This window comes from Lactuca virosa, chromosome 7, assembly GCF_052849685.1.
Source record: "Lactuca virosa cultivar CGN04683 chromosome 7, Lactuca_virosa_CGN04683_v6, whole genome shotgun sequence".
NCBI classification, from domain to species: domain Eukaryota; kingdom Viridiplantae; phylum Streptophyta; class Magnoliopsida; order Asterales; family Asteraceae; genus Lactuca; species Lactuca virosa.
This window is the reverse complement of record NC_136432.1, coordinates 16,254,999-16,327,087: the sequence shown is the minus strand read 5'-3', so window position 1 is coordinate 16,327,087 and position 72,089 is coordinate 16,254,999. Positions and strand designations below refer to the sequence as shown.

The 72,089-nt window shown below is 37.3% G+C and overlaps 1 pseudogene; it reads right to left on the bottom strand.

Annotated features, from left to right (window-relative positions):
* LOC145126430 (uncharacterized) overlaps positions 1 to 1,180 on the bottom strand; it is a 3,641-nt pseudogene extending 2,461 nt beyond the window's left edge.
* Positions 1,181 to 72,089: the final 70,909 nt, after the last annotated feature.

The following is a 72,089-nucleotide window of genomic DNA, read 5'->3' as shown; positions in this document are numbered from 1 at the left end:
AACACCCACTTTATGCATTACTTTACCATGTAAAACTGGAAATGACACAAATGGAATCAGCAATTCCATTCCTTTGTTGATTCCGACATTGTAAACACTAACTTAATGCTTGTAACATGATTCTTGTGTATTAGTGATTATGGTAAGAGGATGAAAGACTAACATACTTGGGACAACATATGGTTGATGGAAACCAATATTTATAAGAATTCCATATGTTCTTCTTGCTAAAAACAAAGCTAAAGTTGCCTGCATATCAACGTCATTGAGTAAATGACCATCTTACCCTTGTTTAGGGGACTAACAAATAATAAGTACCTGACTGACTGCACACACAGAAGGAACCTTCATTCCAAACACTGAAAGCCACAAACAACAATCTCATCTCCTTCATGAAATTAGGCAAGAAGGAGTGATAACGAAGTCGCAAGAAAAAAAAAGAGACACTGGTGTCTGAAATTAGGGTTCAAGCGTAAATTTCTCAGAAGAAAAACATCACGAACATGAGAAAAACGAATAATAAGTACCTGACTGACTGCACACACAGAAGGAACCTTCATTCCAAACACTGAAAGCCACAAACAACAATCTCATCTCCTTCATGAAATTAGACAAGAAGGAGTGAGAACGAAGTCGCAAGAAAAAAAAGAGACACTGGTGTCTGAAATTAGGGTTCAAGCGTAAATTACTCAGAAGAAAAACATCACGAACATGAGAAAAACGAATAATAAGTACCTGACTGACTGCACACACAGAAGGAACCTTCATTCCAAACACTGAAAGCCACAAACAACAATCTCATCTCCTTCATGAAATTAGGCAAGAAGGAGTGAGACCGAAGTCGCAAGAAAAAAAAGAGACACTGGTGTCTGAAATTAGGGTTCAAGCGTAAATTTCTCAGAAGAAAAACATCACGAACATGAGAAAAACGATCAAATTGAACTCTTTCTGGGATTAGCTTGAGGATAGTGATTAGTGAATCAAACAACCATAAATTTCTTGACTTAGATGAAGACGGTGATTATCAATATTTTTTTTTTCAAAAATCAATTGCAAGAAAAACAAAGAAGGAGAGAGAGAGAGAGAGAGAGAGAGAGAGAGAGAGTACAATTATCAGACGAAATCTTAGACCTGTAACCTTAAACTTGATGTACATTGATTGTTCCATAGTCTTCTCCATCTTCGTTAATTGTTAGGGCTCACATAAATGGAACGATGATGGTGGATGTAGTCTTGGTCGAGAGGGCCTGAACATCATCGTCGTGTGAGGCGTGAAAAGTCGGTGTGGGTGAGGGGCGGAGACGAAGGAGAGGAGATGTTAGAGAACATATCGATACGAATGTAGGAGAAGAAAGTCAGGTTTAAAATTTTTGGGGATTTCATTTTCCCTCTAAGAAGAGAGACCCGCGTTTCTTAAAAAAAGTATATAAAATGACATTCACAGAGGACACACATTTTAGATAAAGTGCCCTCCGTGTTTTTATTTTTTTTACATGAGACACTAATTTAAGGGCGCGCAATAATGCGTGTCCTCTATCCTTAAATTTTTTGAAGAGATGACACTTTTTTAATGTCACTCTCTTTTGCGTAACATAAATCAACGAGTGTCGTGGTTTGCGCGTCGTAAAAGGGTCTTTTTCTTGTAGTGCATACATGAAACTTAAACAACCACAAGAATGCTCACCTCAAATCCAAGTTATGGGAAGAAATGAATTGAGGAGTAAAATCTTCAAGAGGCCACTAAGCACCCTAAAAGGTTTCACAAAACTCTGATTAGAAACATGCAATCAAAATAGAAAACAAAGTCTAAGTTTCATATTTTGAAGTTTCACAGCCCGACCCTTGTTCAGTGTTTTGAGTGTAAAATAGAACCTACAACTCCAAACGGGATGTTATTGGACTTTGTGTAAACTAGAATCGATTTCCTAAAGTTTCCTCTTCATGAGGCATTGTCTAATTCAAACCAGAGTGAGTTCCACAGCGGTCGCAAAAAAAATCAACAATTTTATCCATATTTCTAACTTCTGAAAAACGTCACCAAATACTTCAAGCATTAAGACAAGGACTTGAAAATAGGGATGGAGGTTAAGAAAATAATTTATACCTCTGTAAATATGATGAATTTCTAAGAGAAAGAATGAGGAAGGAGGACTTGATCTCTACTAGAAGAATCCCCACTCAAAAAACACCAAAAACACTACACCACCTTCTTGGATCTTCACAAAAACTTCAAGAATGGAAACTCCAGTTATGAAGTCACTTAAAATGAACTTGGAGGATAAAAATAAGGGTTTGGTTGTTTCAAAATGAAGTGATTCCCGGATTTTAGGGTTTAGCCTCCTTAAATACTTGATAACTTTCATTCTAGGGCCATAAAGTGTGAGAAAATGACCACATGACCCATATATATATATATATATATATATATATATATATATATATATATATATATATATATATATATATATATATATATATATATATATATATATATGATCAATTATCATTTCTTTGCACATTTGGCCCTAAAAGTATACTTTAACCAACGTGTTTGAATCATTAGAAATTGTAACATCCCGACTTCCAGGTATGAGATTTATTCCTTAAAAGACAAATTCCCCTTGGAACTCGTCGAGTTGATGGCCTCAACACAACATGTTGAAGGCTTTTGGGCTGCACATATTTTTGGACCAACTCGACGAGTTGATGAGGAAAAACTCGACGAGTTGGTGGCTGATTAAGAAACCCTAATTTTTAGGGTGTTTCACCCAATTTAAAGGCCTTATACCCTTTGGGTGACCTCCTTATCAGTCTCCTCTATCCAGAAAACCCTAGTTCGCACATCCTCTCCCATATTTATGTGTGTGTGAGCTTGAAGAGTGATTTCTTGGTGTTCTTTTGAAGGAGCTTAAGGTTGGAAGTGTCTGGATTGAAGGGAACATTTCAGATACAGAAACTCTTGGAGTATTGCAGTTATTTTGAGGTAAAAAGTCGACAACTTGCTTATCTATTTCTTATATCTCTTCCTTGGAATTTTATTGTCATATTAGGCTCATTTTGGGATTGTTCACGGTGTTGAGCATTTCATGAAGTTATCACTTCATATTTGGACGTTTTGTGGCCTCTTTGGGCTTAAAGTTTCAAGGTTTATCAAGTTCTAGGCCCCCTTCATGGTTTAGGTCCCTTATTAAGCCTTCTTTGAGTTTTGGAGCCTCTTGGTGGCATGCATGGACGTAAAGTTAGCAACTTTACGTGGTTTTCCAGCTCTTGGGTATCAGATCTACATTTTAAAGCGTCAGACTTGATGAAAAAGGACTGCATGTGTTAAGCCGGGAAAACTCGGCGAGTTGTCCAACCAACTCGAAGACTTGGCTAGGGTTTTCCCGCTTCTCTGGATACTATAGGAACTCGACGAGTTGGTAGGTGCACTCGACGAGTTGGGTCAACATGGACTGTTGACCTTGACTGTTGACTTTGACTTTGACCATGGTTGACCAAGTTTGACTTTGAGGGAATTTTGGGTATTTTAGGGTTTTGATAGAAATGGTCACATGGTGGTTGTAGGCATTTGAGTCTGGAGCTGAGTTTTAGAGTTGTATTTTACCGGTTCAGCACTACTTGTGAGGTGAGTGTTCCTCACCGTACTTGTTGGGTCGAAGGCACTAAGGCCGACCCTTTTGGATTATTATCTTGATTATTGCATGATTGAGTATTGTAGTGATCTGTTAGCTCTGTGTCTTGACAATAGGATGATGCTATACTTAGTGATCTGTAAGATCTGTCTGTTTGTCTGATTGACTGGTTATATGTTTAATTGTTATGTATATGTCGACATGTTATGTGTGATTGGGTTGAGGCGGACCTGCTTTGTGCTGAAGGCCAACAAGCCCAGGGCCTTCCGGATAGACTGAAGGCCAGTGGGGCGTAGCAGTCAGGCCGAAGGCCCGGAGAACGTTCCAGATAGGCTGAAGGCCCGAGGTGGCGTACCAGTCATGTTATAGGTTCTTTGAGTGTACCAGATAGACTGTAGGCTGGTGGGGCGTTCTAGTCAGACTAAAGGCTCTGAATGCATGCTGTTTGTGATATTATTCTGGTTTTTGTATTGTGATTGGTATTTTGGGGGAACTCACTAAGCTTCGGGCTTACAGTTTTCGATTATGTTTCAGGTACCTCAGAGGATCGCGGGAAGGCGAAGGCATGATTGTGCACCTCCTCATATTTTATTTCATGATTTATGGGATTTCTCTGATGTCGAACTTATTTTGAAAACAATATGTACACAATGATGGTTTTTGGATTTATGTAAAAGTTTTAAAATTTTCAAAATTTTATGGATGTTATAAGTTGGTATCAGAGCCTTGGTTTGAGTGAATTGGAGGAACACTCGTGTGTATCCAATCTCAAACTAAGGAGAAGATTTTCAAACAGTTTTCAAAATACTAAAGGAGGATGGGATGTGTATGATCAGCCGGAGCCAGTATGTAGACCCCAAAATACCATACTATTATTTAATGTTGTGATATGTTTGAACAACATGCTAGTGATAGGCTAGGGATCCTCAGGAATTACATGATAGAATTGCATGATTATATGATGCTTGATAGCCTAGGGCCTTTTTGTTGGGTTTTGAGCATTCTAACACTCCTATGGTGTACATGCAACCCTATAAACCTTGGATCTATGTTTTCTCTATTATACATACAAATATTAACTATTCTAAGGTTTCATCCTAACTAGCATATTATGAAGCACCTATACTACAAAGTTCTAGTTAGATGACATACCTTTTGATGTAGCTTGATGTCTTCAAGCTTTAAGAGCTTAGCCCCAATAGTGTGGAAGCCTCAAATGGAATCACAAATCACCAAAACACCTTGGAAGAACTTGAGAGAATATGTATGCACACTAAAATCGGCCCACTCTTATTTTCACACACTTGTTCCAATTTTGTGAGCCAAGGACCCCTTTATATATTATGGAGGATTAGGGTTACATCCATGTAAACCCTAATACCCATGACCTTTCATTTACATAGGATCCATGGGTTAAAAGCTCCATGGACCATCCATGAAAGCTTAGCCCATCCTAAATGAACTTGGCCCATTCCATATATATAAGAGTCCATATTTAATTAGTTCTTTTTGATCACTTAATTAATTCTAAATTAATTCTTGATCAATACTAATTAAATAATATGATTCCATATTAATATATTAGAACTTATAATATATTAATATAAATCATAAATATACTATTCTCAAAAGACTATCCATATAAATTGTGCCGGTGAAGTGCAACCCAAATGGACCATGCCGGGTCGGGTCAAGTACATACCAAATATAGTTATGGACTTAGACATTAATCCAACAGTCTCCCACTTGGATAAGTCTAAAACTATTATTGAGTATGACTTCAAAACCTAACTGGCAATCGTAGCTCTTAAAGCCGCTGTCGAACTCTGACCTTGTCAATGACTTGTCCATTAGATAAGGGATCATATATTCCTCCATTCTAGATATCATATGGACTGAGACATGGATTATAATCATTCTCTCTGTCCATTTGTTGTTTCCCGATTTTCGATTTATGATGACTGACTGATTGAACAAATCAAATCAGTCCTGGCTTGGCCAAGCACTCGCATGTGTCATCGCTAAATCATCGAGGGGCCCACAAATATCGCTTTTATCCCGAAGGTAAAAGGAATGGATAAACTTCGACTCATATGGCTTGTTCTACTACTTGTTGAATCATACAAAAAGGCACGTTTTATAACATCGAGTTACCAATGCGTTTTCGTGCAATCAATGTATAACCAACTCATAGTAACAACTCATATCTCTAGGTTTTAAGAATATAAGATATTATCGTCTCATGATCACTCGTGATAAAATCCATGAAGTGATTCAAATGAGCGTGGGTTGAATCCAATACTTAGAACTTATGAGCACTCATGAGTGTTGTAGCACCACTTTGTCCACCAACTTGGACCTCTACAAACCAACCCATGACAGTCTTGATTCATATCTACTTCCAACATATGACCGACTGTGGATGGTTTGAATAACTTAATCATTCAGGAAGAGCGACTTAGTTATTCTGGAAGTCAAAACATGCAAAGTGAAACACAAGAATAAATGAATCAAATATGGTATCAAACCCTATGAATATAAATAAACACTTTTATTTATCACCATACTGATTACTCATTATTCATTGTTTCGGTTTTATCAACTTTATACTTGAATTAAAAACACTAGTTGTCCCATGCTCCAAGCATGTACACTATGTTTTTCTTAAACAATAGCTTTGCCATACACCAAGTATGCACTCTATGTTTGTCTATGATCCTTACTTTGTGAAATAAACCAATTGAACATAATTTCAATGATTCTAATTTCACACTCCCAAATCCTTATCGAAAAATGTGAGAATTTCAAATTCCTATCATTTATCGAAATCTGTTTAGATTTTAAACTTATATGCACTGACCCTCCTGTAATGAATATGTACAAAGTCACAAAGACTTGTCAACAGTCATTATAAGGTATTCCAATGGAGATAAACTCCATGGAAACTAAGTCTCATATTCAAAGTACATTGCTTTGGACATGCTTCTTTCATTAAGTTTTCTAATCTTACATAGATAACTTCCACTTATGGAGACAACTCCATATTCTCATTTTGACTATCACTTCTGAATAAGAAATGCCTCTTTTCAGAATATGTCAATATGGTCCTTCCAAAATTAGCACTATACTTCCAACTGTCCCTGAGCAACCAATCTTTGGTAAACCTCAGATTGTCCTCGACAATTGCTTAATCATTTTAGTCATATCCAATTCTAGACCTTTTCCCTTCTTAATGCCTCTGGGAATTTGGAAAAATTTAGAAATGACAAATATTATAGCACATGCAATCGATCCTGTACCCAAAGCAAATGGTACACGATTCATGATGTCTCACATAAAGACATGATTCTAGACCAGTCTTTTGTTACAATATTTTTATTTGCCATGTTTTCAAAATTTGACTATGAAGAGGGATGCCGTAATCATAATCGAATTTTGAGAACGCAATATATAGAATTTCCTTAAGTTGAACCAATCCAACATGAAATTCATATATATATTATTGACTAAAGATGATTAAGGTGTCAATCTAAGCCTTTAGAACTGAAATGAAGTATAACACATGCAATCGATCGTGTACCCAAAGCAAATGGTACACGATTCATGATGTCTCACATAAAGACATGATTCTAGACCAGTCTTTTGCTACAATATTTTTATTTGCCATGTTTTCAAAATTTGACTATGAAGAGGGATGCCGTAATCATAATCGAATTTTGAGAACGCAATATATAGAATTTCCTTAAGTTGAACCAATCCAACATGAAATTCATATATATATATATATTCTTGACTAAAGATGATTAAGGTCTCAATCTAAGCCTTTAGAACTGAAATGAAGTATATCCTCTCCCTTAATTATAGCAAAACAACTTTTTCAATCCCTGCAGCCTCACGAATTGAAACTTTTGTTTTCTATAATTAACATTGCTAACTTGCAACACTAACAATAATTATCATGCTCCCACTAACATGATGATTATTAGCATAACACTTATGCTCCCACTAGCTTTGACATGTACTCAGAAATCAGCTGGACTTCTAGAAATCAATACTTTCTTGACTTTCTTACCAAAGTTCAGATTTCTGATACGAGATGCTTTGATAAAACTTTATCAAAATCATACACCTTTCCTTAGATAGCATGCATGTGTGTCTAAACAATTTTAGAACTATGAAAAGGGATGCCGTAATCATAGTCTCAATTGTTTAGACCTTTTGCCATCTGCTTCAAATCTACTTGGTGGAAGTGTTTCCTCACCATCATTTTCATGAATCGGAGAGAAACCTTATGACCCTTAGGTTTTATGGTGTATGTGTTCTTATCCATGTGAATCGTCAAAACCATAGTCACAAGACAAGGATAATGACAAATCCAAACTCATATGGACTGAACTTATGTAATCTTAACTTCTTGCCACCTGGCAGTACATGGCCTGCCATTGCTTCCAAGTTGTTATGCAACCAATTGAGAACTTTCAGAACTCCTATGCAAAACCAAATTTAACTGGAATGGGCACATAATATGTCAACACGATAGGTTATAAACCTCAAGTCGTGTGCTAGTGAAGAACCTCAGGTTTTATTCTTGATTAGTTCTTGAAATTCTTTTTAGGATATTTAAGACTCCCACTATCCTCTTGACATATAAGACTATCTTGCCAAATATTCAAGAGATAGTGCGGATTCTTTATCAAGACAAACACCTCACACAATTGGCCTTAGTTGGTCTTTGTTTTATCCAAAACATCACAACTTACCAATTTCAAATGTACAAGAGTAGGACACTTTTACTCTTACATTTGACAAGTGTTTTAAACCTTTCTTTAAGATATGTCACTCAAGTTACAATCTTGGAGTATGACTCTAAGAATTATTTTGGAACGAAGTATGACTCATCTTCCTGATCTAACCATTTCAACAATTCATGACTCCTCTTCTTAGTCATAAGAATGCACTAAGATGACCTTTAGAGGACTAATTATGATATGATTTCTAAATCATTAAGATGATCACAAACATGATACTAAAGTACTCTCCCATCTTTTCAGATTTGAGAAACTTTTATCTTTCTGCCTAATTTGATTCTTCCCATTCGTTCTGCCATACATTGAGACTTTTCCAATGTTTCAGAATTATACTTAAACTTGTAAGTATAACCATATTTACTAAACTTTAGTAAATCAAATAGTCTTAACGAGCTTTGTGGTGGACATGACCAGTGCACAAGAATATGTACTCGATCCCTTTAGTCCTTCACTTGACTCACACATCCATGTGAACAAGTAATTAGTCTTGATTTTCCAATGCTTGAAAGTTCTCATTCATCATACTATTCAACTTGCATGATTCCAAGTTTCGGTCCAATTGAAACTTGGGCGATGAGGAATTTTCCTGATTTGGTAAATTTAGACACTACCACAAATGAAAGAATCAAATCCATTTTCCAATATTGCTGTCAGTGGAATCATATAAGCAACAATTTTCCACAAATGCCATTGTAAGGATACTTCAAATAAATAAAATTAAACAATTTTCTTTTATTTTAAAACTTTGCGGAAAAACTTATCCTTACAATCCACATGGAAAATTGTTATTATCTATTCCTTAGCAATATATCATAACTTCTTAAGCAACTGCTCAAAATTCTGATGCGATCGAAATCCACCTTCGCGATCAGAATCAGCATATACTTCCTTTAAGATTTCTCTCTATTCTTTGATTCTTAAAACATCAACATGTAACCCAGTCACATCATGTAATGAGGATCTCAGAATAGAACTTAACAGAGTTAGATAATGAGCTCTACCTGATGTAGAGTCAAACTTATTGACTTTAACATCCTTAGGTAAATTTGGCAGCTTTGCAATCAACGCCCCTTCCTTTGGCAAAATAAACATATGGACCCTTTGGTAATGGGACTATCTCAGACTTAGCCTTTCTCTTTACCATTTGGTCAACCGGGTTGACTATGGCCAATCCCTTTCCATTGGGAAGAGAATGCTTTTTCTGGATTTCCAGTGTCACCATTGTCACTGTCCATAAAGTTTTTGGGAAGTTGATCTTCTAATCAAATTTGCTTTACTATCGTTCCAAATCATTGCTGATTCAGCAGCACCAAGCAAATAAATATGATCATTAAGGTTCATGTCATAGTCTGTTTCATAGTAGTCCCAAAGGAACTCACTATGTGACTTAGAAAGTGATTGAACATCCAACTTTCTCAAGACTTTGACACCCAACTCTCCCGGCTTGTCAATATGTGACTTCATCTCTAAGATGTGATCACACATAGACCTTGCTTGCCATTAGGGCTTGAGTGACCTTGAACTTGTGGGTTAGGGAGAATAATTGGAGGAGGTGGAGGAAGAGAAGTATGACTTCCATGAGCCAAACTCGGGAAGTCATATTCATTAGGAAAGCTTGGTTTGGGAAGATCATTGTTGTCTAAACCAGACATCAACAATGGGAGAAATTCACGTAAAGTTGATTTAAGTCCTTAATATAACACCCAATATGATATATTAAGGCTAGGACCCAACAAACTATTTTATAACTTGGAAGAGGGATGCCGTAATCCAAGCTATAAAATATTTGAAGGTAGGTGAATGACGATTCACCAATTTCCACCAAGATAAACGAAATGTATTATTAGGTTTTAATTGGTTTTGAAACTCCTAGATTCTTTTGAGATTCATTGAACTTTTCAATGGCATGTTTCAATCTCGAGTGTGCCCTTCAGATTTTGTGACTGGGATGCCGAGGATCACAAAACAAGGTGTGAAGTAACCATGCAAATATACTTGGTACCCTTAATATTTACCCCTCAATCGATGTGCCGGTTAACCACATACGCTCCAACGATACTATGATAAACATTAAGTTACCCTTTTCCTACCTTGTTAAGTCCAGGTTAGTGTGCCGGTTAACCACACACGCTCAACTAACAGCTTAAATAAAGTGCAAAGTGTAATTTCATGGATTAGCACCTTATTCACATTTTCCTAAGTAACTAAGATTGGGAATTTATAAGTGTTTAGTTACTTAGTATTTATCATTATACTTATAATGAAGGGAGAATTATAGTCCTTGTCCTACCTGTTCGGCTAACGACCCTCCACCGGTCAAGGAAGCGGTGAGTGAGAGTAGACACCCATTAAACTGTCATTTTATAGGCAGTAACCTTATACCCCCCTTATAGACCGGCTTCGTGAATGAGGCCTACTAATGGTAAGACGACTTGCTCTTATACATATAATATATTAAACTTTTAATATTATAATAGTATAAGGGTGTATTTTAGACATTTAAAATACTTGGTGGTTTAATCTATTAATTAAACTAGACTTTTAATTTAATTAAACTCAAACCATATATTTATGGATTAATAATACTCTTTTAATTAAACGCTTTAATTAACTATTAATAAAGTCCATAAGAGTTAATTTGAACTATTCAACAAAACATCATAATTCCAATTATTAAACTCAAAATTAAAACCATTTAATTAATTGTTTAAGTTATGAACCCAAGAGTTTTAGAATTCAATTCTTTTTTTCATAAAAAACTTTTCTCAAATTCCAAAACTTGAGGACAAGTTTTGTAATTCTTGAAAACCTTTGGATTCCATAACTTAAGGAATTAATGGTGTTTTATGATGAAACTTTCCATGTTCCATAACTTAAGAACAAGTTATGGAATTCTTTAAAACATTAACACCAAATTTTGTAACTCCATAAAAACTTTGAATCAATTTTTTTTTTAAAAAAAACTTTAATATCCATAACTTATGGAAGTTTCAAAAACCCTTAAGATCACAACTTTAAAAAAGACTTTTGAGCTCCAAAATTTTATGACAAAATTTGTAACTCCTTAAAACATTTAGATCAAACTTTTAAAACTAATAAAATAATCATATCATTTTATCTTTTACTAAATTTGACCTAATTCAACTCATATAACAAATGATTCAAATTTTACAAATAATTCGTTTTTCACAAAACAAGTAATTATCTTAAAATTTGACAAACGTCATGTTTTTTTTTTCCTTTTTTTTCCAACTTGAAAATAAAACATTTGCATCAATATAACAGAAAACAACCCATGGCTCTGATACCACTGTTGGGTTTTGAGCATTCTAACACTCCTATGGTGTACATGCAACCCTATAAACCTTGGATCTATGTTTTCTCTATTATACATACAAATATTAACTATTCCAAGGTTTCATCCTAACTAGCATATTATGAAGCACCTATACTACAAAGTTCTAGTTAGATGACATACCTTTTGATGTAGCTTGATGTCTTCAAGCTTTAAGAGCTTAGCCCCAATAGTGTGGAAGCCTCAAATGGAATCACAAATCACCAAAACACCTTGGAAGAACTTGAGAGAATATGTATGCACAGTAAAATCGGCCCACTCTTATTTTCACACACTTGTTCCAATTTTGTGAGCCAATGACCCCTTTATATATTATGGAGGATTAGGGTTACATCCATGTAAACCCTAATACCCATGACCTTTCATTTACATAGGATCCATGGGTTAAAAGCTCCATGGACCATCCATGAAAGCTTAGCCCATCCTAAATGAACTTGGCCCATTCCATATATATAAGAGTCCATATTTAATTAGTTCTTTTTGATCACTTAATTAATTCTAAATTAATTCTTGATCAATACTAATTAAATAATATGATTCCATATTAATATATTAGAACTTATAATATATTAATATAAATCATAAATATACTATTCTCAAAAGACTATCCATATAAATTGTGTCGGTGAAGTGCAACCCAAATGGACCATGCCAGGTCGGGTCAAGTACATACCAAAAATAGTTATGGACTTAGACATTAATCCAACACTTTCTTTTATGAAATTGACATCATTATTGTAGTTGCTTAGTGTATGCATCATGATTATATATAACTAAGATCTTATAGCCTGGGAATGTTTGGTTTGGCCTTATTTCTTGTTCTTGTTTGATGAAGGGCTTAGGGTAGGATCAGATATTCAAATGTCTATAGAGTCCAGTGTTATGTATGGCTAGCATACACGAGTGCTGCAGGGTTAGTGGAAATTTCATGGATGAGTCGTGAGGGGTCAGCCGACCATTAGTGAGATGTTTAGCCTTTCTTCTACGAGTGAGGACTGAGCGTTCGTATATTCTTATGAGTATTGTTAGGGTGTTGCGATGATCCTTTAGACAAACACGGGTAGGTGTGGAGGTAGTATGGGCCCGTACTACTGAAAGCACAAGACCCGTACGCGTAGCAAGGAAGTCACAAACCCTAGGGCTTCATTGGGAGTTGGTTCCCCGTTATTTATATGGATTGTCTGATATATTCCTGGTGTATTTTCAGTATGGTGACTACGAGGCGAGTTGAGATTGGATCCGGGTTGGGATCAGGTACTGACAGTTAGATGAGTTGGATGCCAGGATCAGGAGGATCCTCCATGAGGAGGTTGTGGCCATCGTACGGGATCAGATTCCAAAGATTCGGGTCTATCAAGACCGCGATGATGGAGTTCTTCGATGATCGCTACACAGCCATTGCTGAGACGACTGTTGCTGCAGCCTCCGCAGCCCTGGCGGCTGCAGGTGTTGGGACAGGGCGGGTTTTTTAGTATCGGGACGTCGATAATACGATGCCCCCGACTTTCAATGGAGTCCAGGACCCGATCATAGCCATGAGGTGGCTATCTGATGTGGAGGGGTGTTTCTTCACTTGTTCATGCCTTGCTGACCAGAAGGTCAGGTGCGCTCTGAACCTTCTGAGGTCCGGAGTGAAAGATTGGTGGAGACTTGTTACGGGTTCGTACTTTGATGAGCAGAGGGCTGCGGTATCTTCGGATCAGTTCAGATAGATGTTTCGGACTCGCTATGTTCCTCGGGTCGAGCGGGAGAGGTTGGCTCCGGAGTTTTTAGACCTGAGGCAGGGATCGGAGTCGGTGACGGAGATCACCCGGATGTTTACTGATAGGGCGATGTTTTGCCCTGAGTTTGCTTCAGAGCAGGCTCAGATGACCCGTTATCTTAGCATGCTCAAGATGGACATCAGATAGTTTATTTCTACTCAGCGGTGTGATACCTTGCTGGAGTTACAGGAGGCCGTCAGGCGGCGTGAGCTTGAGATAGAGTTTCAGTTGAGGGAGAAGAGGCAGGCCCCGACACAGTCGCAACCAGCTCCGAAGCGGTTCAAAGCCGCCGATTCTAGGTCTGGAGGTCAGCAAGGCCACACTTGTGGGAAGTACGGGAAGGTTCATATCGGAGCTTGTCGATCTGGTGGTGTGTGCCATAAATTTGGCAAGGAGGGGCATTATGCGAGGGAGTGCCGCTAGTCCGCCCCTGTTTAGAGTATGAGGATTTGCTATCATTGTGATCAGGTTGGCCATGTGAAGGTCAACTGTACGTTGCTCGCCGCCAAGCCAGTACATGCTCCCGCGATAGTTATATTGAGGATCACTGACAGGAGTCAGGGCAGGGTAGAGCCCCCGACGGCTCGAGGTCGCGCTTTCCAGCTCACTGTCGAGGAGGCCAGAGCAGCACCGTATATTGTGACTAGTATGTTTCTATCTCTTATCTTATTGATTATGATTGTTTTATGCTCATATGTTTGTACCTATGTTAGGTACGTTCTTAGTGAAATCCTTGTCTGCTCTTGTATTTTTTGACTCGGGTGCAAGTCGGTCTTTTGTCTCTTGGTCCTTTAGTAGGGAGTTTGCTTTGCCCATAGGAGAGTTGGAGTATCCGTTGCGAGTTTCTATCGCAAACAAACACTGGGTTTCTGCTACTTTGGTTTATTTGGGTTGCGTTCTGGAGATATTCGGGGTATCCTTTCCGATTGATTTGATCCCTATTCCCATGGGGGATGTCTGCGTGATTGTGGGTATGGACTGAATGAGTTGTTTCGGTGCCATGATCGACTGCGAGGGTCAGCGTGTGCTGGTTCGAACCCCAAGTGGGGAACAACTGGTTGTTTATGGAGAGGACACATGGATGGGTTCAGGATTTTGTTCGGCAGCCAGGGCTCGGCAGTATATTCGGCACGAGTGATAGCTTATGCTTTATGGCATCTAAAGCCGCATGAGACGAGATATCCCACACATGATATTGAGTAGGAGGTGGTGGTTTTTGCCCTCAATATTTGGAGACACTACTTTTATGGGGTGCGCTGTACTATCTATACTGATCATAAGAGTTTGAGGTATGTTATGGATCAGCCAAACCTAAACATGAGGCAGCGCAGGTTGCTGGACGTAGTCAAGGATTATGACTGCGAGATCCTTTATCATCCGGGTAAAGCGAACGTGGTGGCGGATGCCCTGATCCGCAAGTCGATTGGACCTTCTGTTAAGGTTGCATGTATGAGGATATTTATGGATTCTCCACTTGTGGTTTGATTAGGGAGGATTAGACTGAGGGTGTTCAAGAGGAGAATTGGAAGATTGAGAGGATCCGGGGTGAGATCACTAGATTTCTGCCGGACAGTCGTGGTTTTTTTGACCCGTTGCGGTTGGGTGTGGGTTCTTGTGTCTGGTGGGGTCAGACATATTGTGTTGGAAGAGGCTCATAAGTCTCGCTTTTCTATCCATCCGGGGGCCACCAAGATGTATCAGGACCTGAGACTAATTTATTGGTAGCCGTGTATGAAGAGGAAGATTTCCTGGTACGTCGAGAGGCGCTTGACCTGTAGGATGGTCAAGGCCGAGCATTAGAGTCCGCATGGCAAGCTGCAGCCTCTGGAGGTTCCCATGTGGAAATGGGAGCAAATTTCGATGGACTTCATCACCAAGTTTCCTAAGACGGAAAAGGGTTTCGATGCTATTTGGGTCATCGTGGATCGATTGAACAAGAGTGCCCATTTTCTGGCAATTCGGGAGAGCCCGTCGGCCGAGAAGTTGACCGATGTATATATTCGTGAGATCGTTCTTCTCCATGGGGTTCTGGTCTCTATTGTTTTAGACCGTGATGTTCGGTTCACCTCCCGTTTCTGGCAGAAGTTCCATGAGGAAATGGGCACGAGGATGCATTTCAGCATATCGTATCGTCCGCAGACCGACGGCCAGAGCGAGCAGACCATTCAGAATCTCGAGGATATGTTGTGAGCCCGCGTCATTGATTTTGGTGGGAGCTGGGACTCCTACCTACCTCTTGCAGAGTTCTCCTACAGCAACAGTTTCCACTCCAGTATTGGTGCCCCACCTTTTAAGCTTTTGTATGGGCGGAGATGTCATACCCTAGTCTGTTGGGGGGAGGTTGGCCACAGGGTCATGGGTCGGACTGAGGTGGTTCTGCAGCCTATAGAGAAGTTTCAACAGATTAGGCAGCGATTGCAGACTGCTCAGAGTCGGCAGAAGAGCGATGCCGACCGATGCAGATCTTAGTTGGAGTTTCAGGTCTTTGAAGTGGTGTTGCTGAAGGTCTCACCTTGGAAAGGTGTGATCCGCTTCAGGATGAGAGGGAAGTTGGGTCCCTGATTTATTAGACCATTCTGGGTTATTTCCAGGGTTGTCAAGGTTGCTTATAGATTGGATCTTCCGGAGCAGCTCAGTCAGATTCATAGCACTTTCCACGTTTCGCAGTTGCGGAAGTGCGTTTTGGACGAGGATGCAGTGGTATCATTGGATGATATTCAGGTTGATGAGCGCCTGAACTATGTCGAGAGGCCGGTAGCTATTCTAGAAAGGAAGGTAAAGGTTCTGCGTAGAAAGGAGGTACCTTTGGTAAAGGTACAGTGGAAACATCGTAGGGGATCTGAGTGGACCTGGGAGCCGGAGGCTGAGATGCGGGAGCATTATCTGGATTTGTTCCTCACAGCAGGCTTTGAGGACGAAGCCTAGTTCAAGTGGGGGAGAGTTGTAACATCTCGACTTCCAGGTATGAGATTTATTCCTTAAAAGGCAAATTCCCCTTGGAACTCGTCAAGTTGTTGGCCTCAATCGACGTGTTGAAGGATTTTGGGCCACTCATATTTTTGGACCAACTAGACGAGTTGGTGAGGAAAAACTCGACGAGCTGGTGGCTGATTAAGAAACCCTAATTTTTAGGGTGTTGCACCCTATTTAAATGCCTTATACCCTTTGGGTGGCCTCCTTATCAGTCTCCTCTGTCAAGAAAACCCTAGTTCACGCATCCTCTCCCATATTTGTGTGTGTGTGAGCTTGAAAAGTGATTTCTTGGTGTTCTTTTGAAGGAGCTTGAGGTTGGAAGTATCTAGATTGAAGGGAAGGTTTCAGATCCAGAAACTCTTTGAGTATTGCAGTTCTTTTGAGGTAAAAAGTTGACAACTTGCTTATCTATTGCTTAGATCTCTTCCTTGGAAGTTTATTGTCATAATAGGCTCTTTTGGGATTGTTCATGGGGTTGAGCATTTCATGAATTTATCACTTCAGATCTGGACGTTTTGTGGCCTCTTTGGGCTTACAGTTTCAAGCTTTATCAAGTTCTAGGTCCCCTTCATGCTTTAGGTCCCTTATTAAGCCTTCTTTGAGTTTTGGAGCCTCCTGGTGACATGCATGGACGTAAAGTTAGCAACTTTACGTGGTTTTCCAGCTCTTGGGTATCAGATCTACATTTTAAAGCGTTAGACTTGATGAAAAATGACTGAATGTGTTAAGCTGGGAAAACTTGGCGAGTTGTCCAGCCAACTCGACGAGTTAGTTAGGGTTTTCCTGCTTCTCTGGATACTGTAGGAACGCAACGAGTTGGTAGGTGCACTCGACGAGTGGGTTCAACATGGACTGTTGACCGTGAACGTTGACTATGACTTTGATCATGGTTGACCAAGTTTGACTTTGAGGGCATTTTGGGTATTTCGGGGTTTTGATAGAAATGGTCACATGGTGGTTGTAGGTATTTGAGTCCGGAGCTGAGTTTTAGAGTTGACTTTTACCGGTTCAGCACTACTTGTGAGGTGAGTGTTCATCACCATACTTGTTGGGTTGAAGGCACTAAGGCCGACCCTTTTGGATTGTTATCCTGATTATTGAATGATTGAGTATTGTAGTGATCTGTTAGATCTATATCCTGATAATAGGATGATGCTATACTTAGTGATCTGTAAGATCTGTCTGCTTTTCTAATTGACTGGTTATATGTTTAATTGTTATGTATATGTCGACATCTTATGTGTGGTTGGGTTGAGGCGGACCTGCTTTGTGCTGAAGGCCAATAGACCCAGGGCGTCCCGACCAGACTGAAGGCCAATGGGGCGTACCAGTCAGGCCGAAGGCCAGGAGAACGTTCCAGATAGGCTGAAGGCCTGAGGTGGCGTACCAGTCATGCTGTAGGTTCTGTGAGCGTACCAGATAGACTGTAGGCTGGTGGGGCGTTCCAGTCAGACTGAAGGCTCTGAATGCATGCTGTTTGTGATATTATTCTGGTTTTTGTATTGTGATTGGTATTTTAGGGGAACTCACTAAGCTTCGGCCTTACACTTTTGGATTATGTTTCAGGTACCTCAGAGGATCGCGAGAAGGCGAAGGCGTGATCGTGCACCTCCTCATATTTTGTTTCATGATTTCTAGGATTTCTCTGATGTCGATCTTATTTTGAAAACAATATGTACACAATGATGGTTTTTGGATTTATGTAAAAGTTTTAAAATTTTCAAAATTTTATGGATGTTACAAAAATACTAGTCACTCGTAATCCATCATTAAGTTTTTTGAGCTAACACCTTCTTCCAGCTAATTCAAGTAAATTTTTTCTGTTTCAGATCCGCACTAAGAAAAAATTATTGCGCATAGATTTGATTTATTGCAAAACACCCATCAGAGCCTTAAACAAAGACATATAAAAGGTAGGAATGAAACCTAAAACTAACTTGATTAATGTCAATCTGCCACTAACTAATAAAATATTGACTTTCCATCTAGAAAGTATCACCGCCACCTTGCCCACCACCTCTTTCCACGACGCCAAGTGATTCAACATACGACCTACCACCAAGCCCAGATATGAAAACAAGGTTATTATAGAACCACATCCGATATGGTTCGCCAGAAGAGACACTTGTGATGGGTTTTAGGTACAACAAATAAACTAGAAAACAATTCTTAAGTTCACATGCAACCTACTTTGGATCTATGTTTTAACTATTGAACATACAACTTTGAATTGCAAAACAAGAACCCTAGAGGAGAGAGGCTAATTTCGAAATTAACAAACTAGGGTTTAGGGTTTACATACCTTTCAATTGTTATAGCAAACAATTGATATTCCCTTGATCTTGATCTTGATCTTCTTGGTAGCTTTAGCACCACAAGTGTAATGCCTCTAATGGAATCACACCCAAACTAGCAAGAAGGAAAGTAGAAGAGAGAGGGGAGAGGGAGTATGCAAAATCTCGGCCTTAGGGTTTCTTCAAAAGAAAGAGTGACCAAAAACATGAACCAGGAGGCTCCTTATATAGCTGAGGGATCTAGGGTTTAAGGGAAACCCTAGTTATCCTTTGCTTAGGGCCTAAGCAAACCCAAGGGCCTTATCCAAGCCCCTATGGACGAAATTATTAGGGTTTCCCCTAAAGATTTCGTCCACCCTCTTCCAAGGGGGTTCTAGAGCCTTCCACTCAACTATTAGATAATTGCAAACTAATCCCTGCACCTTATAATTAATTCTTTTAACCCCAAAATCAATTCTGATTAATTTCTGGCTAACAATTAATTAAACATAATGATTTCTAATTAATATATTAATCCATTAACATATTAATAAATCATTTATATATATATATATATATTAATTTATTAATCTTATAAATTAATATCTCTCCTTTCATAATTTCCTTGTCCAGTTGCTAGGTTGAGGGCAACCCAAAAGGACTGTGCTGCTGTCAATTCAAGTACATACCAATTATAGTTATGGGCTTAGACACCTAATCCAACAGTCTCCCACTTGGATAAGTCTGTAACTATAATTGCTAGTATGCCTTCTAAATTTGACCAGCAAATTGTAGCTTCCAAAAAGCTGCTGCCGAACTCTGACCCAGTCAGTTATGTGTCCTAAGATAAGTGATCATATAACCCTTCGTTCTGCTTGATATCCCCAAACAAAAGACATGGAATATAATCAATCTCTTTGTCCAGAATCTATGTTTCCCGATTCCTGATTTGTGATGATGTAGGACTTCTAATTGAACACATCAATTTAGTCCTGGCTGGGCCCAGCACATAAGTCAACACCAAATCATCGAGGGGCCCACATATATCGCTTTTCCTGTTAGGGCAAAAGGAACGAATAAACGTTGACTCATATGCTTGTATCTTTTACTCATCAAATTATGCATGACAATACGTTTTATAACACCAAGTTACTAATGCGTTTTCGTATCACCAATGCACAACCGACTTGTAAATTACAACTCATATATCTTCGTTTCAAGATTATAAGATATTATCGTCTCAGTATTACTCGTGATGAATTCCATGAAGTAATACTCTGAGCGTGGGTTTATCCAATACTCAAATCTCAATTTCTGAGTACTCATGAACATTGCAGCAATTCTATTGCCATGTCTATCCTTAGACAATCTGCAATCCAATTCATGACAGTCTTAATTCACTACTTACTTCCAAGAGTACGAGCGACTGTGGAGTTTGAATAATCTCATTATTCAGGAAGTAAAACATGCAAAAATGAAACACAATAATAAACAATTGACAAAAGGTAGTAGCCAAACTTATAAATAATACTTTATTATTTAATCACCAAAAGTTAATTACATTTACTTTGTTACAAGTTTCAAAAACTAATCTAACTACTAAAACTAATATCATCTTTCAGTCCTATGCTCCGAGCATGCTGAATATGCTTAGCCCTACTCAGACCCTTTGTGAGGGGATCTGCTGGGTTATCTTCAGATGACACCCTCTTTACTATAAGATGGCCTTCTTCAACTCTATGTCTGATGAAATGGTACTTTCTGTCGATATGTCTGGTCTTACCATGATCTCTCGGTTCCTTTGTCAAGGCAACCGCTCCTTCATTATCGCAGAACAGTTCCATAGGCTCCTGGATGGTTGGAACAACTCCGAGATCCCCGATGAAGTTCCTCAACCAAGCTGCTTCTTTCGACGCTTCACTTGCTGCAATGTACTCTGATTCACAAGTAGAATCAGCCACCGTATTTTGCTTGGAACTCTTCCAAGTAACTGCTCCTCCATTCAGTAAAAATACCCAGCCTGACTGAGAACGGAAGTTATCTCTATCCGTCTGAAAGCTGGCATCACTGTAACCATCTACTCTCAAAGTATCACTGCCACCAAGCACAAGAACCCAATCCTTTGTCCTTCGCAAATACTTGAGTATATTCTTAACTGCTATCCAATGAGCTCTACCTGGGTTTCCCTGATAGCGACTAACCATGCTCAAAGCAAATGCCACATCAGGGCGAGTACATGTCATAGCGTACATGATCGATCCGACAGCGGAAGCATAAGGTACACGACTCATGTCATCTATTTCAACATCTGTACTCGGGCATTGAGTCTTACTCAATTTGGTATTGCTCTGGATAGGTAGCTCTCCCTTCTTGGAATTTTCCATACTAAACCTCTTTAGTACCTTATCCAAGTATGTGCTCTGACTAAGTCCAATTAGTCTCTTCTTTCTATCTCTCAATATTCTAATCCCAAGAATATAGGCAGCTTCTCCAAGGTCTTTCATGGCAAAACACTTTCCAAGCCAAGACTTAACTTCTTTCAAGGTTGGAACGTCGTTACCAATGAGTAATATGTCATCGACATACAACACCAGAAAAGTTACTATACTCCCACTAGCCTTGATATACACACAGAACTCATCTTCACTTCTAGAGAAACCAAACTCTTTGACTTTCTCATTGAAGCAAAGATTCCAACTGCGAGATGCTTGTTTCAATCCATAAATGGATTTCTCAAGCTTGCACACTCTATTGGGGAACTTCGCATCAACAAAACCCTCTGGCTGACTCATGTAAACATCTTCAGCCAACTTCCCATTAAGGAAAGCAGTTTTGACATCCATCTGCCAGATTTCATAATCATGAAAGGCAGCTATGGCGAGCAATATCCTAATAGATTTAATCTTAGCTACTGGTGAGAAGGTCTCATCATAGTCAACCCCTGGGGTTTGAGTGAAACCTTTTGCAACCAGTCGAGCTTTGAATGTGTGCACATTTCCATCCATGTCTGTCTTCTTCTTGAAGATCCATTTGCACCCAACTGTCTTGCGACCTGGTGCACTATCAACCAAATTCCAAACTTGGTTGTCATACATGGACTTAATCTCGCTGTCCATTGCCTCTTTCCACTTGGAAGCCTCTGGGCCTGCCATTGCTTCCTTATAAGTGACTGGTTCATCTAAGTTTACCAGTGTTCTGTCACTTATGAATGTGTCACCATCTGAAGTAATATGAAAACCATACAACTCAGGTGGCACACTCACCCTAGTGGATCTTCTAAGAGGTAATGAGTTATCAATTGGTTCAACAGGAACTGTTTCCTCTAGTTGAATGCTAGTGTCATCTAAGGTTCCTTCATTGGCTGACTCTTGAATTTCTTCAAGGTCAATAGTGCTCCCACTGTCCTCTTTGAATATGAGCTCTCTTTCAAGAAAGACTCCTCTTCGTGCTATAAAGACCACGTTCTCACTAGGCCTGTAGAACAAATATCCAAAAGACTGCTTTGGGTAACCAATGAAAACACATTTCTCACTTCTAGCTGCTAGCTTGTCGTGAGTCTCTCGTCTTACGAAAGCTTCACAACCCCAGACTTTAACATGTGCTAACGAGGGAACTTTCCCTGTCCACATTTCGTGAGGTGTTTTGGCAACCTTCTTTGTAGGGACAAGATTGAGGATGTGGGCGGCTGTCTCTAAGGCATACCCCTAGAAGTGAATGGGAAGCGAAGCCCGACTCATCATAGAACGAACCATGTCTAACAAGGTTCGATTACGCCTCTCAGCTACACCATTTAACTGTGGTGTCCTAGGAGGAGTCAATTGTGAGACTATCCCACATTCTTTCAGATAGTCGTTAAACTCGATACTAAGATACTCCCCGCCTCTATCGGATCTAAGTATCTTTATCTTTCTGCCCAATTGATTTTCGACTTCATGCTTAAACTCTTTGAACTTTTCAAAAGTTTCTGACTTATGCTTGATCAAGTAGATATATCCATATCTGCTATAATCGTCAGTGAAGGTCACATAGAATCGATTAGCATCTCTTGTAGTTGATCTGAAGGGTCCACACACATCCGTGTGTATGAGATCCAACAGACCTTCACCTCTTTCACAAGACCCTGTGAATGGTGATTTTGTCATCTTTCCCAAAAGACAAGACTCACACATATCATCTGACTTTAGGTCAAATGATTCCAACACTCCATCCTTTTGGAGTTGGGCTATGCGTTTCTTGTTAATGTGTCCAAGACGACAATGCCACAAGCATGCCTTGTCTACACTATTAGACAAGTCAATATTAAGTACACTATTTCCTAGGCTATCAACACAAGTCACTGTTTCATACACACCATTACAAAGCTTCAAACATAAAAACACCATTCTTATAAACAGAAATTGAACCATTCAAATCATTAAAAGAATATGTAAAACCTTGTCTGAACAATGCATGAAATGAAATAATGTTTCTCGTCATCTCAGACGAATAGCAACAATTTATTAAATCTAATCTAACATCATTACTAAGCAGAAGCTGATAAACTCCGATCTTGGTTACTGGTGAAGACTTTCTGTTTCCCATGATCAGGTTTATCCTTCCTCGCTCTATCTCCTCACTTTCCTTTAGACCCTGCAAATCAGAACAGATATGAAAACCACATCCTGTATCAAGGACCCATGAACGAGAAGATAATGAGTTATTAGCAGAAATAGTGTAAATACCTGCCGAAGATGGCTTCACTTTGCCATCCTTGATATCTTGCAGATACTGTGGGCAAGATCTCTTCCAATGCCCCTTTTGGTTGCAGTAAAAGCAAACTGCCTCTTTTGGATCAGAAACATGGGGAGTGGAACCATTGGGCTTAGCCTTTGGGCCATTACTAGATGACCCAGCTTGAGCCTTGCTCTTCCAGTTTTGCTTGGGAGGACCTTTCCTCTTTTTCCCCTTTCCCTGTCCAATAGCCAAAACAGGGGCACTAGCAGGTGTGGAGGGTATACTTTTACCTTTCATCCCTGCCTCAGCTGTCTGCAACAAGTTGTGCAATTGGGCCAAGGTCTGCTCAGTATTGTTCAAATGGTAAGTTAGAATAAACTGACCATAACATTCAGGAAGTGAGTTCAAGACCATGTCAATGGCCAATTCCTCATCAAAGTGAATATTGAGCTTGACCAAACGCTCTATGTAGCGTTGCATTCTTTGCACATGTGACACAACTGACTCCCCATCTTTCATCTTGCAAGCCATGAGTGACTTGACTACTTCGAACTTTTCTTGACGAGCTCGCTTATGGTACTTTTCCATAAGGTCCTTGTTCATCTCGAAAGGCCAGTAGTCCTCATAGTACCTCTGCAGTTCTGGGGACATAGTTGCCACCATGATGCATGCCACTTTGGTAGCATCATCGTAATGTTTCTTGTAGGCAGCAAGATCTTCAGGAGTAGCTTCATTCTCATCAAGCTCTTTGAGCTCCTTTTCAAGAACATATTCTTTGTTCTCGAAACGAAGAGCCATCTTGATGTTGCGCATCCAATCGTTATAGTTTGAGCCATCCATAACGACTTTGGAGCATATATTGAGCAAAGAGAAGTTTTGGTTGGAGGAGGACGAAGCAGAAGTGTTTCCAGGAGTAGACATCTGAAAAGAAAGAAAGTTTTAGTTAGATTTCAAGATACCTTAATAGAATAACCCAAAGATATAATATCAAGGTTAGGATCCAACTATGAAGATTCACAACTTAGAAATGGGATGCCGAGATCCAAGTGCAAATTTCATAAAGGTAGGTGAATGACGATTCACCAATTCCACCATTAGACGAAACAAACGAAGTGAAATTCCTAATTCTTTTGAGATACATTGAAACTATTCAATGGCATGTTTTAATCTCAGATTATGCTCTTCTATTTGTGACTGGGATGCCGAGGATCATAAACAAGATGTGAATAACCATGCAAATGTGCTTGGTAACCTCATTGTCTTTATCATTAACTATTGATGTGCTGGTAAACCACACACGCTCCATCAAAATGACAATTATGAGATACCCATTACTACTCTTTATTGGTGCCTTTTAGTGTGCTGGTTAACCACACACGCTCCACTAACGACCAATAAAGCATAATGTGCAATTTCGTGGATTAGCATACTTTTCACATTTTTCCTAAAGTAACTAGAGTTGGGATTTTGAAAACAATGTTCTAGTACTTTTAATATCATTATACTTTTAATGAGAAGTAGTTGTCCTATCAAATCCATTCTGCTAACGACCCTCCACTAATCAAGGAAGCGGTGGGTGAGAGTGGACACCCATTCAACTACCATTTTATAGGCAGTTTCCTTATACCCCCCCCCCCTTATAGATTAGCTTCGTGAATGAGGCATACTAGCGATTTGACTGACTATATTCTTATACATATAATATTAAACCTTTAATTATAATATATATAAGGTGTGTTTTAAAACTTTTTAAAACTTCAAGGGTTTATATAAATTTCGAAATTTAAGCTATTAATTTCAAATTTAAATAAACCAATTAACTAGATTTAATATTTATCTATTAATTAACTATTAATCAAATTATTAAATCTTGTAAGGATTATCTAATTAAATTAATCAATTAATTTAATACTAATCCTTATCCCTCTAATTTCGAAAAATAGGGTAAGGATAATTATCCAATTAATCTAATTAAGTAACAATTATCCAAAAACAAGAAACCCTAGTTATCCTCTTAGCATATTTCGAAATTCATAAGGGAGGAGGCTAGGGTTTTCAAAACCCTAACCCTAATTTTGATTAGGGTTCTTTGGAGGCTAGGGTTTTCGAAAAAAAACCCTTTGATCCAAAACCCTAGAAATCGAAAAATTGGCCTTTAGGGTTTAATAGCTATAAACCCTAATTTGCAATTCAACAATTGTAGCAATTCAATTTAAAACAACAATGGCTCTGATACCACTGATGGGTTTTAGGTACAACAAATAAACTAGAAAACAATTCCTAAGTTCACATGCAACCTACTTTGGATCTATGTTTTAACTATTGAACATACAACTTTGAATTGCAAAACAAGAACCCTAGAGGAGAGAGGCTAATTTCGAAATTAACAAACTAGGGTTTAGGGTTTACATACCTTTCAATTGTTATAGCAAACAATTGATATTCCCTTGATCTTGATCTTGATCTTCTTGGTAGCTTTAGCACCACAAGTGTAATGCCTCTAATGGAATCACACCCAAACTAGCAAGAAGGAAAGTAGAAGAGAGAGGGGAGAGGGAGTATGCAAAATCTCGGCCTTAGGGTTTCTTCAAAAGAAAGAGTGACCAAAAACATGAACCAGGAGGCTCCTTATATAGCTGAGGGATCTAGGGTTTAAGGGAAACCCTAGTTATCCTTTGCTTAGGGCCTAAGCAAACCCAAGGGCCTTATCCAAGCCCCTATGGACGAAATTATTAGGGTTTCCCTTAAAGATTTCGTCCACCCTCTTCCAAGGGGGTTCTAGAGCCTTCCACTCAACTATTAGATAATTGCAAACTAGTCCCTGCACCTTATAATTAATTCTTTTAACCCAAAATCAATTCTGATTAATTTCTGGCTAACAATTAATTAAACATAATGATTTCTAATTAATATATTAATCCATTAACATATTAATAAATCATTTATATATATATTAATTTATTAATCTTATAAATTAATATCTCTCCTTTCATAATTTCCTTGTCCAGTTGCTAGGTTGAGGGCAACCCAAAAGGACTGTGCTGCTGTCAATTCAAGTACATACCAATTATAGTTATGGGCTTAGACACCTAATCCAACAACTTGCTCATTAGGAACACCAATACCAAGGAGAGTGGTTTTATTAAGGATAACTTTTAACCCCTAGGCTAAAACGACACACTTAAGAACTCGAACAATAGAATGGACATTCGAGTCCTTCCACTCTCCCATAAACACCACAGCATCGGCAAAGAAAAGATCAAATATATAGAAATCAAACTCCGAGTCAAAGGAAATACCGGAGAAAAGACCATGATAAACCACTCTAAGGAAGACCAGATGTAATCTCTCCAAAACCAATATAAAAAGGAAAGGCGTCAGATGATCACACTGTCTTAAACCTCTAAAGAAATGAAACTCATTCGTTGCAGAGCCATTAACAAGAAATGAGCCCATAGATGACTGAAGAAACCCTTTAAACCAACCCCTCCATTTAGAATTGAAACCCTACGATAGAGTACATCATCAAGAAAGTCTTGTCTCATAGAATCATAGGCTTTTCAAAGTCTATTTTAAAAACCGTAGCCTTTTTTCATCTTGCACCAGGAAATAACCTTATTCATAATGAAAGGCTCCAAGCTAACCAAACCATCTATCACCAGCGCCAAGCGGTTAGCCAGGATCTTACCCACAATCTTTTACTGACAACCAATAAGAAGAATGGTCCTAAAATCCTTGATCAACTTTGCATCATTATCTTTTGGAATCAAAGCAATAAAAGATGGATTGTGTGTCATCCCCAAAATTTTAAAACCAATTAAAACTTTTTCTTTACGCATTAAAATAATGAGTTGTCTTTGTTGCGGAAAATCCTATTTTATTGAAACATTTTGAGATAACAAAATATTATTTCATTAAAATACCAAGGATTTCATAGTTAATACCGAACATAGGTTACAACGTAAATACTAAAAAGGTCATGAATACTATTATAGGCTCATCTCTTATTTCCCTTAACATCCTAATTAGTTTTCAGCAGCCTTAGATCCGCTACCTGTGATTCATATAAATTGACTAGGCCAGGTCTGGGAAACCTGGTGAGATGCATAGTATTTTCAAGCTCATAATATTTTAATTATAATAAATCATAATAACATTACCAGATAATATAGATATATAAGATCTGATGTAAATATCCATAAGACAATCTACCCAGCCCAACCGATTCTCAAGAATCCTAAGTCAACGATCATCTTAAAGAATCACCTTACCTGATGAATCGTTTGAGCAACTATTTGACTATACAACTAGGGGAGTCCTTGGAAAATGTAAGTCATATTAAAGGCAACCAATGTTTAGAGTATTTGATAAATATGGTATCCCATTTTATCTACGTCTGTTGGTTATAAGTCCATACTGGCAACGTAATTCACTAGACCTCCTAAACTAGTCAAGTGTTGTCATCTACTATAGTCGATGACCTAGACATACCTGCTGATTGTCTGATCTGGATCCACCATTTCTGGTCATCCAAAAAGAGGAGGACTACTACACTCCGTATTGATCTCACACTCTACACAGGATCAGACCTATTCGATATTCAACTTTATTATGAACTAAGCATCCCCCATAAGCCTTAATTTTCATAACTAAACAAGACTATAAGTAAAGGTAATCGACTTCCAATACAATTCCTAATCAAGCAGTACTATTATAGTTATACAAATAGCACAGAGTACAAATTATATAATTAAAATTGAATAACTCCCCTAAATAATAAATACTTTTATTTAATTATGTTCTTGATAGTAACTACGCACTATCCTACCAAAAGTGGGTGATTTGAGGTTAGGTCAGCACTTCGCCTAACACCTAATCCTTTCTTTTCAAAAGAACTAGATGTATATGTTGGTGATTATAGTGTCACCAGACATTTTGTGTAATTGGATCTATCGTGTGAGCTAAGAGGCTTATTATTTGTACTATATATTATATGTTCAGTGAATACGGAGTGCATTCATATAAAAGATCGAATTATAAGCCGACACAACATAATGAGGGGGCCGCACCCCCTTGGAGGATTTTAGGGACAACACAACTAGTAGGGTACAAGGGGTAGAGACCCTGGCGGTGGTCCCGCTAAAAAATTTAGAAGATAATAACCCTAATTTATCATGTATATATACGACTTCTCTTTTGAGTCGTACATAACCCTTCTTAACTCTTCTCCTTCTTAAAACGGACTCAGAACTCTCTGGCGATTTGGCTTGTGTTTCTATACCTAGATACACAAGTATACTTTTGGATTATCCTAGACTGGATTTACCGTAACCGAGGCATAGGGTGGAAATATCAGTTCGGAAAGTGAACTTTCACGATCCATAAGGAATCCAGTTCTCCACTATCACCCTACTTACTTATTCCCCCAACAGTATATAGCACAAAGTCTTAGTCTAGTTTCATATATCTCGAAACTTTGATAATATTCTAGATTTCTCAACAATCCCAATATCTACATCAAGATCTATCAAGTAAAGAAGAACTGGGTAAGATCATATTGGATGTAGGGTCCGTTTGGTATACTAAGTATACTATTTGGAAATACCATTTTAAACATCTCACTAAATCTAGCCTTGTCATCATTCTCGTAATTAGATCAATCAGTATTATCACATGAAATCACTGATAAATCTTATTTATATGTTCATAATAACAATTATAAACATAAATATAAGTTACACATGAAGTAAAATAAGTGCAACTTAACTTACATAGTTTCCTGACAGAAAATCCTAAAAGTTCGCAAGCATAACTCTTAAACCGAAAACACTATCTCTCCGGGCTCTCAAGCGCTCTAGAGCCTTGCTACTATCACTTAAAAGATGACTGAAATCGGGGGTTTGGGGTGGTTTGGAAGAGGTTTGGAAGAAAAGTGTGAGAAAAGAAATAATTTTCGGCATGTATTTACAGGTCTGGGAAAAGTGCACGCCATGCTTATTATCTATGGGCGCGACATGCCTTGTGTCGGGGCCGTTGCACTGGTTCCTTTTAAATCCTGCCACGTGTCTAGACCTCCTTGGTCCACCTCTCTCGGTTGGTAGACGACTTACGCCTCACCACGTGTCAGATTGTGGGTGGGCCATGTGTCACTTGTCTCTCAGAAGAGGGGACCGCAGACTATGCCACGTGACACCTCCTGGTGGTGCCACATCATCACCTTAATATGTAAAATCTCCTATCTTTTAAGATTCATAACTTTCGCATACAAGCTCCGCTTTCGATGTTCTTTATATCCCCAGAATTTTCTCGACGAGCTTTACAACTTTCCTTTAGTTCCCAACAACAAATTCTCACTCTATTTTAAATTCATATTTTTATAGAGGCTAGGCTGTTAAAATCATTGCGAAAATTATAACTCCTTCATACTGACTCCGTTCTAGACGTTCTCTATATCGATAGAATCGTATTTACGAGATCTTCAACTATCGTTTACATTGTTTTGGCTAACAATCAACCGATCTAAATTTCGATTTATGTGTCGCACATTGTTGTATTGTGTCGTATCAAAACTTCGAAAATCATAACTTCCTCATACGAAGTCAGATTTAGACAGTCTTTATATGCACACTTTTGTTTTTACGATTACTACGATTTTTGTTTAGATTTTTTTTTATCATAAAGAACCTTTTATTTTTAATTTTTATTTTAGCTTTATTTATTAAATTTAAAAGTAGGTTTTTACATAAAATATTATATACACATAATATGTATATAAATCACACACACACACACACACACACACATATATATATATATATATATATATATATATATATATATATATATATATATATATATATATATAGGGCTAGGTTATAATGTGGATTGTAAATATTGTGTGGATGTAGGGATGAATGTGGACCTAGAGTTTAAAATACATATTCTGATTGAATGAAATTTTTTAGAATAACAAAATTTTGAACCATGAGTTGAAGAATAACAATATTCTTAAAGAATAATCATCTATTATTAATATTACTGAAGAATCTAAGGTCAAAAAATAAGCAAAAAACAATTTTTACTGTCACATTCTATAAAAATACAATATCATTTTTTGAATTTTTGCCACGTTCTATAAGAATAAAGTAAAAATAAAATTAACAAAAAATTTTATGCAGGTTTTGTAATACACGAAATGAACATTAATATATAAAAAATTACATTGTAAACACAAATTCCAATTAACTTAATTAAGAATAGAAACTAAACACAAAATAAAAAGATTTTGATTTTGGGGAATATGCGGTGAAGGTTCATTACCATTCAAAAGAAAGAAAGGAAATTAAAATTCATTACATTTCCTACTGTTTCACTTATTTGCATTTGTATAGAATATAGGAGAATTGTCATTTTCTATTAAAAACATAAATCAAATTAAACCAAAAACATATTGCATTGTAAATAAAATTAAAAACACCCAAAGAAACCATCTACGCACTTAGTGATTTGAGGGTATGTGGAATGATGGCTAAGAATCCGATGGAATCCAAACCCATTTCACATAATCCCAACTCATTTTTAACCAACGACAAATTGGAATAAAATTCAAGTCCAATTTCACCAAATCTCATGGAATATGGCACCCCTGTAAGATGCACATCAAAATAGGAACTGAAACAAAAAATTACATGTAAGATGCATTTGTATCTGTATCACCATTTCCAGTAACAGATTTGAGTAAAAAGTAGGTTAAGAACACATACATGTTCCAAAAAACACCAAATTTTGTGGAAAATTATTCTTTGGCATTACATCAAACACTTGTAAGGCATACTAAAATGACCCTTATCATTTACCAATTTCCAATAATAAGAATTCCCCATATGAATTAAATCTTATTAACGATTGCATATGAGATTGATAATGAAAAAAGGAACAACATTTATGGAAACCCATTTGAATTTCAAATCAAAACTGAATGGGGGAATCGATCGCGTATTGGAATCGATGAGAACGTGTATTTGTGAGAAAGAAGGAGAGAGACAGTGAGGGACGTCATACCGTAGGGTTTTCGCGATGAAAATTCGAGCAGGTAGAAGAAAATTTGTTCCTTCTCTCTGTATTAAGGGCATCGATAGTGTGTGAAGATAATGAAGCTGATATGAACGATTGCACAGGGTTAATAAGATTTTATTGTAACTGTACATTGAACGCACATTGATTGAACGAGCCCTGGAGGGTTGGTTCCCGATTCTGATTTCGATTTTGAAGTCGTTCCATCCAACGATCTTGTCATCTTCGAACGTGGGTGGATTAGGATTGATCGTCTGTAAGAGATTGAGATGGGTAGAAGTGTAGAAGCGGGAGGGATATGATTTTGTGGGTGTTGATGATGGAAGAGGCAATATGGTTTTAAATAAAGTAATTTGTCTAAATTAAAGGGTGGATGATTTAATTAATTATTTATTAAAATTAAATAATACTTGACTCATATTAATCCCTACATTCACGCAATATTTGTTAATCCACATTTGAACCTATATATATATATATATATATATATATATATATATATATATATATATATATATATATATATATATATATATATATATATAATTTACTTTTGTATATTCACAAAAGATTTTAATCGTCAAACCGACGTAATTACAAATTATAATTATGCCTAACAATAAACAGATTGCAACCAATTACAAATTATAATTATGCCTAACAATAAACAGATTGCAACCTTTCGAAAAGGAACTTGACTTAAAAGGGTTCCCAAATAGTAGCAACAAAAACAACCCCAACTAGATACCAAAACAATATAATAAAATCTAAAGTAAAACCATCTAGGCTTGGATATTTATATATCAATCCCACAGTCCCCTCTGCTCTCTTAACTTCATCTGGAAACACATCAGCCTCCAAAACCGCTATCTGTAACTTCCAAAACCGCTATCTGCTCGGAATTGAGACCATTGGGAAACCCATGATGAACCAAACCTTTAGCAGCAATCGGTTTTGCAAAACGGGCCCTAAAATGCTCAAAAAAACCCAGCTTTCACATGAGATGGAGAAAATAGTTCTTGTATCAAAAACCAAGATTTGTTCTTTTTATTTTATTCCCATTGTGTAAATCGTGTAAAATCAAGAACTTTTGTTGGATACAACCATCTTTTTAAATAAAATTTAAAAAGAAATAAATCAAAATGGATAAATAAAAAGAAACATATACCACCTATTATGGTTTCTTTCTAGAACAACGACCATCAATGGACATGCCACCTCAACGACCGCCACAGTTATCATCACCACATGCATCACCGTCTCAGTCGCACAACCCCTCCACTAAATAATTGATCATATGTTAAATATTTCCAATGTTTTTGTTATTTTGTCTTGATACAAGTTGAAATAAACAACTACCCACATCCATTATTGTTTGAATGTCTTGTGGGTGTCTGTGAAGTATTTATTTGGGTTTAAATATTATTACTCTCTCTTAGACCTAACATGCATAGAATGAGACAATCTTAATACCAACTCTTGGAGACATTGTTGGAACAACTTCCTCATTCTATAATTTTTTTTACTGATTTTAAGTTGAAATCATGTATTTTGTTATAACATTGTAAATTACAACTATGATAAATAAGTTTTGTGGTTTAAAAAACACAGAATGTAGACATTTTATGATTTTCGAGAGCAAATATACAATAATTTTTTTAATATATAGCTAAAGTCTGTTTGACAAAAATAAATTAGTTTACTGTAATTTAGAGTTTGGGAAGACCATAAAACTAGTTCATCGTAATTTATAAGCTAGTTTTTCGATAAACTAATTTGAAATAACTTATTGATAAGTTAGCTTATAAGTTAAAAGTTAGATTTACAGCTAATGCAGTCGAAAAGGACCTAAATGTACTTCATTAAATTTATGTGACATAGTAAAATGAAATTGTGCTTTTACTTTTTTTTTAGTTACACTTTTTTAGAAAGATGTTAAATTGCGTATTCATCTAACATAATTAACATATTTTGGGTGAATGTGTGTTTTCTTTTTCTTTCATTTCTTTTTAAGTTAAATTAATTAGTTATATTAGTTAGTTTGATTGAAAGTACACGAAAATAATATATTTATCTCTATAAGAAAATAAATATACGTTTATCCAAATGTGTAATATCATTAATATAAAACTAGGATGACCATTTTATGATTAATATTTTTATGTATCCTACCAAAATATGAATATTCTAAAGCAACTCTAGAATGTCATCATTGATTAAGATTCAGAGATGCAAAACAATGAATATACACCTCTTTTCATTGTCCCTGTTAACATACAATAAATTTTTTTTTTGAACGGGCCAAGAAATATATATATATATATATATATATATATATATATATATATATATATATATATATATATATATATATATATATATAGCAAGGACTTTGGGAAAAAAATTGGGAAAATGACACACATAAGCCACCAACTTTTTAGGGTTGACTCATTCAATCCCTAATGTTATTTCTATGTCTTTTAAGGGAACAAAGTTGGTTGTGTCGGGTCTAAAACGCCATTTTTGAGAAAACGAAGGGGTAACCCGGTTACCCCTTATGACAACTCACGTATTTTTACATTTTAATAATTAAAAATAATAAGAGGGGCCCACAACTATCTATCTCTCTCTCATATACTTTAATTTGGATCTGAAAGTCTCTCCAACATGCCTGTGCAGTAAGTTGCTTTTGTCACTTGACATGAAGTGTTATACACAAATGGATGAAGCTTGTTCAAATCCTTGTCTGCATCTTCCATGGACTAACCACGCCCACCACCATTTTCATGTGATATTGTATTGAATTACATAAGATGACATATCCCTCTAAATCCTCACAACCTTAGTCCTGAAATATCACCATTAGCACCACCTCTCCACCACCACTGAATCACCGTGAACCACCAACAATAATCATCAAATCACACCATAAACCCACCATACAATCTCCCACTATTACAGTTAAGAACCACCACCAGGTCCTCTTTCCCTTTCCTGTTTCAACAATCGATCACCAACCTCCACCCTTCCCCTTGGACCGTGACTAGCAGCTACCAAGGACCACCCACAGCCACCACCGAGTTGTTGCTAAGGAATTCCAGACAACCAAGCATCGCCTCCGTTCCTTCCCTATTTTCTATTGACCGAAGCAAGAAGACCCCGCAGTGGGGGTTGCCACCCACTGCCGACGCAAAACACCACTCCAACCACCCTCGTCCATCTGATTTGTCAAACAAACACCAATCAAACACCCCGCTGCTGCTACAGTGAGATCAAAATCTTTATATGCACTGTAGGCATCACAAGGTGCCATGGAGGTTGTTGAAAAGGGATTCACCGGAGGTGAAGAAAAGGGTTTCCGTGTGCCCTGAACCTACTTGTTTACACCATGACCCTTTCCACGCGCTTGGAGATCTCGTCGGGATGAAAAATCACTTTCGGAGGAAACAAAACAACAATAAGCAGTGGGTTTGTGAGAAATTCTCAAAGGGTTACGCTGTACAACCTGATTACAAACTTTTGGAGAAAATGCACATGAATCGAACTGAAAATTAAGTTATGTCAAAGTAACCAATGATCATAGCTCAAGAGAGAGAGAGAGAGAGAGAGGGCCCAAGTTTGATTTATCTATTATCCAAACCGGCTAAAACAAATAAATAGTCTAAAAGAACAGGTTACCCACAACTTGGTTCCCTCATAAAGCCATAAAATAATTTTAGTTACTAAAAGGGTAAACCCTAAAAAGTTTGTAGGTTATATGTGTCATTTTCCCAAAAAATTACAAAGAGTTTTAGAGCATTGGGTTTTACAACCACAAAGTCTAACTTATACTACTTCTACTTATACTACTTCTATTTGAAAACCAATCAAATGAATGCAAATCAATGTTATCAAAAATGGAACTTCTCTACACCCATATGTTTTGGAACACAACACCATTCCAATACATTCAAATCACCCGACAACATTTGAAAACAAAGGGAATGGTAAGTTAAACCACTTGAAAACTCTCCTCCAAACCTCATTAGCCACTTCTCAAAGAAACGTCAAACACAAATATGTTCATTGGTTTTTGCTTGATAGGTTTGATGCCATGGTTTTGGATGCTTGGAGTTTGGAATGAAGAAACGTCAAACATAAATATGTTCATTGTGTTTAAAAATAAATTGATATATGTGAAAAATATTTTAAAAGAATGGCACAAAAACATGGCTTCTCAAAACGTTGGAAAAAGGAGATATCCGATTAAGAAGTTTGATGATATTGATAATATTCTTAATGGGGAGAACCATGAAGACGAATTGGTCTTCGCTAGAATTGATATTTTGAAGGCTTTGTCAAATTTGGACAAATTAGAAGGCATGGATGATGCTCAAAAGATAAAATTAAAGTGGGTGTGGATGATGATGAAAATTCTAAGTTTTTTTCACTCCATGATTAAAAGAAAAAAATGGCGATTATTGTTTTAATGGTGGATGGGGTTTGGGTGACGGATCCAAGCTAGGTTAAGGATTGTTTCTTCTCGTTGTTTAAAGAAAATTTTAGTGCTTTTTCAGGTTCTAATGTTTCTCAGCCTAGTTCTCGGTTATCTAAGCTTGCCACGGTCGAGAGAGAGTTTCTCGTTTCTCGGTTTTCTCTCGAGCCCATGGTACTAACGGCTTCTCTTTCCGGTTTATAAAAAAGTTTTGGGACATCATAAATGTTGGTATTGTTAACTTTAAAGATGAGTTTTTCAATAATGGTGTTATTCCCAAATGTTGTAACTCTTCATCTATACCTCTGATACCTAAGGTTGATAATCCTTCTTCTATCAAGGATTATAAGCCTATTAGTCTAATTGTGGTGCAATATAAGATGATTGCAAAACTTCTAGCTAACAGGTTGGCGTCTTGCATTGATTCTCTTATTAGTCCAGTGCAATCGAATTTTGTTAAAAGGAGATAGATTATGGATGGTCCTCTTATGGTGAACGGAATTATTGAGTGATGTAAGAAAAAGAAAAAGAAAAAAAAAACCATGATTTTCAAAGTGGACTTTGATAAGGCTTATAATTCCATTTGTTGGGAATATTTGTTACAAAGCATAAAATTTATGGTTTTTGATTCTCAATGGATAAAGTGGACTCAAGTTTGCTTGGAGTCTTCGCATGCTCCGGTTCTTGTAAATGACAGTCCTACAAATGAGTTCTCTGCAAAGAGGTCTTCGGCAAAGAGATCCTTTATCCCCATTTCTTTTTTATTTTGGTGATAGAAGGATTGCATGTGGCTAGGGATGATGTTGCCAGCTAAGGGTTATTCAGAGATTTGAACGTAGGATATTTGGATTATAACATTTCTCACATTTTCTATACAGATGATGCTTTTTTTTGGGTGAATGTGATAAAGGTAACATTGACAACTTTATATTTGATTTTTGGTTTGTGATTTAACTTATACAAATCAAATTTATATGGGATTGGTATTGAGTTTCATCATGTTGAAGAAATGGTTGTTAGTACTAGTTGATTGGCTGCTTCTACCCATTTTTTCGTACTTATGCCTTCTAGTTGGCCTTAATATGTGGCGTGTAAAGAGTTGGAACACGATGTTGCAAAAGTTTAAGAAACTTTTGGCTAATTGGAAAGTTAACTTACCCTCTTCGGGGGTAGTTTAACTTTAATTAGGCCTGTTCTTGGTAGCTTGTGCATTTTTATTTTTCGATTTTCAACGTGCATAAAGTCATGATTAATGTTTTGGAGAGTTTAAGGGTTCGTTTCTTTTGGTATGCGACTAATAAGGAGAGAAAGATAGCTTGGACAAGTAGGATCAAGTTCTTAATTCTAAGGAGAAAGGTGGGCATGGAATTGAAGTCTGGTGGATTTAAATATTGCTTTGTTGCTTAAATGGAGATGAAAATTTCACATTGAGCCAAACTCTATTTGGGATAATGTCATTCGAAGCATACATGGGTATTATGGGGGGCTCGACTACTTTGATCAAAAATCAAAAGGGTCGAGTTTGTGGATTTCGTTGGTCAAACTTTTTCATATAATTCACGGAAAAAAATTATTCTGCTTTTTTATTTGAGAAAACGTATTGGCAATGGTGAAGGGACTCGGTCCTGGGATGAAAATTAGTTGGGGGATGGTTTACTTATGGATAGATTTCCTCATGTGTATGTGATGGAATCTAATAAGAATTTTTTGTCTAGAGAAAGATGGTGAGATGATCAATAGATTTGGGATTGGAATAGGCCTTTACGCGATGGGGGTGTCATTGCTGCCTAGTTCTCAGTTCTAATGGGCAATTTAGCGCATGTTCATTTTACGGCTCGGTTAGACAGGTGGGAGTGGGATTTAGGTCCGGATGGCGTTTTGTGGTTAATGCCACGAGACGTCATATTGATGGTATTTTGTTTGCAGGGAGGTGATGATGTTACTCGTTGGTGTCGCTTAGTTCCTATCAAGTTAAATGTGCTCTTATGGCGTGTTTTGTTGGATAGAATTCCTACTCGGGTGAACTTGGTGGACCAGAATGTCGATATTTCTTCATTGCTCTGCCCTTCGTGTGATTAACATACAACAACTAAAATACCAAATGATCTCATAAATTTCAAATTTCATGTGATTTATTTTTTATTCATTGTATTTCATGACTTTATTTATTTCTTTGTATAGTGTATAAGTCTATATAAAGTGTATGATTTATATAAAAATGGAGAATTTTGTCTATATTCTTATAAACTTTCATAATTACGCATATGTCTTTGTAAAACTTCAAATTACATGTATACCCTTATAAAACTTATAAATTAACATATATACCCAAATACTTAATTTAATCATAATTAATTTATTTAAAAGAGAAATCTACTAGAAGGTCCTTATGTTTAGGGCTCATAATCGATTTAGTAGATTTACCATATAAAAATTAAAAAACATTATCTTAAAACATAATATTATTATTAAAAACTAATTAACTTGTAACATTGCAATATTACCATTCTCCTAAAAATCCTAAACATATCGATAGAAATTTGGATGTAGCCGATCGATAACAAAGTCAGGGTAAATATATCCTTCATGAACCCGCTCAATAATATCAACCAATTGAACAAAGTTTGGTGGCAAATTCAAAAATCCGACACGTAACTGTCATCGATCCAAAAATATTAATCAACCAAAATCCATTGTTGAAATTGATTGCTACTTCCGAGATACTGATCGATAACAAAATTATGGTCGTTTAAATTCAAATGTTTGGAGCTTCAATCCCAATTGCATAACCAACAATTATAGATTTATTTCACAACAAACTTGTTTAGAGGAGAATAATCACCAGTCTCCTAAGTCAATTATAGCAGATAAATTATATTCTTTAGAAATCGATTAGGAATAATCAATATCACCAAGTTTTCTAATCAATTATGTAGATTATAAAAGTGCAATGAATTAGGCCGTAAATTTACATATCGTGGATAAGAATATCGATTGCGGGAAGAACTGTAAATAAGTATTTTAGTAATTTAGTTATAATCTAATTTAATGATAATAGTTTTAATGTTTAAATAAATAAATTATTATACATATTTAAACACGTTGCAGTTTATGAACATGAACAAGTATTTAGCCAACTCCAATACCAGGTGTTTGGAGCTGGATGGATTTGTAGCGACCACCTTTAAACTCCAATACATGACTTCCACCTACTTCCCACTGCGAGAACCTGAAATTTGGAGAGATTTGACTTTTACTCAAATACTGACCAAAAGGGAAAAATGGCATTTAGGCGAATTTGGCAAGTTTATGAAGTTGTGATTTCATGAAAATGACCAATATAAGTTTAAGCCACTTAAATGAGATTAGATGAGTGATTTCAAGAGAAGAAATGCATGAAATGATGCATTTTGGACAAAAGGGTAAAATGGGAAATTTTATGTTTTTGGGCCAACTTTGTAACTTAATAGATTTAGACCTATATTAAATTATTAAGAAATAACTTAACAAAGTTGTGGAGAGTATCCCCACCTTCATGTGGATATAAAGATCATAGAAAACGAGTTTAAGATGAAGATGATATGCGCGTTAGAAGATTGGAAGAAAACATCCAAAAGTTAGAATGAAATCAACTAAAGAACTATTATCAAGCAGTTATGACAGTGCATAAAATGGTTTGCCACAACGTAGTGGCGTAAGTACGTTTCCATTGACCACAATGGCTTTAGGACATCACGACGCGATACACAATCATAACTTGAGTTTTAACATGTTAAGAGCTTATTTCGATCACTTCTCATAAGGGATCGATTGGAGAGCTGAAGAAGGAGATTTTGCAGCCAAAATGGTGCCAAGACAAGCTAGAGATTGTGGATTTCTAGGATTTACATCCTCTCCACATTAAGGTAAGATTTCTCCATTTTTTTTGAAATTCTTAGTTTGATTGAATTGCTTGAATTTATCAACATATAGTTTGTCTATGACGTTATTGAGCATTTTTAAAAGCTTTGAATAAGCTTTGTATGTGATTTCCATGGTGAAATCCATATATTTGAAGTTAGGGTTTGAAACTCAAACTAATGAGAGGTGAATTGATGCATTAAGTAAGATTCTAACGAATTAGGTAGTATAGGATGCTTAATTTATTGGTTTGGTTGGGTTTAGAAGTAGAAAATGAGAAGATAAAATAGTGATCCATTAAGTAGTTATTTTCACAAAGATAGTCATTAAGATCTTAACAGGCTAATAAACGTTCTAAGTGGCTTAACATGTTGTATGAATAGGCCTTGAGTAATGAAGATGGATTAAAAAAGGCATTAATAGAAGAATGGAGCCAAGTGTAGTTAGTCTTCGCTAACTAACAAAGTGAGTTATATATATATATATATATATATATATATATATATATATATATAGATTATGTGTATATGTTTATGTTTTATACATGAATATATACACGTATGTTGGGTCTTTCTCTCTTTCTTTATAGATTATAGTTATATATTTAAAATCATGTAGGTGAGCATGTACCTATAACTAGAGTATGTATGAAGAATATACATTTAAAATCATGTATCTGAGCATGTACGTATACTTAGAGCATGAATATCTGGATGAGAAGGGTATTTGTTAAATACCTAAGAGATAGTAGAAAGAGATAGAATATGATTATATGCATTATACTCATATAAATGAGTATGTATGTATGTGTAGATGTTAATGGTATTGGATAGAATACATGTGAGATGTTAGAAGGGGATATAGATTAAGCACTTAACGAGATAAGTACACGATTAGTAGTAGTAGGTCTCTTGATGAGATAAAGAGATAGAATGTCCATGGGACAAGTGTTATGTGACGAGTGACATAAAATGGTTAGAGAATTGTAGAAGGATGATTCCTTCAAGTTTAAAGAGTATGTTTCCATCAGGAATAAGATTATGATTCATTTGGGAATGAAGATTGATAAATCCTTTGGGAATGAGATCATGTATGATTAAAGAAGTTAGAGGAAGGGTTCCATGAGTGGAACAAGATAAGATAGTTCTTTGAAAGAACTTAGGTGTAATTTATGAGGGATAAATAGTAAGGAATTCATGAGGGATTCAAGAGAGGAAGGATGTTTAAGGATCCACGAGGGATTGAAAGAGAAGGCAGTAAGGGTTTGTTTGTTTACCTATTATTGCCTATTTATAAGAGGCAGCTCTGAATCTGTCCGATTCAGAGCATCAGTTTACTTGTTATTTTAGCATCTGAATATTAACATTCGCACTTTATTCGGTTGGACATACACTTGTATCTGAAAGAAAAATACGCGTATTCCATGTTTGCCGTTTTTCCCTCTTCCATCTTCCTCCTGTCAAAAAACATGCTCCAAACTTCCATTAAACAATAGACGTCGACGTTGATTCCCTCAGCTATCATTCGACATCTCTACCTTCTCTTATCTCGTACATGGACGACGCCCCCCCTCGCAGAACTCCTTCGCTTTACCCTTACATCAACGTCGTCTCTTTTTCCCTAATAGTCGCCGAGACCTTTCTCTCTCGCTTCCATAAAAGAAGACTTGAAACCACCTCTGGCCAACATCGTGCTTCGTCATCCCTTCCACTCCACTACTCTGCCATCGTCATCCTCTATGAAGGAAAACACCCTCAGCTTGTAAGAAGCTTTTTTTTCTTTTCTTTTTCCTCTAAATCGAGTTCAAGAACTGCTATGGCTGTTTTGATTTCTTTTTTTCTGAAATCAGATGCCCATGTGTTGTTTTTTTATGTGGTAATGTTTGAAATTCTTGAATCAAATGTACATGAAATTGCTTGATTGATTTGATAATACTTGAAATTGGATTTAATAATACTTGAAGTCCGATATAATAATGATTGAAATCTGAGCTGATAATGCTGAGATTTCATGATGCTGAAATAGTTGAAATATTTATTGACTTGATGCTAAAACTGCTATAATCTGATCAGTATTTGTTTTTTTGGTATTTAAATCTGATGTGATTTGCTTAAATTGTTGAAATGTTTATTGAATTGTTGAAATGTTTAATTTGTTGTTCGGAACATCCACAACATTCCAGGTTGCTCGGATGAGCTTGATAAGCACCTCTTGCATGACCATATTCATGACATACTTTTTATGAATCTCCTTTTCGATTCGTTGAATTTGTTTCTCATGACGAACATGAGTCTGCTTGATGAGTTCATTGGTCGCATTAATCATGTCATCATGAATCTTGAGCATAATGGTGGTGGTAGAGATGTGATGGTCGAGACTATCGTTGTACTTATTTTCAACTTCTTCAATCGTGTGCTTAAGCCGAAGAGAAATGAGTTGGTCGAGTTGATTGGCTCGGTCCAGCTTTGAGGGAGCGGAAGCTTGGATCTCAGAGTTAAGGATAAGCTCAAGTTTGGAGTCAAGACTTGTAACCTTTTGATCAATCTTAGGCAACATTGTCTCGGAGTTCTAACAGGGCAAAAGGATCTGCAATATTTTCGTCTGAATAGCTTGTGTCCGAGGTAGAGGTCTAAGACTTCTAATCATCATCATCATCATTTGCACCATCATGTGGTTCGGAGGGCTTGGAGTCATCAATCGGATTGGCTTGAGCCTCATTACCCTGATCGCTTTCCTAGGTAACTTTGGGATTAGAGTGCTTATTGGCTGCTTCAACATCTTCTTCTTCTTTGGATTCCTCGGAGGATGAGCAGAGACCAAAATCATAAACGGTTTCGTAGAGGAGGGCTTCTACAGAGATTGGAAAGCTTAGGGGATCGAAATAGCACCAACTGTTGTATTTTCATCTTCGTACATGACCTCATCGGAGAGATCATCATCAATAGGAGGCTTGGGAGGTTCTTCAGTTGGGAACATCGGAGGAGGATCATTTGAAACATTTGTAGAGTCTGGAATATCTCCTGTGGTAGTCTTTTTGAGCTTCTTCGGAGGGATTGAAAGCCTGATTAGTCTCTTTATCAGATGGAAAGCTGAATGGAAGACGACTTTAATGAGCTCATTGACGCATAGAAATAAGCGTATATTCTACTTGTGCTCTGGTTAGCTCTGAATGCCTAGTGTGAGCCCTGTCAACAAAATCAAACCAATCTTTGTAAAAAAATACTCGGTCATCCTTTACGTGAAGAAAGTATCAGACCGGTTGTGGCTTTCGAAGTTGGAGGGACTACCCCAGCTTCGGAATATTTAGAATCAGAGACAGGTGCCCCTGATTGTGCTTGTGTAGAACCGAGAGGGATTTCCAAAAATACTCGTGAGTGTGCCCAAGGGGCTTCAAGGGACTATGTTCAATACTTGCACCATCATTTTGAGAAGATAGGGGTAGATTATGTGACACAAAATGGGTCGCATTCAATGCATTTCCTAAAACGGTTTCATGAATTACTGTTTCGCACGAAATATGGGACGTTTGTTTGTTCAAAAGAGAAAATTGTCGATTCAGTTCAGATTTCACTCATTGCTTTATTGGAACATGTGCCAAAGCACGTTTATTGAGAATTAAAAGGATAATCATGGAGAAAAATTACCACTAATGTATTAGTTAAAAACGTTTCGGAATAAAAACTTTAATGATAACCTTAAAATTCTTTTATTGCTGAGGATCTCAGAATAATTAGATTCTGAGATGAGATGTCCTAAGATACTTTGGAAAGAATGTAAACACATCATTAGTACGTGATATAGAGTTCGAGATGGCACAATCTCAAATTGAATATTAGAGGTAAACATGCATGAAGATCTTAGAGGACCAGTTTCAAAAGATTTGGGATTCCGAGACTTAAAGGAACATAGCTCGGAAGAAGATAAGAGATGAACTCACATTACCGTTTCGGATTTGAATTCCGATATGAACTTCATAACACATGCTTGTTGTTGATACATACTCTAAAAATAGAATTTCTCAAGTAATCCAATGTAACAATATGAGTTAAAACTTCAAGTGATAAGGAAAGTTGAAACAACTTAAAATTAGAAGAAGAGGTTAGACAAAAAGATACATACAATGATCCTATATTTTCCGAGAGGAAACAATTCTGAGGAGAAAAGCATTTGACTTCGGAACTGCTTTACTTTCTAATGTTTCCATTGGAGAGTACAAGCCTCTTGGAAGAATTGTGGATCAGGCATCATCATTCCCATTTTGTTCAGAAACCCATTAAATTTGGTTTCGTCTAATTCCTTAGTAATGACATCAGCAATTTCATCATCAGATGGAAAAAAATGAGCTCGATGTTTCCTTTTAAAACATGATCTTTAATAAAATAGTACCGAATGTCAATTTGCTTGGTCATGGAGTGTTGAATTGGATTGTGAGAAATCACAATTGCACTTTGAGAGTCACAATAGATGGGAATATATTGAAATTGATAACCATAGTCCAAAAGCTGAGATTTCATCAAAAGAACTTGCGAAGTGCAGCTTGCAGCAACAATGTATTCTGCTTCGGCCGTTGAAAGAGTAATACAGTTCTGTTTCTTGGATGACCAGCTAACCAGTCTTCCAACCAAGAATTGACAACCTCCTAATGTGTTTTTTCTATCCAGTTGAAGACCTCCATAGTTTGAGTCGGAATAGGCTTGAAGAAGGAAACTTTCATTTGTCGGATACCAAATTCCAAGGTTCTTTGTTCCTTTGAGATATCAGAAAATTTGCTTGACAGCCACACGATGAGACATCTTCGGATTAACCTGGAATCTAGCACACAGACATGTATAGAACATGATGTACAGATGAGTTGCAGTGAGGTAGAGTAGCGATCCAATCATTCCCTTTTACTTCTTCTGATCAACAGCAACACCTGATGGGTCCGAGAGGATCTTGTGTCCGAAACCCATTGGAATCTTTTTAGAGGCATAAGTGTCCATTAATTTTTTTTTCAAAATTTCATAAATGTATTTCACTTGATGAATAAAGATTCCTTTTTTGGTCTGCTTAACTTGAAGACCGATGAAGAAACTTAATTCACGATTCATGCTCATTTGGAATCGACTAACCATTAACTTTGCAAAATCAGCAACCATCGTTGAATCCGTTGATCCAAAGATGACGTCGTTAACATATATTTGAACTAACATGAGATGGTTTCCATTCAATCTTCGGAATGATGTAGGATCAATAATTCCTCCTTGAAACTCGAAACGCTTCAGAATATCAGTGAGAGTCTCATACCAGACGCGTGGAGCGTGCTTGAGGCCATAAACAGCTTTTTGAAGTTTGTAACAATAGTTTGGATATGAAAGATTTAAAAAACCAGGGGGTTGTTGAAGATACACTCTGGTATCAAGTTCAAAGTTTAGAAGGGAACTTTTGATGTCCATTTGATAATCTTTAAAGCCTTTGTGAGTAGCATAAGCGAGAAAGATTCGGATGGCTTCAAGACGAGCAACAAGAGCAAAGGTCTCGTTGTAGTCAAGTCCTTTGATCTTAGTAAATCCTTTAGCCACCAATCTCGCTTTGTTTTTTATTATAGCTCCAGTTTCGTCGAGTTTGTTTCGGAAGACCTATCTTGTACCAACAAGAGGGTGATCCTGAGGAGGAGAGACAAGAGTGCACACTTGATTTCTGTAGAATTCTGTTAGCTCTTCTTGCATGGTTGTAATCCAATCAGAATGTTCTAAAGCTTCTTTGATGGATTTTTGGTTTAACCGTTGATATGAATGCCGAGAAGTGACACTATTTTGAATGTTGGTAGTCGAGTGAGTTTCAACACCATCGTTGAGATTTCTGATGTCTTGATTTGGAGGATGGTCCTTTTGTTGGGTTTTGTATACTACAACATCCTATGGTGCACATACAACCCTAAAAGCTTTGGATCTACGTTTTATCTAATTATACATGCATATGGTTTCCAAAGCTTTAAGCCTACAACTAGCATACAAATAACATATGTATAATAAGACAAGTTTTAGACATACCTTATGATGTTGTTGATGTTGCTAGGAAGACTTTGGCCTTTAAGAACTTAGTTCCCCAAGTGTTGCACCTCAAATGGAATCACAACTCACCTAGGAAAAAGGTGACTCTTGAGAGAGAATTCCATGCACCAAAAAACACCTCCATGAACTCCAAGAACTAGAAGTGACGTTTTTAGGTTATGGAGCTTATATTTATATGTAGGATTCCAAGACTCATGGGTATAACCCAAATCCATACCCATGGGTTTTATGATCCATGGTTCATGTGGCCCAACTCTTTATGTATCCATACATAAACTTAGTCCAATATGAATCATAAGCCCAACACATATAAATATAACCAATTACCATAATTAGTCCCCTTAGATTTAATTCGTCTCTTTTTATCACTAAATTAATTCCAAACTAATTCTTGATCAATACTAATTAAATCATATGATTTCATATTAATATATTAGAACTTATAGTATATTAATAAATCATATATAACCTCTTCTCAAAAGTCCATCCTAACAAATTGTCCTGATGTTATGCAACCCAAATGGGCCATGCTACTCTCGGGTCGAATACATACCAATAATAGTTATGGGCTTAGACATCTAATCCAATAGTCTCCCACTTGGATAAGTCTAAAACTATTATTGCAAATATGAATCCAAAATCCCGACTAGCAATCGTAGCTCTTAAAAGCCGCTGTCGAACTCTGACCTAGTCAATGACGTGTCCATTAGATAAGGGATCATATATTCCTCCATTCTAGATATCATATGGACGGAGACATGGATTATAATCATTCTCTCTGTCCATCTGTTGTTTCCCGATTTCTGATTTATGACGACCGACTAATTAAACAAATCAAATTAGTCCAGGCCCGGCCGAGCACTTAGGGTTGTCATCACTAAATCATCGAGGGGCCCACATATATCGCTTTTATCCACATGGGGTAAAAGGAACGGATAAACTTCGACCCAAATTCTCGCTTGTACTCACTCATCAAATTATACACAACGATATGTTTTATAACATCCAAGTTACTGGTGCATTTACATATGTCAATGTGCAACCGACTTGCAACTACAACTCACACGTTTCCGTTTGAAGAATATAAGATATTATCGTCTCATGATCACTCGTGATAAAATCCATGAAGTGATTCAAATGAGCGTGGGTTTAATCCAATACTCGAATCTTATTCTAGGAGCACTCATGAATATTGCAGCTATATCTAAAGCATCTAGACATACTACAGACCCATTCATGACAGTCTTGTCTCAATACCTACTTCCAAAGTATGATCGACTGTGGACGGTTTGAATAACCTAGTTATTCGGGAAGTCAAAACATGCTAAGTGAAGCACAAGAATAATACTAATCCTATATGGCCCCAAAAATTTTGAGCCATATTGATTACTCATTATTCGTTGTATAATGTTTCAAATAATCAACTTAATACTTGAACTAAAACAATAGTTGTCCCATGCTACAAGCATGCACACTATGTTTACCTATGGTCCTTTCTTTGTGGAATAGATCAATTGAAAACATTTCAATGATGCTCATTTCACAATTCCAAATTCTTATGACAAATGTAAGAATACAAGATTCTTTTTCAATCTGTTAGATTCTAAACTTATGCATTGATCCTCTTGTAATGACTATGCACAAAAGTCACAAAGACTTGGCAACAGACATTACAAAGTATTCCAATGGAGAGTAATTCCATGGAAACGAAGTCTCGCATTCAAAGTACATTCCTTTGAACATCCTTCTTGCATTAAGTTTTCTAATCTTACACAGATTTAAAGAATAACTTCCACTTATGGAAACATTTCCATATTCCCATTTTGATTATCACTTCTGAACAACAGTTGCCTCTTTTCAGAATATGTCAATATGGTCCTTCCAAAATTAACACTATACTTCCAACCGTCCATGAGTAACCAATCTTTGGTAAGCCTCAGATTGGCCTCGACAATTGCTTAATCATTTTAGTCATATACAATTCTGGTCCTTTTTCCCTCATAATGCCCTAGGCATTTGGAAAATTCAGAACACATAGAAATATTATAGCATATGGGATACGATTCATAATGTCTCACATAAAGACATGATCCTAGACCAGTCTTTTGCTATAATTTTTCCTATTAGCCATGTTCTCAAAATTCGGACTATGAAGAGGGATGCAATATCATAATCGAATATTGAGAACGCAATTAATATTTCCATATATAGAATTTCCTTATGTTGAACCATTCCAACATAACATTCATATATATACTTGACTAAATTTGATTAAAATCTCAATTTAAGCTTTTAGAATTGGAATGAAGTATAATTTCCTCTCCATTAATTATAGCAAAACAACTTTTCAAACCCTGCAACTTTGCAAATTGAAACTTTGGTTTTCTATAATTAACATTGCTAACTTGCAACACTTAACATAATAATCATGCTCCCACTAACATGATAATTATATTCTTATCAGCATGACACTTATGCTCCCACTAGCTTTGATATGTATCCAGAAATCAACTGGACTTCTACAAATCAATACTTTATTGACTTTCATTACCAAAGTTCAGGTTTCTGATACGAGATGCTTCGATAAGACTTTATCCAAGCTTCCCAAAATCATACACGTTTCCTTAGATAACTCACATGTGCGTCTAAACAATTTTAGAACTATGAAAATGGGTTTTGTAATCATAGTCTCAAATGTTTAGACCTTTGCCATTGCTCACAATTCGAATTATGAAAAGGGATGCCGTAATCATAATTGAATTTGAGAATGCAAATATCACAATTTCTATCTCCTTAACATCTTTTTAGTGAAAGCGTTTCCTCACCATCATTTTCATGAATCGAAGAGAAACCTTATGACACTTAGATTTATGGTGTATGTGTTCCTATCCAAACGAATTTGTCAAAAATATAACCACAAGAGGAGGTTAGTGACAAATCCAAACTCATATGGACTGAACTCGTTCAATCTTAACTTCTTGCCACCTGGCAGCACAAGGGCCTACCATTGCTTCCAAGCAGTTATGCAAACAACCGAGAACTCATAAAACTCACATTCATTTTCAACTTTAACTGGAATGGGCACATAAACAAGAATATGTCAACACGATAGGCTATAAACCTCAATTCTTGTGCTAGTGATAAACAATACTCTTGATTAGTTCTTGAAACTTTTCAAGATCTTTAAGACTCCCACTGACCTCTTGACATATACGATTCTCTTGTCAAGAACCATTCCTTGACAAAGAAAATATTCAAGAGTTAGTGCGGATTCTTATCAAGACAAACACTTCACACAATTGGCCTTAGTTGGACTTTGTTTTATCCAAAACATCACAACTCACCAATTTCAAATGTACAAGAGTAGAAAACATTTTACTCTACATTTGATAAGTGTTTTAAACCTTCTTAACATTATGTCACTCAAGGCTCGATCTTGGAGTGTAACTCTAAGACTCAATTTTGGAACGAAGTATGATTCATCTTTTGATTTAACCATTTCAACATTTCACGATTCCTCTTCTTAGTCAAACAATTGCACTAAGATGTCCTTATAGGATCAATTGTGATATGGTTTTTCATAATCATTAAGATAATCATAAAACATGATACTGAAGTACTCTCCCATCTTTTCAGATTGGAGAAACTTTTATCTTTCTGCCTAATTTGATTCTTCTCATTCGTCCTGCCATACATTGAAACTTTTCCAATGTTTCAGAATTATACTTATACTTGTAAGCAAAACCATATTTACTAAACTTTAGTAAATCATGACGAATAGCCTTATCGTTCTTTGTGGTGGACCTGATCAGCGCACAACCAAGTGTACCCGATCTCCTAGTCCTTCACTTGACTCACATATACATGTGAACAAGGAATTAGTCTTAATTTCCCAAAGATGAAAATTCTCATTCATCATAAAATACAAGTTGCATGATTCCAAGTTTCTATCCAACTCAAACTTGGGTGATGAGAATCTTTCCTTATTTGGTAAATTATGACACTACCACGAACGAAAGAATCAAATCCATTTTCCAATAATGCTATCGATGGAATCATATAAACAACAATTTTCACAAATCCCATTGTAAGGATACTTAAAATAAATAAAATAAAAAAAATGTCCTTTTATTTTTAAATTGCGGAAAAACTTATCCTTACAATGCAGTACATATGAAAACTATGTTCTTATCTATTCCTAAGCAATCTATCATAACTCTTAAGCAGCAGCTCAAAATTCTGATCTTCGAATCATGTGATCGAAATCCATCTTCGCGATCAGATTCAGCATACTCTTCTTCTAAGCTTCCTCTCCTTTTTCGATTCTACAAAACATCAAAATGCGACCTAGTCACATCATGTAATAAGAATCTCCAAATAGGAACTTAATAGAGTAAGATAGTGGACTTTACCTGAAGCATAGTCAAGTTTTTTACTTTTACCATCCTAGTGAACTTTCAGGTAAATAAGGCAGCTTCGCAACCAATGCCCCTTCCTTTGGCAATAGAAACATATGGACTCTTTAGTAATGGTACATGGGACTATCTCAAACTTATCCTTTCTCTTTACCATTTGGTCAATCGGGTTGACTATGGCCGACCCCTTTCCATTGGCAAGAGAAGACTTTTCTGGACTTCCAATGTTTCCATTGTCAATGTCCATGAAAGTTTGGGAAGTAGATCTTCCAATCAAACTTGCTTTACCAGTGCTCCAAATCATTTCTGATTCAGCAACAACAAGCAAATATGTAAGATCGGTAAGGGTCATGCCGTGGTCTGTCACATAGTAGTCCTTCAAAGAACCCAATATATGACTTAGGAAGTGACTGAAGAACCCAGTCAACAACCAACTTCCTTGAGACTTCGAAACCCAACTCTCCCAACTTGTCAATATGTGACTTCATCTCCAAGACGTGAGTGCATATAGACACTGCTTTCCAATAGGGATTGAGTGACCTTGAACTTTACAAGAACTTGTGGGTTAGGGAGAATAATTGGAGGAGGTGGAGGAAGTGAAGTATGATTTCCAGTCCCATTAATGCACAATCAAGGGATTAATATTTCACCTTGATCGCCATTTGGGATATCATCTTCATTAGGAAAGCTTTATCCAAAAGGATAAGGAAGACCATAGTTGTCATAAGTAGACATGTATGAGGGAGAAATTCAAGTTTAGTTGATTGAAGTCCTTAATATAACACCTAATATGAAATATTAAGGCTAGGACCCAACACAATATTTTATAACTTGTAAGAGGGATGCCGTAATCCAAGCTACAAAATATTTGAAGGTAGGTAAATGACGATTTGCCAATTTTCACCATGAAAACCGAAATTTAACATTAGATTTTAAATGAATTGAAACTCCTAGATATTTTGAGATTCATTGAACTATTCAGTGACATGTTTAAATCTTGATTGTGCCCTTCAAGTTTGTGACTGGGATGCCGAGGATCACAAACAATGAGTGAATAACCATGCAAATTAAATTGGTACACTTAATGTTACAACCACCTAATCAATGTGTCGGTTAACCACACACGCTCCATTGATCTATGATTAACAACAAGCTACCCTTTGCCACACATTGCCAGTCCCAGATTAGTATGCCGGTTAACCACACACACTCCACTAACGACTTAACAAGGTGCAAAATGCAATTTCACGGGTTAGCACCAAATTTATCATTTATCATTATACTTTTATTTATCACTATACTTTTAATGAATTTAATAAAGTTTATCCTAAAGTAACTAAGATTGGGAATTTAATAAAGTTTAGTTACTTTATATTTATCATTATACTTTTAATGAAGGGAGAATTAATGTCGTGTCCTACCCGTTCAGCTAACGACCCTCCACTAGTCAAGGAAGCGGTGGGTGAGAGTGGACACCCATTAAACTGCCATTTTATAGGCAGTAACCTTATACCCCCCTTATAGACCGGCTTCGTGAATGAGGTCTACTAACGGTAAGACTGACTTATTCTTATATATATATATAAGTATTAACTTTTAATATTATAATAGTATAAGAGTGTATTTTAAACATTTAAAATACTTGATGGCTTAATCTATTAATTAAACTATACTCTTAATTTAATTAAACTAAACCATGTCATTATGGAATTATAAATCTCCTTTAATTAAACACTTTAATTAATTTAATAAAGTCCATAAGGTTTGAATTTTAACTTTTAAAATTCTAGGGTTTGGAATTAAAGTATTCAGGGGAGGGGGGACTTTACAAATTCCAAAACTCGAGGGCAAGTTTTGAACAATTCAAAAACTCTTGGTTTCCATAACTTATGAGTTTAATATGATTTTTATGGAAGACTTTTAAAGTTCCATAACTTGAGGACAAGTTATGGAAGACATAAAACTATTTTATGATGACATTAAAATAAGACCTTTCATTTTTTTCATAACCTATGAATCTTAATGAACTTTTAAAAGAAAAACTCTTCATTTTCCCATGGGTTTTATGATCCATGGTTCATGTGGCCCAACTCTTTATGTATCCATACATAACCTTAGTCCAATATGAATCATAAGCCCAACACATATAAATATAACCAATTACCATAATTAGTCCTCATAGATTTAATTAGTCTCTTTTGATCACTAAATTAATTCCAAACTAATTCTTGATTAATAGTTAAATCATATGATTTCATATTAATATATTAGAACTTATAATATATTAATAAATCATATATAACCTCTTCTCAAAAGTCCATCCTAACAAATTGTCCTGATGTTATGCAACCCAAATGGACCATGCTACTCTCGGGTCGAGTACATACCAATAATAGTTATGGGCTTAGACATCTAATCCAATAGTCTCCCACTTGGATAAGTCTAAAACTATTATTGCAAATATGACTCCAAAATCCCGACTAGCAATCGTAGCTCTTAAAAGCCGCTGTCGAACTCTGACATAGTCAATGACGTTTCCATTAGATAAGGGATCATATATTCCTCCATTCTAGATATCATATGGACCGAGACATGGATTATAATCATTCTCTTTGTCCATATATGCAATATCGAAAGTTCTTGTACAGCGGATGATCCGATATCAACAATTGGGTTATGTTTCTCCTGCTGAACAGCTTGAATTTGAGGATGATGCTCCCCCTGAATTTCTGATCGGATATGTCAACGTCGTCATTGTTCGGAAAGTCAAAGAAGTTAGCATTGTCTTCGTTGTTGTTCAGAATGAGATCAAATTTAGCAAATTGATCTGCTGCATCTTGAAATGCATCAACATTTGATTTGAGGGTTGGATGACTATTCTCCCCCTCAAACTGAGAAGGTTGAAATGGATCGGAATCAAATGAACAAAAGGTTGAGGTCGAACTAGAGAAATTTTGAGAAATCGGAGCTTCAGTTGATGAGGATGGTCTTGATCGAGATTCCGAATCAAGAGCATATTCTATTGGTCCGAACAAGCGTTCGAAATCAACTTCATGGATAATTTGAGGATTCAGAGATCCAGGAGGTGGAGACTAAGAAAGGATACACCAAACCTAATTCACTCAAACTATGGCTTTAATACAAATCGTAACGAACCAGATTTCTATACATCTAATCTAAGGGATATATATATATATATATATATATATATATATATATATATATATATATATATATATATATATATATATATATATATATAGAGTTTTACCTACACAATATGGAATTCTACTCTAGTTAAAACATTACATCCCAAGACAAATCACGGGTTTACATTAAAATCTTACATAAAAATTGGAATAATAAGGAAATTACATTAAATATCAACCTACTATCTCAGTCTTCCTTATTCTCCAGTATTCTCTTTTGGTACCAGCCTGCTACAACCAAAATCTGCAAAACATAAAAAATATGCAATATCAGACACAATGTGTCTGGTGAGTCATTCTTTCTACTTTTCTTATCTTTTATCTTTCTTCTCTATCTCATACTTTGTCACCTACTTTTTTCTCAAACTCTTCTCTTAGCCTCTTCTCAGGATCTTCTTATAATCTAATCATACTCTAACTCTGTCTATCTCTTCTCTACTCTTCCCTATCTTTTCTCTATGCTCTAACTCTTAGCATGCCTTAACATGCCTTGATTACTCTTCATCTCTCTTTATTCTCAACTTAAGTGCCTTAACATTATTTTCTCATCTAGACCCAATGTTTACATCTCATGATCTAATCCCATCTATACTCTAACAAAAGCAACATCCTACTTACATTACCGAGTGAAATCATCTGTTCTTACTCTTCTCTCTTATGATACCTCATGGATCCTTACTCTTTCTTTCTACTCTTGAATCCCTTATAAATTCCTTACACTTAACCCCTCGTGGGTTACATCTAAGTTCTTACAAAGAGTTCTCTTATCTGGTTCCTCTCAAGGAACCTTTCCCTGTTTTCCCTAAGCACACTCAATCTGGATTCTTGCAAAAATCATCTATCTGTTGGATTAGGTGTCCAAGCCCATAACTATAATTGGTATGTACTTAACCCGAGAGTAGCATGGTCCATTTTGGGTTGCATTCACCAGAACAATCGGATAGGATGGATATTTGAGAAAGAGGAATCATATTATTTAATTAGTATTGATTAAGAATTAATTTAGTAATCAAAAGAGACTAATTAAATATACAGGGGCTGATTGTGTAAATCAATGATACATATAGGTTGGGCTAATAATCCATGATATATTAGTGACGGGCTAAGCTTATGTAAGGATCCATAAATTGTTAGTCCATTACAAGCCTAAGTGTAAGAATTAGGGTTTACACATAACCCTTGGAATTCTACACTATATATATGTAACCCCTTGGCGTAAAATTGGATATACTAGTCTTCTTAGAGAAACTATAGCCGATTTTGAGTGCCTCCAAGCTTTCTCTTAAGTTCTCCAATAGTTGGTGGTGTTTTGTGAACCATTTAAGGCATCACACTTGAGGTGCTAAGTTCTTAAAGGCCAAATACAACAAGCTACAACAAGAGGTATTCTTCTAACTAGTTTTGTGATTCATATACCAAATTTTGTATGCTAGTTTAGGCTTCATGATTTGGGAACAATATTGCATATATAATTAGAGAAAACTTAGATCCAAAGAAATAGGGTTGTATGTGCACCATAGGAGTGTTATAGTGCTCAAAACCCATCAGTGGTATCAGAGCCTAGGGTGTTTTTCTCTAATAGTGATGCATTGGTAATTGTTCAAAGCAAGAAAATTGTTTTCTTTGGAATCTAACTGATGACCATGACGTGGTCAATGTGACCACGACGTTGTGACTGTTCATTGGACGATTTTTTTTTTTTTAGCCAAGTTTTGGATGATAATCATTTCCACAAACTCTTTTGACTATTAAAAATCGTTTTTTATATGGTGGTGATTATACTCATCTAATTAAAGGACAGTTATCAAATTTTAAGATAATAAGTTGATTATTTGTATTATAATTTTATTGTTTAAAATTGATCTAAATGTCTTTAAAGAGTTCCATAACTTGTCCTCAAGTTATGAAAAATGAAAAGTCTCATTCATAAAAGTGCATTAACTCATAAGTTATGGAAACCAAGCGTTTTGAAGAGTTTCAAAACTTGCCCTCAACTTTTAGAATTTGTAATGTCCTATTCATGAATCATTTAATTTCAAACCCTAGGATTTTAAAAGTTTAAAATTCAACCCTTATACTATTATAATATTAAAAGTTTAATAATTATATATATGTAAAAGATAAGTCAGTCTTACCGTTACTAGTCCTCATTCACGAAACCGGTCTATAAGGGGGGTATAAGGAAATTGCCTATAAAATGGCGATTGAATGGGTGTACACTCTCACCCACCGCTTCCTTGACTGGTGGAGGGTCCTTAGCCGAACGGGTATGATAGGACATTAATTCTCATTAAAAGTATAATGATAATTATAAAGTAACTAAATGTTTTATAAAATTCCCAATCTTAGTTATTTTAGAAAAAATGTGAAAATGATGATATTCCATAAAATTGCACTTTGCACCTTGCCAAGTCGTTAGTGGAGCGTGTGTGGTTAACCGACACACTAACTTGGACTAACAAGGGTAGCAAAGGGTATCTTGATGTTTGTCATAGATCAATGGAGCGTGTGTGGTTAACCGACACATTGATTAGGTGATAAATGACATCAAGAGTACCAATCACATTTTCATGGTTATTCACACCTTATTTGTGATCCTCGGTATCCCAGTCACAAACTTGAAGGGCATAATCGAGATTTAAACATGCCATTGAAAAGTTCAATGAATCTCAAACGAATCTAGGAATTTCAATTCATTTAAAACTTAATAATCAATTTCATTTTTCATGGTGGAAATTGGTAAATCGTCATTTACCTACCTTCAAATATTTTGCAATTGGATTACGATATCCCTCTTCCGAATTGTAAAATATTGTGTTGGGTCATAGCCTTAATATTTCATTTGGGTGTTATATTAAGAATTCTTATCTAATCTAAACTTTGTCTTTCTTTTCAAATGTCTTCCAACACCGCTCCTGGCTCAAACACTTCTGGCTCTTTCTCCCTCATGAACTTGTGTGGGAGGGTCATCTTTGATGGTTCAAATTTCAATGATTGGATTCGGAACATTAGGATGGTCACTCATTACAAGGACAAGGAATATGTCTTCGACAAAGAGCTAAAGGAGGTTCATGAAGCCACTACTACTCCTGAAGAGGTTCCTGAATATAGGGCACATGAGAAGGATGCCACAAAGGTGTCATGCATCATGCTTGCCAATAAGAAAGATCAACTTCAAAAGTCCTATGAGGACTACTAGCCTTTCGAGATGTACCAAGACTTGATGGAAAGATACCATCAAAGTGCTCGTCAGGAAAGGTATGAAATCATTGCCTCCATTATAACAACAAAAATGAAGGATAGAGAGTCCATCACGACCCACTTGCAGAAAATGCAAAGGTTTGTGGACCGCTTGCTGAAGTTGAATGTGAACTTCGATGAAGAGTTGGCCATTGATATTATCCTACACTCTTTGCCTCCTTGTTATGACTAGTTTCGTATGACTTATCATTTGAACAAGGAGGAGGTCACTCTTAGCAAGCTTCAAGGCCTTTTGAGAACTGCTGAAAGTAGTCTAAAAGGAAAATCCGTTGTATCTACTCCTACTCCTACTTCTGCTGCCCCAGTCTTGGCAATTGGACATGGGAAAGGGAAGAAGAGGAAGGCGCCTTCTAATAGCCGCATGGGAAAGTCTCATGATGGATCCTCTTCTAGTGGGACCAAAGTTGGTTCTGCTAATCCCTCTACCAATCCAAAAGAAGCAGAGTGCTTCTACTGTCATGATAAAGGGCACTGGAAGCGAAGCTGCCCCAAATATTTGCAGGATCTCAAGGATGGGAATAAAAAGCCTACCCATGCAGGTATTTACACTATATTGTCTAATAACTCATCACATGCTAATTCTTGGGTCCGTGACACAGGTTGTGGTTTTCACATTTGTTCTTATATGCAGGGACTAAAAAGAAATAGGGATGTGGAGCACGGGAATATGAAGTTTATCATGGGGAATAGGAAAATGTCGCCTGTCACCATGATTGGAGTTTATTCTTTATTGCTTAGTAATGGGTAAGAATTAGATTTGAATAATTGTTGCTACTCGTCCGATATGGCGAGAAACATTATTTCCTTTCAAGGTTTGTACAAACTAGGTTTTAGATTTTCATTTGATAATGAAATTGGTTCTATTAATGCTTTTTATAATGGTGTATTTTATTTAAAAGCATTGCCTTGTAATGGTATATATGAAACTGTGATGGTTGTAGAAAACTTATGAAATAATGTATTACATATTGATTCGTCCAATAATTTGGGCAAGGCATTCTTGTGGCGTTGTCGTCTTGGACATGTCAACAAGAAGCGCATAGGCCAAATCCAAAAGGCTGGTGTGTTGGAGTCATTCGACTTAAAGTCGGATGACACTTGCGAATCTTGTTTGCTTGGAAAGATGACCAAGTCACCCTTCACTGGTACTTATGAAAGGGGTGAGGGTTTGTTGGAGCTCATACACACCGATGTGTGTGGACCCTTCAGATCCACCGCAAGGTATGCTAACCGCTTCTATGTAACTTTTACTGATAATTACAGTAGATATGGCTATATCTACTTAATCAAGCATAAGTCAGAAACCTTTGAAAAGTTCAAAAGTTTAAACAAGAAGTCGAGAATCAGCTGGGCAGGAAGATAAAGATGCTACAATCCGATCGGGGTGGTGAGTATCTTGATGGGTTTGAGCCATAAGAACTTTCCTATGTGCACATGCAAACCCTAATGCTTGGATCTAGGTTTCTCTAATTGAACATGCAATGTTTCCAAGGCTTACAATGCTAGATCTAGAGATAACAATTGAATCATAACACATGAAATCAGATCTAAAAGAATACCTTAAGTTGCTTGCTTGAATCTTCTTATTCTTGGAGCTTAGAGTCATATCCATCCTATCAAATTGCTCTGGTGAAGGCAACCCGAAATGGACCATGCTACTCTTGGGTCAAGTACATACCAATTATAGTCATGGACTTAGACACCTAATCCAACATAAATCCCTCTCCCGGAACTTGGCAGTGATCTCTGTCACAGTCTCAGTAGTCTGGCGGAGATCCAGAAACTCTCGTGCCAACTGTTGCACCTCAATCGCCGGAGCAAACTCAGCTCGGAACCTGGTCGAGAAGTCATCCCATGAAATAGAATCAACAGCATCATCACCCAACTCACTACCAACCTCTTCCCACCAATCTCGTGCCTGGTCCTTCAACAGGCAGGAAGCATATCTGACCTTCACCTCCTTAGGGCAGAAACTCGTCCTGAACGCGCTAGCCATATCCGCTAGCCACCTCGTACTGACTATGGGATCCCTCTCCCCATGGAACGTAGGAGCCCCGCACACACGGAACTCACAGAAGGAAAGAGTGCGAGCTCTGATGATATTCATAACCTCAGCACGGAATACGCCCAAGCATTCATCTAAAATCTCCGAAACTCTGCGAGAAATATTCGATTAGATGAACTCCCGCATCTGCTCGCTGATTGGCTCAGCACCCGCACCTGACCAGAACCAAAACCAGAACCAGAACCAGAACCACCTCCCTGAGTCTTCATCTCCAAACTGAAATACAACATGCCAAAGATCAAAACATTCCCAAAAATTCTCCTCTCTTAAGCTTCTTAGATTCTCCAAGACTCTCACAGATTCGAGTATGGATCATGTGCTTTCAGTAGTACGGGCCCAATACTACCTTCCACACATATCTATACCTTCCTCAACAATCATCATGAATCCTCTAAGTCACTTCCTCAACCAATGCACCAAAACTCACTAAACCGCACCACTAAACTCAATGAGGCCTATCCTAGGCTCTCCTAGGTTCCCGACCTCACCCAACCCTCAGCTGCTGAAGGACTCCCACCAATGTCAACTAGTTTCCTCATGAATATAGTCACATGCAATAGAGATCGGATAATCCTTCGAGTAAAAGACTCAACCCAAGAACGGTTGGACTCAAACAAGAGCTGCGCAATAGGGTCAAATCCATCACTCTAAGATTATTTAACATGTGCCACATGTGACTTATCATATTCATTTAGCAGTAAATTCACATCACTAAGAGTCCCACAATGTACAAAGCAAGCAGAATTCAGGCAACGGAAAATCTAACCAACATACACTAATCAAGCCATTCTATCCACTTATCTAGAATCAATACTAGCATGCAATTCTAAAGCTCATACAATCAGGCACATAAAAAGGCATCTCTCCTATCACATAATACTGAGCAGATCCTTAGCCCTAATCTAGCAAGCAATTCCCATAATCATAGCATATATCATAATAAACATATATTGGTATTCTGGGAACCACTTACTTGAGCTCGGCCGATTGCACGCATCACACCCCCTTTCTATGAATAGACGTTCCTTTTTAGTTAAATGTTTATTTTCTAAAAAATTTCACCAAACCCTCAGTTTGAGTTCAGGCACATCTGAGAGTATGCCCGAATCCTTCAAACCAAGGATCTGAAACCAACTTATAATATCCCAAAAATCCAGGGTAAAAGTTTCATTTTTATTACAGTCAAAACACTAATGTAACTTATCCAAACATTTAGAAAACATTCCAAAATAAAGTAATTATCAGAGTTCATTCACAAAATCTCATGTTGTGGAAAACACAAGTGTATACGCTGTGATCAAGCCGGGCCATTCCCTTTCAAACTGAAAGTACCTGAAACCATAAACCACAACTATAAGCACAAAGCTTAGTGAGTTTCCCAAATACCACATACCATACATATCAAACAAGCCATACATAACATACACATCCAATCAATCAATAAGAATGTTATGTGTCATCCATAGTCTTGCCATTATGCCACGACCCGCCTCGTGGTCTTCCTTGCCAGGCCGGGGGCCACAACCCAAGGTCTTACAGACAAGTGCTAGGAGCCACGTCCTGGTCTTCCATGCAAGCATCACAAAGACAACTAGCATACAATTCTACCATTACTAACCAATTAACTATCAGAGTTCAAACTCTGGTCTTGCATACAGATTGCCATGGGCCACCCCTTGGTCTTCCTACAATACACAAACCAAATGGGCCGGCGGATAATATTGGATTAGGTGTCTAAGCCCATAACTATTTTGGTATGTACTTGACCCGATTATGAGCATGGTTCTTTTGGGTTGCCTTCACCATAGTAACTGATAGGATGAACTAAGGAGAAAGAGGATTAATTATGATTTATTAATATATTATGTGAATAATATACTAAAAGAGAAATCATATTGTTTAATTAATATTAGTCAAGAATTAATTAAGAATTAATTTTGTGGTTAAAAGAGATTAATTAAATAAAGGGGACTGATATTGCAATTATATGATAGTTGCAAATTGGGCTATGGATTCCTAATGGAAAGGGGATTGGACAAAATCTATGGGAAGCCCATATGATTTTCGTCCAAGGGATTTCTAGAGGGACTCCATGGGTTGCTTAGGGCCTAAGCAGAAAATTAGGGTTTCACCTGAAACCCTAGCAGCCCTCACAACTATATAAGGACCCCTAAGGCTCCCAAAAACGTGGCTATCACTTCTAAGAGAACCCTAGACGTTTTGGTGCCTCCTCCTCCCTCTCCTAAGTCGTCTTGTTGCTAGTGGTGTTTGTGAATCCATTAGAGGTGCAACATTTGAGGCACTAAGCTTTCAGAAGTCAAGATCAAGGAGGTTTGTGATTGTTATTGCTACATAACAATCAAGGTAATGATTCTAACCCTAATCATATGTTAATTTCATATTTGTATGCTAGTCAATTAGGGTTTATTGTTTTGGTATTCAATGTTGTATGTTTACTTAGAAAAACCTAGATCAAAGCAATTAGGGTTGCATGAACACCATAAGATTGTTGTTATGCTCATAACCCAACAGATAAAACTATAGCTACTGGCTGAAGTCCCGCGGATAAAACTATAGTTGCTGGTTGCCAGATCCCCAAACTGTCAACATCAAAACAACACCCAATTAATAATTGGGTTCCAATGCATAACCATAACTCTATACTTGGGGTAAAGAGACTATTTTACCCCTAACCTGGCTTGGTCCAAAACCAAGGCCCAAACTCAAACTCTGGAGGCCTAAAAGCCAAATAATCAATCAAGGCCCAATATATGGCCCAATTTTCCAAATTGGGCCCAAACCCCTTACATGGACCTTACCCTAAAGCCCATCCACATATCCTAGTCCATACACATGTTCTCAGATAGCCCAACAAGAACCCAAACACCTAAGCCCAAAAGGAAGGCCCAACTCAAAGCCCAAACAAAATTAGGGTTTTCACATAAAATGCGATTAGGGTTAAGTAAGAACACTTAACCTATTAAGGACTTAATCCATTAAGCCCAAATCCGCATTAAGTTAATAATAGGGGCATTATTAAGTATTCTGTAGAATTTAATTGACAACTTTAACGCGGGTCTCGACCAACTCCAAAAACTAGGGTTTCTTGCCATTAGAGTTTCCTAACCCTAATTAGGGTTTCCAACCCAAATACATGCCAACTAGGTTCCGCGTTAGGCTTTTAGGTTAATTAGTGCTTAATAGGCATGCATATAACACCAAAACATACTCACACTCACGCACACAGCCACCTCCTCACGGTGGCGGCAAAAGATGGCAGCAAGCAGCAGCCACCATGGATGGCGGCCATGGTGGTTTCTTTTTTCGGTTTCCGGCCAACAAAAACACACACACACATAGCCAACGACCACAACGAAACACACCTTCACGTAACCACACACACATAGTAGGTCCCTCCTCACGTTGGTGAACCTCGACCGGAGCAACTGAAAGGTGGGTTGTACGAGCGGCGGCGACGATGACTAGCTGCTGCGGAACAAGGTCAGAAGTGTGGGGTGTCTGGAAAGCACCGGCAACTGCCGTGCGCGGCTGAGGATGGCGACAGAAAAGAAAAGAAGAAGAAGAAAGGTGGCAGAATGGTGGCAGCAGGCACACCCAGCACCCACGTCGTCAACTTACTCTCGCCGGAAGAGGTAGCAGCTGCGACGTTCGGCGGTGACAGCAACAAAAGGGATGTTGGCGCCGGATATGGTAGAGATGAGGGTGGCGGATGAATAGTAATGTTAAGGTTAGGGTTTTGAGAAGGTGATAACATGAGGCCAAGAGGAGGGTGGCGGGTTTTAACCCGTCTCCAAATATTAAACTTAATGCGATTTTAACAATTCTAGTCCCTTCATCCCTCTTCTTTTCAAGTTGAGTCCACTAATTACCCAAACAGCCCCTCCTCTACAAAATATTTTTCTTTTATGGTCCAGATGTTACGAAATGGACCCGAACTTCCTGAAATTATAACTTTTAACTGATTAACGCTAACACTGATAAATTACTAAGGATTCAAGGCTAAAATAAAATAAAATATAAAATACATCTCGGGATTCTAGGGCTTATTATTTATTAATTTATTTTTATTTATTTATTATTATTATTATTATTATTATTATTATTATTATTATCCTTATTTATATATTCACTTATTTTATTTTATTTATTTTATCTGTAAACGGAATGTTACAAATTTTCAATGGGTTCGATGCATTCAAAAGATTATTTATACTTTTCAAGTTCGGAGAATTGAAAGAAAATTCGGAAAGATTGGATTGAGCTTCAAAGTCAAAGTCACGCTTCAAAGTCAAAATCGAAATTTTCTAATGAAATTCGATACTGCATATGTTGATCTAAGTGGAATCGAAGTTAATGGGAATGGTATTTGGTCGAAAATGCAGAAACGTGATTTTGTGTTGTTGTATGGTATAGATGTATTCAAAATGTGATTTTGTGTTGTTGTATGGTATAAATGTCTTCGATGGGTGAATAAAAAGTCAAAATTGGGTTCTTGATGAATCTGGAATGAAACTGAAATCTGATGGTTTCTATGTTTTTATAATGATTCACATCGAAGGATTTTGGAGTCGATGTTTGATGGGTCTTGTAAAGATCAAGCTACTTTTTCAATTGGAATTTAATTTTGTGTCTCTCAATCGAAGTTTCAGAGGATTCGTAATTGGAGCTAGATAATGTTCTTCAACTGTGAGTAACTGGATTGAGAATGAAAGCTTTCGATGGTGGTTGGATGTGTATTCAATGGTTGTTCGATGATCACAGTGATTTGATAGCGACGGGAATGGTTTCGATAATCACAGACATTTGGATGGTCAAAATTGATAGTCAAAGTGCTCCTGGGATGAATAGAACTTGGATGGTGTTTCAACAGTTGCAAGGTCAATTAAGAAGATTTGAGGAAATAGTGTAACACTCCAAATCAGGTATTACCATTGAAGCCCTTGAAAATTTTAATTATTGCATAAATAGTCCTTTTAGTACGCTGGGCGTACTCATGAGTACGCTTAGCGTACTTTGCAAAAATGATCGGGGAGGGCCAGCACGTACGCTGGGCGTACATGGAAGATGTCCAAACCCTAATTCCTGGACTTGAGGCCTACTTAAACATTCTTATCTCAGTTGAGCCTCACCCTAATCAGCCTTTTTCACCTTCAAACGTCTCTGAAAACCCTAATTGCATTAGAGAGTGTATTTTGAGCTTAAGGAGTGCATTTTGTGGCCATTTTAGTGTCCATTTAAGATGAATGAGTTCTCAAACAAGCTTGGAGTGGCTTTGGGCTTCAAGAATCTGTATCTAGTTCACCTTGAGGAGCTTCTGGAGGTATAAAGCTTTGATCTTGCCTTCTTATTCTTTAAATCTAGTTAGGGTTTTCTTTATGGTCCCTTTTGTTGGTTTTGGACCTCCTCTTGTGAGTTGAGCAACTCCAGAGGTTGAAATGGTTAGATCTGAGCCTTGTGAGCATGCTAGATGCATAAAGGTGCTAGCTTGGGGAGTATCTAGACTCCATGCAAGAGTTTGGAGCCTTTTATGAAGTCCTAATGTGAAGAGTGAAGTTTTTAACTCCCGTAGAGCATGCAAGGGCATAAAGTTGGCAACTTTATGCCCTAGGACGTCTTAATGAGTTCAGATCTTGTTTTGGACGTTGGAACATCGAGTATTAAGCACTTAATGGAAGGAAGTGCTTAGTCTGTTTGTATGTTGGGCGTAAGATTAGTGTACGCCGCGCGTACTGCTCAAGGACTCAGTACGTTGCGCGTACCAGGGTGGTACGTCGGGCGTACGCTCAGCAGTTAGACTTGGACTTGTTTTGGGATTTTAAGCTTTTGGGCCCAATTAGTCATTGGGCATGGTCACGTTTCGGGGTTAGTAGGCTAGTTTATCTGCTTTGGGCCATGAATGTTATGGTTGGGCTTTATTGGGCCATGGGGCCCATTAATGATTTTGGATATGGACTTTGGGCCCATTAACTAAGGGAGACTTTTTGGGCCATTGTGAAATGACTTGGGAAATTGGGTTTTCCACTTAGATGGGGTTTAATTCTAATATCAAGTTATGTTATTATTGTTCAGCGCGGGTGGTTATGGACAGTTAGGAGAGCAGCTTTAGGATTCTTCAGATAGAGGTGAGTCTCATTGCCATACCAATGGGTCTAAGGCTCCAAGGTCGGCCCATTATTTGTTATGTGATGTGCTAGTGATTATAGAATATGTGATATGCTAGTTATTTGTGACACTTGCATGAAAGACCTCGGGGGGTTCCCGAGGCACCTATGTGTAAGACCTTGGAGGGTTTCCGAGGCATCCTTAGTAAAGACCTCGGGGGGTTCCCGAGGCATTTGGGCTAAGACCTCGGGGGTTCCCAAGGCACCCGGAGTAAGACCCTGGAGGGTTTCCAGGGCATCCTTGGGCTAAGATCTCGGGGGGTTCCCGAGGCACCCGGAGTAAGACCCCGGAGGGTTTCCAGGGCATCCATATATGTTGTATGCATGGCTTATGTAGTGGTTGTGTGCAGGGTATGCTCTGGGGAACTCACTAAGCATTAGCTTACAGTTTGTGGATTTTTTTCAGGTACATATGAGCCCAAGGGCAAGGGCAAGGGTTGATGGCACGGCATGCACTCTCTCTCATGCGTTTTATGGGACACTATGATGTTTTGAAATAAAAGTTGTAATTGATATGATTTTTGAAAACAATTGTTGGGTCAAAATATTGGTTTATAATTTGCTTTTCTAGTTGATTGTATTTTTCTGTAATGTTTTATGAGTTTACGGTCAGGTTTACGGCCAGGTGGGTGTTTACGGCCGTAAACAGGTTTACGGTCGTAAACCCTGTTTATGGCCAATGTTTCTCATGTATATATAGGGGTGAGGGATGTGAGGTACGGGATAATAGAGAGAGAGAGAGAGAGGAGCTTATCTGTGTGTATTCTAAGGTGTTTTCTAGAGAGAGAAAGTGAATTTTGTGTAAGGAACTTCAATCATATCATCAATACATTCAAGATTCAAGTTATTCTTCTCCTCCTTCTTCTTCTATTGATCTGGCATCATCCGTTTGATTGGGATTCCGCACCATCAAACGGATCTGATTGATATACAAGCAGTTTGGGGACTTACAATTGGTATCAGAGCTTGGATTGTATCAGTCAATTTTGTCAGATCTGGAGCTTATTTGATCTTATTTTTGAAGGATTTCTGCGTTTTTGGATAGATCTCTGAAAAATAAGGGGGGTTTGTTCTTCGTGTTTTTGATAAAAAGGGGTTTTTGATCGAGTTTTGGAGCTTCAAAGTCGAAAAAACGCTGTTTTTGGTCGTAACCAGCGAGGGGGTGGCGGCGTGTACGACCAACAGCTAGGGTTTCCGAGGAGTTTACGGCCAGAGTCGGAGTTTACGGTCTTCGGTTTCCGGTCAGCAGTTTGCGCCCAACCTCGCTTCGGACGTTTACGGCCGGAGTTTGCGGCCAGGCGGTTTACGGCCGGAGTATACGGTCGGTGTCGCACGTGTTCGGTCGGTGTTCACGGTCCGTGGTGTGCGGCCAGCGAGTCTTCGTTCAGCAGCCTCGGTCTCGCATTCGCACCTCGTCCTCGCAAGCAGCAGCCTCGCACTCGCATCAGAAAAAATAGGAAACGATTTTGGGGACTGCCGAGGATCGAACCCGCAACCTCTGATTCATCAACAAGGCGCCTTTCCAACTGATCTAGCTTGCTAGATGATAAATCACTTCGCTTCTTAATTCAAATATTGTATCTGCACTTCTTCATTTTCGCAAATTTGACACTTTTAGCCCAAAATTCAAATTTGTTTTAATTTTAAATTCCATTTTCAACCAAAAAAAAATAATAATAATAATAATATATATATATAATAAAAAAAATAAAAATAAAAATAATAATATAATAAAAATTTTAGTTTTTTAATTTTGATTTTTTACTTAAAATTTTGACTTTGACTTTTAAAATTTGACTTTTGACTTTAAACTTTGACTTTCTCATTTAACTTTTAAATTTTCAAATTTAGCTTTTCAGTTTGACTTTTAAGTTTGACTTTTCAAGTTTGACTTTTGAGTTTGACTTTTTAAATTTGACTTTTACGGTTGACTTTTGAGGTTTGTAGTCAAAGGGTTTGACTTTTAAGTTTGATTTTGGCTTTTAGTTGTGCTTTTATTGGTTTTTGAGGTCTACGAGGGAATTGAAGACATGAAAGAGAGTTTGACTTTTTAAATTCCGAAGTCATAGGATATGAACGTGGCTGTCATCAAGAAGACAAAAGATCTCAATCGTCTTAGTCTTGCAGTTGTAATTGAAGAACTTGACGCTTTGAAGTGTGGAAAAACAATGAGTTCCGCAAACATCCCGGTCAATGAAGTTTCATGCTCTCAATCATGTGAAGCTAACATTAAACTTCTTCGTGAACATAATGATTTGCTAAAAAGGGAAGTCGAGGACCTAAAATACAAAGGATATCAACTTAGGAAAGGACAGAAACCCCTGAAGGCTGAATTAGAAGCAAAAGCCAAAGACTTTAGGAAGCTTCAGGAAGACTATAGTAATAAATGTGAAAATTATGACTATGTTAAGAGACAACTTGCTGAATTAACTGCTGAGCTTGACACATTAAAAAGCAAATTTGAAAATGCAGATTTTGATTTTAGAAAATTTGATGTGTCAAGCGAAGTAGTTGCGAACATGATAGACCATTGCATGCATTTTAAACATAACCAGCAAAAGGGTTTAGGATACGATAAAGTTCCTCCTCCTTTCAATCACACGTATCAGTATCACTCTTTGACTAAAGAGGAGATTGCCAACGAACCATTCATGGTTTATGGCAAACCAGCTGGTTTTGTATCAGGAGGCATTATTAATGTTGAAAATACTAATGTTTCTACTTCCTATGTAGATCAATCCTTAAACCAATCCAAGCAAGCAGCTGAAGAGAGTATGTCTGATAGTAAAGTAGCAGAAGATGAGAACAAGGAGAAAACCATTGAACAAACCAACATCTCCTTGAGCTCTGAATCTGTTGCTTCGAACTCAGCTACTTCTGATCAACCTGCTGTTGAGAAATACAGGCCATCAATTCCAGTGAAACAGAGTGCCTGTTGTAATTGTGCTTGTGGGAAAAATAAGAGACAAGGCAAGGATACGCCACCAGGGGTAGGAAGAAACAACTTCACAGTGAAGAAAAAGACATGTTTTCACTGTGGAACACCTGGACACATTGCCATCAATTGTCCTAATCGCGCATACGTTCCCTACTATGCACAAGGGTGGTAGAACGCGCCAAGAGGGAGATACTCCAAAAGAAACCCCTCAAGGTCACGTTCAGAAAATGGTGACTGGAACGCGCAGAAGGCCAAGAATCAAACCCACAAGGCCAAGAATCTGAATCCCAAGGGCAAGAAGGGAATGTCGACAAAGAAGCCCAATCCAAGAGATGCTCCAGTGAAACAAAGACCGGTTAGGTCAAAGTCATCTCAACGGCCGACATCAAGATCAAAAGCAAGTACTGAGCCACCCATCCGATCGAAAAAGAAATGGGTTAAACCCAACTACAAATGGGTTCCAAAGGCTCACTCTCCCAAATCTTCTAATGACTCTAATATTTCTACATCTTCTGTTTGTGATAAACAGGACATGTCGTGGGAGAATGTTCCTTGCAAAGATGACAAAGCTCGACCTAGTTTCAAAATGGAATGGGTTCCAAAGACCAACTAATCTCGCTCTGTGTCGGAGCAGCTATGGAGGCATATCATCAGACTTCGGTTTGTTGGTAGTGGCTGTTCCAGGCACATGATAGGAGACATCTCTCAACTGTACAACACTCAGAACATTGTTTGAGAGTATGTGTCCTTTGCGGGAAAGGAAGAAAGGAAGGGATCACTCATGGGGTTAGTGCTTAACGATGTGAAGAATTTTCGGATCTGTTCTGAGATTATACGTGCTGTTCTCAGACCTTCTGGATGCAAATTCAATCGGCGACTTACCGTTTGAGTTTTCTTCTCGATACTCCTCAGTTTTTCTTAAGCTGATTCGCTTTAAAGACTAATTTTTGTTTTAGGATAGTTTAAATTTGTGCATTTACTTTCGTTTCTCTCCTATGCACAAATTTAGGGGGAGAAATAAAAACAAAACAAAAATTTTAAAATTTTAAAAAATCTAAAAACATTAGAAAATCAGAAAATCCAAAAATATGTTGGTTATGGAATGTGCTTGCAGGTGATGTGATGGGAAGTGATATAATCATGTGATAACAGGCAATCTGAATCTGTGTAAGGGACTGAATCTGAATTGTCTAGGCTCTGTGTTCGATGCGCTGGTAGGCACGAGAGATTAAAATGGACTTGACTAGGCATTAATGAACTTAAGGAATCTAGAGACTTGAAAAATCTTGACTCAGATAGATCCATTTAGCCTGACAATACGACGCTCAGATAGGTTGAGCAGGGAGATATACATGATAATCCACCAGTCACATTAAAGTAATCCGTATCTAGAACTGTGGTTTAACTCTTCCTCGATGTACGGACTCTGTCCTTAATTCCGGTATTGATGGGGCGACTGGGGAAATCCGATAAAGTAGGTCTGTAGGAAATTATTTTCTTTCTTTCTTTCTGTTAGTCATATGTTGCCTCCTCTGCGTGATTGAAATACATCCGACCTGGACTGCAACATATGCAACTCTATTTCTATGCATCTTCTATCTATGCAATTCTTCCTGTCTGTTAGCCATATGTTGTCTCCTTTGCGTGATTAACCATCCTACCTGGTACACAACATATGCACCATTCTACTTCTAAATCCCTCTAAATCTGGTTAGTCATATGTTTCACCCTCTGCGAGATTGGAAGAGATCCGACCTGGGTGTATAGCATATGCATTCTAAATCTGACTTCTCTCATAATAATTGTCTGCTCACCTAAAGTAAGGAGTACTTTGGAAGTTTCTGATTATTAGGGTATGTCAGGAAGCGGGAAACATGTTCTAGTACATTTAAAATTGAACAATCACTAGGTTGTCTGTAGATCTCGCTGCTCAGTTTAGGTGGACAACAATATCTTTGGTCGTCGTCAGCTGAATGGTCCTTTAGGAATATTATCTAGGAACATAGGATCACATTGTCTTGTCACTTGTAGTATGTCCTAATTTTGTCACAATTTCTCGTGTTTAAGTGGACCACAATACCGGCGATTGACCAGATCTATTCATGAAGGGAGAGGTACTGATAAACGGATAAAGGCTGTCTAAAAACTTTGATCCCAAATCACTCTTAAAGTTAGATATCATTTTTATTTTTGTTAAATTTGTTCATAGTTTTCTTCTAATTTAAATATCAAGGGAGAATTAAAAATTTTAAAACCAAACAAAAATCATAAAATTAAAAAATCCAAAAATAGTGTTATTTCTGTTTTTTTTTTTTTTCAGAAAATATGAAAAATCCAAAAATATTGTGTGCTAAGTTTTCTTTTAGTTTTGTTTAGTCTTGAAAGGTGAATTCAGGTGTAGATGAGACTCATGGATACTGTATCGAGATTTCAGAGCCAAGGCTTCATCCGTGAGCATCGAAGAATTCTCATTCGAAGGAGCAAGAAATGAAGATTATTCTTTCAACATTCAATCCTTCAACCCCAGAAGCAAGGTCAAGCTGTAATTGAAGATTATGTGACAGATTGCATTGAAGCCTCCTCAATCAATTTGCTGCTATCTTGTACATGCTGAAGTGATCCAGAAGATTAGTTCTCTCTGATAGTATCTCTGAAGATTCTCAAGTTGAAAGCGCTATCTTTCAAGAATCGGTACATCAAGCCTCCTCACCCAATGTGCGTTCAGAGTCAAATCTTGAAGAAATGCCCAACTGCTCAAGACGAAGTCAATTATTGAAGATTCATCATGTTCATCTTGAAGCTGTGAAGAATTTGAAGATTAATGATGAAGCCAAGCTTACAATGAAGATTAACAAGAAAAGCCAGCTACTTTTTAGGGGGAGCTTGTTGGTTCAATTAAGAAAAGAAAGCTATAAACGAAGGGGGAGATTGTTGGGTGAAAATATTGGTTTATACTTTGCTTTTCTAGTTGATTGTGTTTTTATGTAATGTTTTATGAGTTTACGGTCAGGTTTACGGCCAGGTGGGTGTTTACGGCCGTAAACAGGTTTACGGCCGTAAACCCTGTTTACGGCCAATGTTTCTCATGTATATATAGGGGTGAGGGGTGTGAGGTACGGGATAATAGAGTGAGAGAGAGTGAGAGAGAGGAGCTTATGTGTGTGTATTCTAAGGTGTTTTCTAGAGAGAAAAGTGAATCTTGTGTAAGGAACTTCAATCATATCATCAATACATTCAAGATTCAAGTTATTCTTCTCCTCCTTCTTCTTCTATTGATCTGGCATCATCCGTTTGATTGGGATTCCGCACCATCAAACGGATCTGATTGATACACAAGCAGTTCGGGGACTTACAACAATTATATATGGATTTCGTGATTTATGGAAATGTGTTTGGTTAAGTAAAAATGAAAATTTTCTTTTGAAAATTTGGTCGTTACAAGTTGGTATCAGAGCCTTGGTTTGAGGGATTCGGGCATACCCTCGGGTGTGTCAGGACTCAAGCTAAGGAAATGGTAAAATTGTTTTCAAAAACAAATTAAAGCTTCTAAAGAATGGAAAATATGAGAGTGCAACGCATGTGATCAGTCGAGCCAAGTAAGTAGTTCCCCAATGTGTTAGCCATGTTATACTGATATATGAGCTTTGATGATCGTATCTAACTTGTTATGTGTATGCTTTTAAAATTGTATATGGTCAGGAGCTTATAGCCTTAGAATGATTGATTTGGCCTTATTTCCTGTTCCTTGTTTGGTTGTGGTCCTAGGGTAGAATCTATTATTCGAAAGTCTATTTGATCCTTAATTGTGTATAATTTTCATGCGTAAAAGAAACCTGTTATGATCGGTCTAATTGATGTGAGTAGAGCAAATCTAAAGACAGCCTAGGATTTGATGTATGCAGTAGTTTGTGGAATATGGTTTATTTTGGACGGATTGGAGTTATCAGGTAGAGCCTTGGGGAAAGGTACAGGTAGGTGTGGAAGGTAGTATTGGGCCCGTAC